The sequence below is a fragment of the Piliocolobus tephrosceles genome, chromosome 19, assembly GCF_002776525.5.
Source record: "Piliocolobus tephrosceles isolate RC106 chromosome 19, ASM277652v3, whole genome shotgun sequence".
Taxonomy (NCBI): Eukaryota; Metazoa; Chordata; class Mammalia; order Primates; family Cercopithecidae; genus Piliocolobus; species Piliocolobus tephrosceles.
Window position 1 is genome coordinate 48,960,435 of NC_045452.1, and position 72,089 is coordinate 49,032,523.

The window sequence follows — 72,089 nt, forward strand, 5'->3', positions numbered from 1 at the left end:
ATCACAATGGCAGTTAAATTTCAACATCAGTTTTGGAGAAGACATCCAAATCATAGCACTGGTTATGGACTTTTGTTGTTGCTATCTGTGATGTACCAGCAGCTATGCAGGGATAAGCAACAATATTTTTTCTCTAGATGTGTTAATAGATTCTGTTACTCCCATTCATGAATTTATCTCATCAATGGAATAAAAACAAAAACAGCATATTCTGAACTTTTCAATAAATCCTTCTAAGTTATTTTGTGATAGAAGAATATATAGTCTGTGTAATTCTTAAACCAATAGAAGGGAGAAGCATATGGAAGTGCCCTTCATAACCAAGTAAGAAAGCATAGTTACTTTTTCCTTGCAATATGCAAAATCTTTCAAATTTGACACTGATATTTACTAACTTTCAACACAAAGTTCCTCAGCCAATACCTTGTAAATATTTTACTCACTTTTTAAAGCTTAACAAATTACTAAAACATATATTAAGATACCAGAGTAAACCTGATTACAAGCTTTAAAGGAAATACATAAAATAAAACTTTCTTAATTCTATAACTTTTCAGACATATATTACCATGACAGTACTTAAATGTTTGTGACCTTGTTCAAGGTCTAAGCACTTTTCTTCTCTTGAATTGTTTGGACATTTCTGTTCCTTTTTACTGGTCTTATTATGTTTTTTCATAGGAAATTACTCTACATTTTAATGTATTTCTTTGATCAAATAAGCATATGTCATTAATGATATTAATTCTTGCTGACATATTTACAATGGAGTTTTTTTGTACTTGGAATGCAGATATTCAAAGTTTGGTTTGTGTATTGAAACAAAAGCAGGTTGTTCTCATACTAATCTAGTTTGTGCTGAGAGATATCTGGCAATGAAACTAGAGATCTACTTTTAAAATACAATTATGTGGCTATTTATACTCTGAGGTGTCTAACAATTGTCTTGATAGATAGCATTAATTAGGAAAAATCCCCAGGATTACTGAAAGCATTCATGTCCTATGCATACTCCAGTACTTTTATACTATGGAAAGCAGTAACCTTTTTCAAGTAGATGAATGCCCTTTATGTGACATCTAAGCCTCCGGGACGACATGAGCAGGCAATTTACTGCACACAAGGCACGTATATCATGCCATATACAGAAAGTGCTACTAGTGAGAGGCTATAGGATGAAATGAAAGGAAACTTTCAAAGCTCATATCCCAACAAGGGTGAACTGAGGAACAGTCATTCTGTATAGACAGTGCAGTATTGACCAGGTCATTCTGATAAAGGTTCTTCACTTGAATCCAGACTAACAGGACTGCAAATTGGACATGTGATATACAGATCTTTCAACCAAATGTCGGAACTTTTCAGTATTAGAAAATGAGTCTAAAGCTACTTTCTATAGTAATCTAATCTAACCAAATAATGGAGTGTGGCCCCTCAAAAATGTATTTAATCCTCTTCAGTAAATTCTTTAAAGGCCATGTTAAGTTTATCTAAATTTGAAGTTAATAATAAAAACTCTGTTATTACTTAATGCCTCATTACAGAACAGTCAATAAAGTGTCAAGTTTTTAAAATTACTCAGTGAACTAATGCAATATTGAATAAATTATGGTTTGCCTTCTTAATTATATCTATATTGACCAGCTCTATTACAACATGTAGATAAAATTAGTTAGCAAAACATAACATACCCCTTTTATGATAGAAACATTCACATTAAAATGGTTCTATGAAGTAGGTCCACATGAAGATATCAAGCGATAAAAGTTCAATTATGGAAGCTCGTACTTTCTCATGCACAAGTACCTGTCGTCATTTCTGATGTACCTGCTTAATTTTAATAAGCTGATTATGGACATTGACTTGTACTTTTCTAACCCACAGTTGCGCTGGATCATAGGTGTTTTAGCTGTGTATTTCCTCCGCTATTATCTTATTTTTTCATCCAAAGTCAAAAGACAAAAGACATTACTATTCTCTGAAGAAAAAATCAAAAAAAATTTTTTAGTATTTGCATATCTTGGCAATTAATTATTTAAAAATTAAAGGAAGGATATAGGGTTTGCAATATAGGTCACACTCCAGTTAGCGAAATCAATTGCAGGCTATGTTTTCTTCTAAACTCAAATCAGAGCATTATTGCAAATGTCAAAATTGCTTTATTTCCATGACCTAAAAAGATGTAGTGTACTTAATAAGGAATTTTTTATAGAACCTTCCAAGGAGCAATTTAGCCTCACGTAGGCACTCAAGACCAATGACTTCAGAGGCAAATTCAGAGGATACACACACAAAAACATAATATTTTGCTGCCTCTTCACTTTTTTCTATTCCTTTTCATTCCATATACAAGTGCAGTCTACCTCTGGCTCCCAATATAAACGGACAATTATCAGATGTAACAATACAGTGGACAAAAAAAGACCACACAAGGAAATGTTATGTGGCCCACACATAACACATTGTCTGTTCCTGTTTGCTCCAGGGACAGTTGTATTGATGAGCCTTCATTCTCCATTAAAATAGAAGAGCACTTTCCATTTTCTTTATGAAATTCTTATTGGTCGATAAATATCTGGTATTGTCAAGTCAGCATGAGCTGTATCTCTGGAGGTGATGATGGCCTGCAAGAAATATCTGTAACACAAATTTATGAATTAATTATAGAACTTTCTCAACCACAGGGTAAAGAGACTGCTATATTTTAAAGCATACTTGTTGCCTTGTAAACATTTTACTCACTTTTTAAAGCTTAACAAATTACTAAAACATATATTAAGATACCAGAGTAAACCTGATTGCATATAAAGAGACCTACACTTCGTTACTCTATTTATTATTGGGGTGAAACTGTGAGTAAAACAAAATACTTTCTGTCTCCTTCCCAGTAGTGTGAAGAAATGGCAAAAATGAAGAAGAAAAAGGAAGACAGGGAGAGAGACATCTTGAAAGAAAAAAAAAATTTTCCTCAGGGATAGAGTCTCATACTATGTTTGCTGAAACACAGCTGAATACCATTATTTAAAATTATATTTTCAAACACATCATTCAGCATCATTTAATCAACAAATACTTTTGAGTTGCTGTTATATACTAAGCATTATTCTAGGGGCTGACCCCAGTTCATTTTCATGGATACTCATTTTACTGAATCTTCTACATCTATAAACAAGCAATTTAGAAAAATTACCATATTAATGCTTTGGCATATGGAAGCCACACACTACTAAACCTTTAATCCAATGTGTCACTCTATAATCTAATCTATCAAATGTCAAATCAATTTGATATATGTGTGTTGGGGGGAGATCTGCAAAAGAAAATATTTGGTCAAAGTTGCGTAAGAGCTTTCCCCAAGAAGTTTCAATGGAAAATTGTTTCTATCTTAGATCTTTTGGAATGCAATGACTTTGTTTTAATTTTATATTGCCATACTAATCAGAAACTTTGATGATTGTCAAATGCCTGTGGAATTTTCTCATCCAGTGGATTTCTAACCAGGCTTTGAGATGTATCCTCAAAGTAAATCAAGTTCTTAGGTCCAATTCCAGCTCTCTAAATATGAGCCTCTAAGTGATAGGCCAGGAATACACTTTATTTTCTTTTCTAAAAACTCACTATATTTTTCAAAGCAAAGTTTTATTTGACAATACAAAATCCCTCAAAACTACTCTTTCTAAAAATGTTCATTTTCTTTTTTTTTTAAGAAAAATATCTCTTTTTAAAATCAAAGATACATTTACTGAGTGATATTAAAACTGACAATCAAGATCCACAACTAGGAAGCTAAATAATCCTTACAAATATACCAAAATAGAAAGCCTCACCAGTCATCTAATGAATACTTATTAGCTCAATAATTAAATACTATTTTTCAAATCAAACCGTCAAAATAGATATGCTAACAATACTTAGTGGTGTTGAGGAGGCAGGGAACCAGATACTCATCATTGTAGTCCAGCTGTGGATTTGGACACATGTATCAAAAATCTTTTAAATATCTTGTGATTTCAATAGGTTATATTTTTTTAAATAAAATAATAAACTAAATCAGAATAAACCAGAAATAAGAGCACCTTCCAAACAAATCTTAGTAAATTTTCTAGTTCTCACAAGGGTCTATAAAAACATTTGCAAAAATCTCTCAGGACTTTGGAATCCAATTCACCTCAGGTAGGGTTCCAATGAATTTGAATTTTACACCCTAGTTTTTGTTTGTTTGTTTTTGCTTCTGAGACGGAGTTTCACTCTTGTTGCCCTGGCTGGAATGCAATGGTGCAATCTCTGCTCATTGAAACCTCTGCCTTCCAACTTCAAGCAATTCTCCTGCCTTGGCCTCTGGAGTAGCTGGGATTACAGACACTCGCCACCATGCCCAGCTAATTTTTGTGTTTTTAGTAGAGATGGCGTTTCATCATGTTGGTCAGTCTGGTCTCAAACTCCTGACCTCAGGTGATCTACCCACCTTGGCCTCCCAAAGTGCTGGGATTGCAGGCATGAGCCACCGCGCCTGGCCTAGTATGTTATTTAAATGGGTGAATTTATATGGAGATACAATCTGGATAGAATCCTAGAATAAATGATAATATTTTATTTTGAAGAGTTTAGTTTATAGAAAACCCACCACATTGTATACCTTTTTTCTCTTTTTGCTTATAAAAAGAACTGTGAAACCTTCAAGAATGAGAAGTCATCTTTGTTTTGCAAGTCACTAAACTATTCTTCAGTATGTTGTATCCACCACCTGTGGAGAAGAGCACCTATGTTCCCCTCTTCCTTGCACCATATCCTAAAGAAGGAATTCCATCTCAGCTAGTTATGATTCTGAACAATTCCTGGACATAATGAAAAGAATGAGAGTTAATAGCTGGGACATTTAAAATTGTAAGTAAAATTATACAAGAAGGCTGGAGGGCATTTTCATGGACATCCGAACAAATTATTCGGATGTGAGTGAGTATATAGAACTGCCAGAAAACAGTGAAGATATATAGGAAATTTGCTTAGAAGGTGATGAGCACATTTGAAAAAGCTTCTATACCTCTTCTGGAACTCATGTCTTTCAGCAACTGCTGCTTTGGAAATGAGAGCGCCTGCTCTTTGGGTAGTTACTGCTACATTCGTTTTTCCTGATTTGCTTTTCTCTGCTCTAGAAGAGTGAGCTGAAGAGGTGCCCTCTGCTTACTTAGCAGTTTCCAACCTGGTTCCTGGACAACTGCCAAGAGAACAGTAACAAACCCACCAGCTGCCAGCCAGCCAACTGTGGGTTCAGCAACTGTGAAATCTATTGCAGCCCTTCTACTGCTTGTCATGTGTCCAGACTCTGCCAAGAAACTCACTTTGTTCCTGCCACTTCCTGTGTCTGTAGTTCAGGGCATCCACCAACACACACCAGATGCCAAGATTCCCAATTAACAGCTTCCATCCACTGACCCACTTCTCTTGTATCTACTAGATCTTGAACTGTATGTCTGGTAGTGGCTTCCCTTTGACTTATGTCTTCTGTTGTTGCCAGCCATTGACCAGATGCATAGCAGATGCCAACCATTAACCTTATTGTCAGCTAACTTCAGATCTCTGAGCTATGCTTCTGGTGATTTCTAAAGTTTGTGTTCTCTCTGGAGGACCTGGCATTTACCTTCCAGTAAGTTTGGCTAAGCAGAATCAATATTAGGATTGAGATTTCTTGCTAATTATAGCTTGCCATATATCACTTCTTACAAAACTCTTCCAAATAAAACTCTTTCTTTTTGTACAAGTTGTTTCAAGATTCTCCTGGCAAGCACAGTCCCTCAGGTTTTGTTTGTGTCTTCCACCAAGTGAGAAAAGACTTGTTTTAACACCTAATAAATGTGCTTCCTCAGGTACTAAAAATAGGACTTTTGTTAATACTTATTTGTTAATTCTAGTAAATTTATGATGCTTTTAATTAATGAGAGAGCTCTAGCTGGTTGATAAAGAATGACAAATGTAACTTGAGTGATTTGCTGACTTCTTCACTCAGCAAGTATTCATTAACTTTCAAAAGTGTGCCAGATAGTGTGTTGTAATATTTTCTCTGGATTCTTCTGGATGTTTCTCTTCCTAAGGCTTTTTCTTTGTCTTTCTTTCTTTCTTTCTTTCTCTCTTTCTTTCTTTCTCTCTCTCTCTCTCTCTCTCTTTCTCTCTTTCTCTCTTTCTTTCTTGACAGGGTCTCAGTCTGTTACCCAGGCTGCAGTAAAAGTGCAGTGGCACGATCATAGTTCACTATAACCTCAAACTCCTGGGCTCAAGAGATCCTCCTGCCTCAAACTCCTGGGCTCAAGAGATCCTCCTGCCTCAGAGATCCTCCTGCCTCCTAATATTGAAGCAGTCATTGACTAGTTGCTAGAGCCACAGGCATGAACCACCACGTGCAGCTAATTTTTAATAATTTTTAAGAGACATGGTCTCACTATGTTGCCCGGGCTGATCTCAGACTCCTGGCTTCAAGTGATCCTCCCACCTCTGCCTCCCAAAGCACTGGAATAATAGGCATGAGCCACTGTGCCAGGCCTAAGGCTTTCTTATCATTTATAAATTACTCTGACTAAAGCCACTGAAATCCTTATTTTGAGACTTTCATGGGACTAAGTCTAGAAGGGATTAAACCTCATTCAACAGTGGTTCACAGAGTCCCAGTTAAGACTATGCTTAGGGTTTATGCTACTTTTTTATGGCTCTCAAAGATGGAAAGTAATTATAATTGTGTAACCTTACTGATGAATTTTCAAGTGACCACTGTGATTAAAAGCATAAAACTACTAAGCAAACATGGTGGGATATAGGTGTGGAAGAGCCATTAGTGATTGTCGAATAAAATGTATGTGCAAATTCCTCATAATTAATTAATATCTGTTGAAATTCTACCAACTCTTCTGCAGCTAGAAAAATTGTGCTCATTATTTACAAGATGGTGTCCTAAAATTAATGTATTGTACCAGTTACTAAAAAACGTATAAATTCTAGGAGTTAAAATACAAATGCAATGTATAGAGAAGTATACAATGTGTGCAGAGGGAGAAATTTTCCTCAGTACTTTCTTTACTCTTTCTAGTAAATTAGTCACATGAGTTAGTATATAGTGATGTCACAACAGGCCTATTTAGATATTCTGGTAAAGCATTAGTTTTCTATAACCTGTTATAATTAGAAAATTGTGTGTTTTTCGAGTAAATAGCCTCCAAAACTCATAAAGACTTTGAAAACACCTACCAAAGGCTTGTTTACAGCTGCTGTTCATTCATAAGAAATAGAGCCACTGAACTGTCATAAATGTTAAATCCTTCTTCCCTTGAATATTGCCTGGTGGTATGTCGAGGCCGTAATAACAAACTTTCTCACCATGAAGCCCATTGTCTTTACTTCATTTCCTGAGAAATAAAGTAGAAGAAATAAAAGGTACAATCAATTGCCCAGTTCTTATTACCAGAGGGAGAGTAAAGTTATGTATGAGGAAGTCACTTAGGAAAGTGTATTATCATCATTGTTTTATAGGCCACAATACTGCTATTTTGCATTCAAAAAACAGTATAGTAATATGCTTTTTGCTCTATGACTATAGTCAGAGGAAAAGATATTTTCCTTTTTAAGGTTTTTCTTAAGGGGAATACAAAGAAATGCTACGTAAGGTATCACAAGAGCTGATTTATAATCTCAGCTGTGTTTGTTAATAATTCTGTGACTTGGATAGGTTGAGTAAAATTTTAAATTTATCTTCTCATCAGTAAAACAAACATGCCTTGCTGCCTCAGACATTTATCCCAAAAATTAAATGAAGTGAAATATGAGAAAGTGCATTATAAATAGTACCTGAATGGTACCAAAATGTGAGTTATAATTAAATGTTAGCTTATTTGACAAAAGTTAAGCCTCAGTAGCTTTGGAATAAGCTAATGAAGATGTAAAATAAACAGATCCTTTTGACTTTTCATTAGTAAAGAATTTAACCTATTGTTTGCATTATAAATAAATTCTTTATTTTAAGCTGTTTTATATTTACAGAAAAGTCATGACGGTAATACCTAGTTCCATATAACCTGCACCTGGTTTCTCCTATTAATGATAGCCTGCATTGGTATTCATATTTGTCATAATTAATGAACCAATGTTGATTTATTAGTATGAACTTATGTCCATGCTTCATTCACACTTCTTTAGTTTTTAACTAATATCTTTTTTATGTTCTAGGATCCCACTCAAGATAGTACATTACATTTAATTGTCATGTCTGTTTAGGCTGTTGTTGTCTGTGATAGTTCCTCAGATATTCCTTGCGTTTGATGCCCTTGACATTTTTAAGGAGTGTCAGTCAGGAATTTTACAGATTGTTCTCAATTTAGATTTGGGTGATATCTTTCTCAGGATTAGAGTAGAATTCTAGGTTTGCAGGAGAAAGACCAAAGAGGTAAAATTCCACATCAAGAGCATGTGACATCAACATGACTAATCACTATTGGTGTTAACCTCGGTCACTTTGCTGCAGTAGTGTTCATCAAGATTCCACTGTGAAGTTACTCATTTTCCCCCCTTTTCATACTGTATTGGAAGAAAGCCGCTGTGTGCAGTTCACATTTAAGCAGGAATCATTCTCTACCTCTTGAAGGAGTATCTGTGTATATTACTTGGAGTCCTTCTGCATTCGAATATTTGCCTATTCTCTTCTACTTTCTGTTTGTACAATTATTTATTTATGTCAGTATAAATACATAAATACAATACATTGGGTTATAATCTAATGTTATGTGCAGATTTTTTGCTCAAATTTTTCCAGCTTTAACCATTGAGAGCTACATTAGTTGGCTCTTGTGTCTTTTTAACATACCTCATACTTTTGTTTCATTTTGTTGTTGAACACTCCTTCTTTCTAGAAGAAGATCTCTAGTTTCATCTTGTATATTTCCTGTGAGGAATATATATATGTATATATATTCCATGTGAGCAGATAATGTTGTAGACATCACAAACCCGTGCAGATTCATTGAGCCTTTGGCCTTAGGAAGGTGTTGCTTAAAGACTCATCAAAATATTCTTCATAGTAAACTTATATTTCATAATGATTTATCCATTTTGGTAATTATTATGATATCATGTTTGACATATCATTGAATAAAAATATTTATGAAAAAGAAGAGAAAAAGCTACATCCAAGACATGGATGACCACGCAATATATATGAAGAATTATTCAATGACAATATAATTTTTGATTGCATTTGTAGGGAATTAAATATTTGTTAGCTGAGAAGTTACTTTCCTTTCCAGATTCAGCCTTTGAGAGTCTCTTGGTAGAACATTGCTCCCTGTTTTTCTAAAACAACAATAACGGCAATAAAACAAAAAGCAAAGAAATTGCTTGAGAACTTTTATATACATATGAGAATAAAGAAGTGGGGCTTGTTGGCCTAAAGTGAAGCATAGCTTATTTCTTTTGCTTGAAAGGTATCCTAAGAAACTGATCTTCATACTCAAAACAACCATAAGTGAAAACAATGGATTAACATAAAATAGGAATGGTGATTGTTGAGCATAAACAAGATCTTTATAGTAAGAAAAACTATCTCTATGACTCTACAAAATACAAAGTCTGTATTTAATTATCTTCAAAAACTATGGTAAATTGATTTTCTTTATTTATTCAATATTTATCTGTACGAAAACAGAGATTCAAATGAGATGATTTGGACTTGCTTCCAAACAAGATGGAGTTATAGAGACAGATTATTCATCCATCTGAATTAATACCATAACTAGATAAGTATCTAAAACATGGGTTTTAGGACTTTGGATAATAGGCAAATAAAGCACAGTATTCCATGAAAGACAGTTGTGAGAGCTGAATAGAAAGAGGGTTTCAGGGATCTACAGAAGATACATCAAAGCCTTCACTGAGTCATAACCATCAGTGCACTGCCTGAAGCTGAGTGTAGGGACACCCAAAAGAATTAGAAGAGAGATAATCAGAGCCCGAAGATGGATGAGAATAGTATATTCTCAACAGACAAAGTAGAAAACTGGTATAAAACTAGGAAGGGTTTTCTTTCAGTGCTGGGGCAAAATTTATCCTATATCAAATGATGCTTTAGTTCTACCTAATGATGCTTACAAGCAAGACTCAAAAGCATCAAGCTGTTTCTGAGTAAATTATCTGTGTTCCAGGACAAATCACAGGCATATTTATAAGAATACAAAAAATACAACACACACAAAATGTTAAATCATAATATCTGGCATTCAATCAAAAGTTACCAAGCAGACAAAGAAGCAGAGAAATAAGACCTATAATAGGGAGAAAATAAATCAACCACAACTAACCAGAAATTACACAGATGACAGAATTGTTAGGAAAGGACATTAAAAAATTAATACAGCTGTATTCATATATTTAAGAAGCTAGAGAAAATATTGTTCATGTTAAATAGAGAAATGGAAGACATCAACAAAGACTCAAATCACAATTACAGAGATAAAAACTAAAATGAGTGAGGTGGAAAATACAATAAATGGCTTTATCAGAAGATTAGACACAGCAGAAGAAAATATTAATAAATTTCAAAACATAGAAACAGAAACTATCCTAATGACATACAGAGAATCAAATTCTAAGTAAAATGAGAAAACAAGGTGGTTTACTGGTATCTCCCCTAGCTTTACAACTTCATGATATGACATACAGATAGGGCTAGAGAAGGTGGCAGAATTTTGTCCTCTTTTCATCCTTGGCTATAATTGACTCTGATCCCTACCATTTCTATGGTCTGTGAAATCCTATGCCATCTTGCCATGTCTACTAATTCCCTGGGGATTATGGCCCAGTGTGTTTGCTGATTCTATTCTGGTTAGTTATCTCATCATCCCCCCCAGAAGATGTACATAGCCCTTTACTATTTTCCAGAAAAAATGAATCAGTATTACTCTAAAGATTATTCAAATAGTGGGGCCTTATAACAGTGCATATAGCATAACTCTTTCCCATACCAGCCCCTGTGTTATTTTGTCCCCAGTTATCTCACATTTGGATTAATTCTGGGAGCTCCAAAATCTTCTCATTCTCAAATGTAAAAAAGTTCAGCACTCTCTAAATCTTACTTCCAAATTTAGACATCTGCACCAATCCATATTCTCAAAATAACAAATCAACCTCCTTCTAAGTAGACCCAGCTTTAGAAGGCAGTTGGAGCTACAAATAATTTGGTTGTTTTTGTTTGTTTGTTTTTCTTTTATGTTTTTGCAGCCTTAGGGAAAAGATAGTAATGTTTCCATTCTTTTGATACTTGTGGCGTTTTTTTCCATACATGTACTTGAAAATATACTATGTTGGAGGTAAATCAGCATTATATACTTCACTAAATATGGACTTGTGTACTAACTGAATTTTAAAAAGGAAAAACACTCCAGCCTGGGTGACAGACTGAGACTCCATCTCAAAAAAAAAGGAAAAACAAGCCTTATGTAGAGTGATGCCCAGTTAGTTATGTCATGAGTATCTGATGATGGGGATCTAACCATGGCTAATCTATCCACTCACACAATAGCACAATCCACTCACCCAAAACCAACCATGGGGTTGGCTATTGATAAATATAAAATTGCTCTCTGCAATTCAATCAAGGCTTGATCTTCTGTCTCCACTATGTCTTAACAGCAATTTCTGCTTTGAAAACTACAGCTCTCACTCCCTTTGGAACCCCCACCAAGTTCCTGTCACCTCACCCAGTGCTCTCTGCATAACTAAGGTGAGCTGTGGAGCTCATGTGCCATGACAACTGTCATAAATCATGTGGTGAGGGTGGTGCCTGCAGCCCTTCTGGCTACTCTTCGGTTGTTTCCGATGTATCCCATCAAAGAACTAGCTGTCTTCCTATTGCATCCCGTGGTTCCAGTTCTTATTGTTCAGAATCCTGTAGACAGTCTTTGAACTGCCATCTTCCAAGTTGTCAATCTGATGGCTGTCAGCGACTGAGCTCCCTTCCCTGTGGCCATCAGCCACTGAGCTACCTGACTTATGATTATCAACCCCTAAGAAATCTGTCCTATGGATGCCAACCTCTTAGCGACAGGCCTGACTGCTAGAGACCCATAAGCTATACATATAGCAGCTTTCAACCATAGTTCTTTTCCTTGAGCAACTGGAAGTATCCTTATGAAAGAAAATCATCATGAATAGCTGGAACAAAAACTCGTGCTTACTGGCTTTGATAGATCATTCATCAATGGCTTCTTATTCTACATGGGTTATGTTATCTCTTTCAATTCTACACCAAATATTCTTAACAACTTTTCTTTGCTTCCGGAGTTCTTATCATACACACACACACACGCGCGCGCGTACACACATGCACACATATACTATTTTAAAGCTCGATGTTTTTCAATTTGGGTAAAACTATTTTCATCTATTTTATTTCTAACAAATCATATCTTGGCATACAAATCATACTTTTTCATATGTTATCATTTATATGTACCTTATTTTTTGCCTAGTTATTAAGATATGTCAATCACTTTATGTAACATGGATGACTTTTAGACTCTGAATTAATTGTGGAGACTATTGAAGGTTTCCAGAGGTAGAAAAAATAATTTATTAAAGGACCTGTGAGAAAATATTAAAGTACATGGAGCAGTATGACTTAGTGACTGCCAAAGTGTTCATGCACTATGTGGCTACATTTGGAATTTGAAATCAGTATCCTTCGAGTAATAGTAAATTTAGACTAAGCAGGATGCTCCTGCTTAGAACAAGTAAGAATAAGTTAAGTGTTGTAACAAGTAAGCCCACAAATATGCAATAGTTTAAACTTCTTGTGCTTCTGACAATATTGGGCAGGAACAAAATCAGCAGAGAAGCTCCCCATGCAGTCAGGAATTAGTTGACAGAGACTTGAATATGATGTGGCTCTCAGCATTGCCCCCGAGGTTGCACTCAACTGCACCTTAGCATATAACTCAGCAGCTTGGCCTTTCCTAACCTCAAAAGAGGCTCTTATATATAAAATGCAATCATGTGTCCAGAAAGAAGAGGAGAGCATAGATTCGTAGAACATCTAAAGCTTTCTGTAACAGGGACGAATTTGAGACAGAATTGATTAAAAAAAAAAAAAAAAAAAAAAAAAAAGAACATCTACATCTGCTACCACATTGTATCTAAAGATCTGATACAACTATGAAAATATAACTTTGTTTGGCAGAATTCAAACATTTGATGCTCTTGCTTTGTTATACTATGCTGTTTCATTTTGCTTTTAATGTGCATTGTAACTACAGGACTAAAGCTCTCTTTCCTAAAATTGCTATTTTTCAAACTGCAGTTTCTCAGTTACTTGTTTTGTCAAATCAACTTGATGCTCATAAGTGGGTACCATGGCTTGATTTTGATTGGTCCTGACGGAAGTGTCTACTATTGGATGGGAAGCATGGAGAATAACTACTATGGGCCTGGCACATCTTACATATTAACACATTAATCCTCATAACCACTATCCTGTTCCAAAATTATTATGTTTTTACAAATGAGAAGATTTAGGTTCAGAATAAACAAAGAGTAAACTAAAATATAGATAAATAGAGCTACACACACGTACATACACATATATACATACATACATAAAGTTTTAGGCACAGTTGAGATTCAAAACCACATTCACCTATTCTAGAACATATGCCTTATTTTACAATCATTTATTTGATTTTCAAATATTTCAGTTCTGCTGTTACACCAGTCCCTGAAGAAAAAATAATGGAAGAAAAAAATGTATACTTTTTGTCACATATCTGGTGCCAGGCTTTTTATAAATATTAAACCTAATTTTTCTCACAACTTGCAAAATTGTTAACATTAGTTCTGTCTCACTGATGAAGAAACAGCCTTAGTGAGATTAAACCTCATACCCAAATTTCATTAATAGTAAGTGAGAGAGTTCAAATTTGAATTCAAAGCAATATTATTTTTCTCATGACATGTAACTGAATACTAATGTTATTTCTCTGATACAGTTTGATATACCAGTGAATTTTGATTATGTTACTAGTCTCCAAAGAGACCAAAAAAGCAGAAGAACATCATATTGTAACAATACCGAAGATTAAAATTCAACATAATTGAATGGTTCACAGCTAATAGAAACAGTAAACATGTTCTACAAACATAGGAAATATGTGACTAATTTTATCAAACATCCACTTGGAAATGATTCCTTCCATTCAGAAATATAAAATATAATCCAATATAGGAAAATGTGATTAGATCATATAAATATAAGAGGCATATTTTCAATTGTAAAATGCCTTTTCATTTTTTTGGAGCCTCTGTCTTGGGAAGGTGCAGTCATTCCCTGCAATGTTTAGAATACTCTGTCCCCATTTAGGGTACCTAAATCAATGATCATAGCAATTATTTTTTTCAGTTCTATAGCTGCATTAAGTAAATTACACAGATGTTTAAAAAATAGATAACTCTCCATTCACTGCTATATTCAAAAAATTCTTATTGAATAACTACTATGTGACCTATGCTATTCACTATTCTTCTTTTATTTTTTAAGACAGACTCTCGTTGTGTCACCCAGGCTGGAGTGCAGTGGTGCCATCTCGGCTCACTGCAACCCACGCCTCCTGGGTTCAAGTAATTCTCCTGCCTCAGCCTCCCAAGTAGCTGGGATTACAGGCGCCCGCCACCACACCCAGCTAATTTTTGTATTTTTAGTAAAGACGGGGTTTCGCCATGTTGGTCAGGCTGGTCTCGAACTCCTGACCTCAGGTATCTACCCGCCTTGGCCTCACAAAATGCTGGGATTACCACCACGCCCGGCCTATTCCACCACTACTCTGTGTATTGTGATACAACAGTGAGCAAGTAGAACTGATTCTTGCTCTCATGGAACTTGACATCTGGTAAAATAGATGATCAGTAAACATAAAAGTAAATAATTCTATTCCTAATGATAATTCATCATAGTTATTATGAAGGAAATATATTGAGTTCATTTGTAGAGATATAAAGTTAGGTAGAGGGACTGCAAATGAGATGGAATAAACTGTGGGATTCTCTCTAAGCAGTGAAGTCTTGAGACCTGACAGGTGAAAAAAAATTAGCTGTGCAAAGTGCAGAAAGAAGCGTGATTTGCAATGGAAATGAAATGTGCCTCAACCAGTGGTTGAAAAGAGCTCGGTCAATCTGAGGCATGAACAGAAATTGGTGTGGCTAGAGTGGTGAAAGACAAAGGGAGAGGAGTACAATATGAGGTTGTAGACGTCGGCAAGGCTCAGATTACTAAGGCTCTGATATACATGCTTTTCACTTTACTCTCAGGAAAGAAAATGCTTGTTACAGTTTTAAATAAGAGACTGCCATTGTCTGGTTATAAAAAATTTTTTTCTGCTGGGCGCGGTGGTTCACGTCTGTAATCTCAGCACCTTGGGAGGCCGAGGTGGGTGGATCACCTGAGATCAGGAGATCAAGACCAACCTGGCCAACATAATGAAGCCCCATCGCTACTAAACATACAAAAATGAGCTGAGCATGGTGGTGGGCACCTGTAATCCCAGCTACTTGGGAGGCTGAGGCAGGAGAATCGCTTGAACCAGGGAGATGGAGGTTGTAGTGAGTCAAGATTGCGCCACTGCACTCCAGCCTGGGTGACAGAGTGAGATTCCATCTTAAAAAAAAAAAAAAAAAAAAATTCTGAACTTCCAGTTTCTGGTGCAGCATTTAAAAAGTTTAGAGGTCGGCCGGGCGCGGTGGCTCAAGCCTGCAATCCCAGCACTTTGGGAGGCTGAGGCAGGCGGATCACGAGGTCAGGAGATCAAGACCATCCTGGCTAACACGGTAAAACCCCATCTCTACTAAAAATACAAAAAATTTAGCCAGGTGTGGTGGCGGGCGCCTGTGGTCCCAGCTACTCAGGAGCCTGAGGAAGGAGAATGGCGTGAACCTGGGAGGCAGAGCTTGCAGTGGGCCAAGATCGTGCCACTGCACTCCAGCCTGGGCAACAGAGCAAGACTCCATCTCAAAAAAAAAAAAAAAAAAAAAAAAAAGCTTGGAGGTCATCTTTGTAGAACAATTACAAAAAGTATGTAATAGATACATAATGAGAATATCAGAAGAAAAAAATAAAGTAACGGAGGAACTATGTAAGGCAATAATGACTGAGAATTTCAAAAAAATTAATGATAGGCACTAAAAAACATAGATCTAGGGAAGTTCAGAAAACACCATTCAAGATAAATACCAGAATACCTTCAGCTAGGCATGGTCAGCCTACAGAAAAGCAAAGCAAAGCAAAGCAAAGAGAAAATCTTGAAAGAGACTAAAGGGAAGAAAAACACCATTCCTATAGAAAAGCAAGAATAAGAATCACATTAGACTTCTCATCAGACACCATACAAACAAGAAAAAAGTGAAGCAGAATATTGAAAGGTTTTTTTATAAAAAACTACAAATTGGGTTCAGTGTGCACTGCTTGGGTGATGGGTGTACCAAAATCTCACAAATCACCACTAAAGAACTTACTCATGTAACCAAATACCACCTGTTCCCCAAAATCCTATGGAAATAAATGAATACATAAATAATAATAAACTAACCTACAATTCTGTATCCAGTGAACTTATCCGTCAGACAAACAGAAATTGTGGGAAATTGTTGACAGGAGAACTGCCTTGGAAGAAATGTTAAAAGAAGTTCTTTGGAACAAAAGAAAATGAAATAGGTCAGAAACTTGAATTTACTTAATGAGAGAAAGAAATTTAGAGGAGAAATAAGAGTAGAAGGGTAGAGTGGAGCAGATCAGTAAGGTGTGCAGTTGTGAGAATGAGGAAGGCTTGGAGGATTTACGATGAGATCACATATATGGAGAGAAGCAGATACATTTGAGATACACTTAGAAGAAAGAAACAGTACTTGCTTATTGTTTGTAAGTGGTAAATAAGGGAAATAAAAGAATCATGTTTGATACTCTGATTTCTGGCTTGAGAAATTGAGTAGATAAATTTCAACTTACTAAGATAAGGAAATATAGGAGAGGAAATTTTTAGGACCCGAATCATAAATTTGACTCTAGATATTAAATTTGAGTGGCTAATATAAAAAAAAAAAGAGAAGAAAATAAAAGGAACAATGTCAAATAAGCGGCTTGGATTTTTAAAAATCTGATCTCAATGTAAAAAAAAGTTTATTTCATTCATCTAACATTCAAAAACATTTATTGACTGTCTACTTTGGTTAAGGAACTGGCAACTAGTAAAATTGATATGAGTAAGACATACCTCTGGCCTCAAGGAGGTCGAAGTCTTAGAGACTAGAGGGATAGCCTATAAGATATCTTTATCAGGTAGATATTGAACCTAAGCAAACAGGTTCAGTATCCTGTATAAATGCATTAATTAATTTTTGAATAAAGTTCTATAGATAAAAGGAAGAAGGAAAGGAAAGAAATGGGAGCACTCATCTTGATACAGTTCTTGGTTGGTATTATTTGCCTATTGTATACATTCAAAGTATGTGATGTTTCAGATGTGATGATGTACTGAATAGTGCTATTAAATTATTGAATAAGCATTATTCATCCTGGGCCTAGTTGATATACATTTGACAAGAACAAAATAATTATAAATCATTATGTTGGGAACAATATTCTATTATAGTCAGAGGATCTCTAAGAAAGGATGAGTGAGGAATTGACAAAGTGATCCCTCTCCCTATCTCTACACACAACCAAGAAAATTAGGCCAGTATGAACATTTTTTCCAACCTCTATAGTGACAGGAGAAAATCAAATACAATGTTTAAGGCATAATGCATGGAAATGGGTAAAAAGATGCAGAAAATATCTCTGAGAGAGCCATTTCTAACCTGCTTTAAAAAATGTAAAGTAATTTGCAGAGGCACAATAGAGAAGGACATTCCAGAATGGTGTAGCTTATGCAGAGTTTCTGTGACTAAAAAACAGGGTTTTATGAGATTGAAACAAGGGAGTTTTGGAATAGGATCATGAAGAGAAGTTGAAAATATATGTTGATCCCAAATATTGAAGATTTTATGAACCTTGTTCAGGAGTGTGTACTTTATTAAATAGGCAATTAGGAGTCGTTAAAATCTGTATTTTACACAAAACTCTAATGAAAATATGGAGGATGTGTTAGACTTATTAACTCTAAATAAGATTTAGCATGTTAATTAGTATGTGAGAATGAAAATGTAAACTCCTTTTTTTTTTTTTTAGACAGAGTTTCGCTCTTGTTGCCTGGCTGGAGTGCAATGGCGTGATCTCGGCTCACTGCAACCTCCGCCTCCCAGGTTCAAGCGATTCTCCTGCCTCAGCCTCCTGAATAGCTGGGATTACAGGCATGTGCCACCATACCCGGCTAATTTTATATTTTTAGTAGAGAAGAAGTTTCTCCATGTTGGTCAGGCTGGTCTCAAACTCCTGACCTCAGGTGATCGGCCTGCCTCAGCCTCCCAAGGTGAAAATGTGAACTCTTAAATGCTATTTTTATTACTTTATGTTAATTTTATCATATCCCCCACCAATCATTTCAAACAAAATATATAACTTCTCAGGAGCTTTTTTGATCTCAGGCTATTAAGCTAGGCAGCTACATAGAGATGTTTTAAACTTAGGGAACCATTAGTCTCTACAGACATTTGGAGAAATTATAAATGGAATTAGAAATAATGAATCAGGACACATATCAGGTAAGTATATGTTTAGGGCTTCTCTGGCATTTGTCATCAAGATGTAATACATTGTTTGATGATACCAGGTTTCTCTCATTTACATGCCCCACATCTAACTTAAATTTTAATTACTGATGATTAATGATGGGATTATATTTAGTTTGATAACTCTAGCCCTAATGACTTTCCATTACCAGATATATTTCAATAGCAATTCTATTGCAATCAAATCTATTTTCACTATGGTTTAAAAAGAAAAACCTTAATTTTGATTCTGAAACCCATATGTAACATGCCGATATGCTGAGGAAAATATTTTATAGACTAGTTGGTTACAACTTGTTTTCAAATTTCACAAAGAATATAAGAAGCGAACATAAACTTCAAGTAAATTATGAGGCATTTAGGTGAGGTGCACACACCTGAACTACAATATTTCACTTTGGAGGAATCTTCTTTGGAAGCATATAAGGATTTGAAATATTTCAGTTATCTGGAGTGCTTAAAATTCTCAGAAAAGATGGAAAAATGTCAGACAGATTCTCAAACTTACCTCAATCCTTGATGATTCCAATCTCTTCTGCTCCTTTTTACCCGTAATAGTCCTCTTTTACATTGATGTGATCTGAGGCTTTCTTTAACAAGAATGTAGCACACTGACTTTGAAAATTTCCCATGTGAAATGTCAAACATTTTTTCTTTCACTATCTGAAACAAACAAAAAAAAAAAATGTGAAATTCAGAGGAAGAACCTTATATTACATCTGTACCAAATGTCATGTTTATGTCAATAAATATCAAAAATATACCATAAGTGTGTTTTCTCTGTCTCTGTTTTCTTTTCTTCCTTTGTGCATGTTGCACGGGTGATGAGATATCTTCACTTTCCTGAATGCTCTGTAAAACCTTCCAATTAAAAAGATATTTAACTATCTTTTCCTCGGAAATAAAATAATAACCAGCCTTCCAGAATCTTCATTGAACAATGCAGGGACAATAGGACTATTGTACAATAGGAAATTATTCAACAAAAGGATCATCAATGATACTCTAAGATGTCAAGTGGCTACTTGGAATCTTTAGTGTCCTCTGCTCATAAACAACTCCCTCAACATTGATAAGTGAGGAGATGCTTGAGAATAGAATGTTTTGGTTTGGGAAGACAAGTGACTCCAGGAAATAGATGCCTGTAAACATTAACTTGCATCTTTGGGTAAGAATTCAAAATAAAGATGGTTGTTCCTTCCATAGTATCCAAGCAAGCAGTGTTTGAACATCTTTTTTATATGATATTATAGTTTTGCATAATCCTTGTGTAGCTAATTGCATGAAGACCAAATTGGTCTTCCTGATAAATTCTTTCAGATGAAGACATCCATTAATTCTGGAAAGCTAGTACACAAGCTGATGACTATTTATGTCATGTTTATCCTCTTATTTGAAGACCACAGGTACATGTAAGATATTTGTACTAGTAAAAGTAAGTATGTTATCAATGTTGCCATGTAGAAATATTATGTGTCTTTTCTCAAGTCTTTGGAAATCAAACACAACTTTTAAGTATGAAAAATATTAAGTTGTCAGAGCTGAGCTCTTTAAAATGTACCCTAACATGCTTATATAAAATTGACTATCAACACAAATATACAGATAGCAACATCACAAAATTAGATTGTCAGCTAAGTATGAAAAACAGGGAATAGCATGAGATATTTTGTCTGGAAAACTCAAGAAACTTTGATATATGGAAACTATTTTGGGACATACACCTCCTCTAAGCATTGCAACATTGTATCTCTTCTTCCAGGATGAGGACTATGCCTTCCTAACTGTGGGGTTCCTTGTAGATAATGAATAGGATAAACATCCATTCAGATGGACTCCTTTTAATTAAGCATTATTTGGGGGTGGAAGCAGAAGCAAAGCAGATAAAATATGCAAATAATTACATCACATGCATTCTCAAACCTGATAAACAGGAGAAAGATTAGGATTGTAGATATATAGAAGATTAAAATCGAACTTATTTTATGGATGGAAAGGAAGTTATCTTCATAGGCAACACAACACCAAATTCATGAGATATTACGATGCAAATTAATCTAAAATATTGGGAGGCGGAGAGTCTGGGTATATAGCTATCAAGGTATAGAAGCAATTTGGTCTAGTTTGATGTAGACTTAGATAAGCTATTCTTTATTACTTATCTGAATGAAAGCCTTACTTCAGACTGTCATGTCAGCCAGCATCTGCTATTATGGAAACTACAACTTCTGCTGTCATGGGAGTTACTGCCATGTTCTTGTCAACCTCATCCATTGCACTCTGCCCTACTCATGTAAACTGGAGCCATGCTCTGTGCTTCTCCAACCAACGCTGAATTTGGTTTCTAGAAAACTCCCCAGAGAAGTGTGGTAAACCTTCCAGCTACCATTCATCCAGTTGTGTGCATGCAATTTGTGAAATTTCTTGCTACTTTCTACTACTTATTGTGTCTCCAGACCTTGCTACTCAACTAGCTGTTTTTCTATCAATCTTTAATTCTTAAGTTCCTGCCAATTCTCAATGCATAACAGATCTCAACACTATTTTTTCAGTAGTTGCCTCTCCTAAAATCGCATCTCTTATGGCTGTCAATCACTGAGCTTTATTTTTTGTGGCTGTCAACCACTGAATTTTGTGTCCAGGACCTGCTATCCTTTGAGCTCTTTCTCCTATGGCTATCAACCTATAGGTTCTATATTCAACAGCTTCACAGCCCTGAATTATGTGTCTCATGATTTCCAACGTGTTTCCTTCATGCACAGCAGTTTCCAACCAGCTTGTTCTGATTTTGTGGGTTGGCAATCTCCATTTTGTAGAAGAACATGCTGAATTGTTATTTCAGTGTCTTGCCTGACAGGATTTTACAGAAATTTTATCTTTAGGTTGAAAATTTGCTCTTAGGCTGATGGATCATTGTGTTTATAGTTCAGGTGCTGTTTTAACATGTCCTGTTTTATGTGATCAAATTCTAAGAGACTGTAATTGTTTCTTCACTAGAAATTTTTCAAATTCTAAGAGATTCTAATTGTTTCTTCACTAGAAAATTTTCACTGCCAGGGATTCTTGATTTCTATGCCAGTAATGTGTCCTTTAATAGGAAGACAAGTTTTCATGGTTATTTATAAATAATCTTTCTTCAAATGATATAGAAAAGAGTATCTTTGGTTCTTCATTATCTTCAATGAAGTTAAGGACAGCTAATTCACTAAACAAATATAATGCAAAGAAAGAAAAGAAAGAGTATCTGAAAAAGGCAGGCAAGATAGATCCTTTCAAGAATCTGAATGCACGTGTCCTACTACATAAACATTAAATATGCACCTGTATTTTCTAACACTTAAAAAGAGAATTATTTAGCCCGAATACATTTTGCTATAGCAACCAACAACTTCAGAATTCCAGATGCTTAAAATTGGAATGGGGTACTTATCACCCCTACTACACATTCATTGTTTCAGCTCCCAAATCATTCTCATTCTGGAACCCAGACATAGAGGATCTTCACTATCAGGAATAATGCCAGTAGAGGCAGAGGGAAAATAGTAAGGAAAATTAGTTGCTCATCAGCACTACATATGTCTTCTAAATTACCATTGAACAGAGCAAGTTACAACGCCCAGTCTGCCCCACAAGATTAAGCACGAAGGGGTTACATAAATTTTAGTTCTGTACAATGGACAGCACAGTATTTTTTCCTCTTGAACTAAACTTAAGTCCTCCCCGGTGCCCTCCCATGGATCCTTGCATAGAGAAAATTGTTATTACTTTGAACCTATTTCTCTGTTATATGTATGTAACTAACTAATTCAGTTATTCCACCTCCTCACTGGGAACTTGTTCTTCTTACAGGCAACTGCTCATATTCCAGGAACTATTCCACCATATTGATCATCTTCAATGGACTGGGCATACCACTGCATGATCAATAATCTTCCAATGCATGTATGAAAAGATACTATTATCCCCATTGTTACAGATAAGAAAATTTAAATAGGTCAAAAAATTTGCCCGAAGACCTACATAAGTTATATTTCAAAGACTTTTCTTTCTCTTTCATACTGTCTCTATTTTTATTCATTCAGGTTTTGACTAATCTAGAAGCCACTTGGAAGTTGTCAATTGCTTGGTTACCATAATCTTCAACTCTAGAATAACAAATCTAAATTTCAAATAAAACTATTTCCTCTCAGTCACAGCCCCTGCCCAGCTTTTCTCTCTAGGTGGACTAACTTTAATGGTGTGTACCCTTATGGGGTATGCCCTCTCTGGGATCCTTATTTCCCAGGTAAATGGTGGTAAATGCCTTCAACTTATTCAATTCCTCCAAATTTAATTTCTAAGGTCAACATATAATTTATACACGTCATAGCAAGTTACCTAGCCTAAAACAGCCTATTCTGGCATGATTTTTCCTTCTGTTTTTCCTTCCCTCTTCCCTTCCTTCCTTCATTCCTTCCTCCCTTCCTCCCTCCCTTCCTTACTCCCTTCCTCTCTCCTTCCATTTTTCCTCCCTCCCTCCTTCCTTCTTCTCTCCCTTCCTTCTTCCCTCCTTTCATTCCTTCCTTTCTTGCTTCCTTCCTTCTTTCTTTTTTCTATCTTTCTTCTTGCTTTTGATGTACACATACAAAATGTAGTGGGTTTTAGATGAGATCCAATAATGACAATAAAAAATAATAATACTAACAAACATTATAGGCTGATGATAATGATAAAGGTTAACATCAAAACATCAGCTACACGAAACTGTATTTCCTATGCTGTGCTTGACCAACTCTCACACCCACCTATTGAGTGAATACTACTATTAGTAGTATTTATTTAATTCAATAAATACAGCCATCTATGGAGCAAATACTACTATTAACTTTATTTTGAAGATGTGGAAATTAAGTTACAGAAGCACATGGTAGTTAAACTGAGCATCAGAAACAGGATTAGTATCCAGAGAATTTGAGCATTGAGCCTTTATTGCTAGCAATGCATATGCGGCTTTCAGGAACTAGCTAATGATATATGGCACTGAAGGATATGAGTTATACAAGAGGAGTCATTAGTAATCTGTTGTCAAGCAAGTCATTTTTCTTAACTACACAAGGTAGAATTGTTCAATTTTAGCATTTACTTTTAGAGGACACAATGATTATTGTAGGACTATGTGTTTACAACATCAAAGTAAATTGCGAATAATATCTTTTTAGTCTAATTGGTGACTGGAATTCCCTGAAGTAGAGCTTTAGAAAATTAGAAGGAAAAGATTTAACTTGCATCTACTATGTCCATTGCACTTTTCTAGGTATTTTCATATTTATTATCTCATTGCATCTGCAGGAAAGTCCTGCAAAGTACATGCTATTAGCTCTAGTTTTACGTAAGAAGATACTGATGTACTGGGAGAAAACAATTTTCCAAAGGTACATGCTAATAAATACATTTAAATGGTAGTCAGCAAGAAAGTAATGCGTAACTCATTAGGGTACAGTCCTGACAGTTCCATTTAAAAATGTTTAACTTTTACTACAGCTGTATTTCATTACATATATACCATGTTTCCCTGAATTTAAACATGAAAATTCCTATCTTTCCACCCATTTGTGTTATTTTTAAATGCTTTACCTTCATTTTTTGTTCTTAAAAATTTTTATATTTCTCAGCTGTTCTTCAGCTTTTTAAACCACTAATAATCTATTAAGCCAACAATGTAAAAGTAGCATTACATTTACTGTAATATAAATGCTACTTGTAAACAGCAAGTAACCAATATTTTAGGTTACCAACGCTAAATTTAAGAATCTTTTTGACTCAGTATTTGCAATTCAATTGTTATGTAAGTATGGATTCACAAACATTTTGCTTTTTCAATCATAAGATCAGTTTTGCCTAATTTAACACCATTTTGGCAAGTGGAAAAATGCATTATTGCATATATAGTAGCGAAAGGGAATATAAAATTTTGTTTCACCTAAAAGACTAGGAAATTGTCCTCTATTATTTTGTTTAAGGGCCATTTACTGGAAAATTTAGCTTTCTTTGATCTTCTGTTTACCCGAAAGGATTTTTAACCTTTGGATAAAACTGGGAAAGAGTTCCATAACTCTTTTTTAATGAGGAAAGGAATCTACTGGCTCATTAGATACAAGAAGTTTGTTGCTTATTCCACAGACAGTATTGGTATCTCTCTGAATTATCTGATGGCTGGAAAGCTTATTCCTTACATCTTAAACTCTCCCTGAATACAGAGCACAAACTTCTCAAACTACATAAGGACTATCTATTGTATTTTCCTATACTTTTCTGGCATAATGTATTTATTTCCTGTGACAGCCGTAACAACTTACCACAAACTCAGTGGAAAGGGAGAAACAACAAGAGTGCATTTGCTTACGGTTCTAGAGGCTAATAGTACAAAATCTGCTTCACCGACCTAAAGCGAAGTTATCCACAGTGCTGATTCCTCCTAGAATCCCCAGGAAGAAATCCGTTCCCTACCTTTTTTGGATTGTAACGATTGCTGACATTCCTTAGCTTGTGGCCACATCATTCCAAACTCTGTTTCCATCCTCATATTGTCTGGAAGTTACATCAGGTCCACCCAGATAATCCGCTTCAAGATCCTTACTTTAGTCACACCTGCATAGTCCCTTTTTGCCATGTCACGTAGCATTCACAGATTTCCCAGTATGAGAAAGCGGGCCTCTTGGGTGGGTACATTATTTAACCTTCTGCACACAACAAATACTAGTAACAGGGAAATTAATGGAAGAAAACATTATTTTAGGAGTTAAGTGAAAACAGAAATGCATATGCCTCTCCAAAGCCTTCAGACCACAATGCCGCTCAAACGACAATGGTGTTTATTTTCTATTCAAGCCTGCCATCGCTATGAAGCTGGTATTTTCTATATTTTGCTATATTTCTGATGTAGTGTGCTCCATCTCTTTCAAAAGTTGAGATTAGAGTAGGAGACAATTCTGCAGAGGTATCACGTACAGAAAATGATGGCGTGGATGGGATGGGGTGATGATTCCATAGGTGTGTGATATTCTGAGTAAGGAAGGAGATGAAACATAAAAGCAAATGAGAGGAGGTGAGCTAGGGTTGCTTTCTCAAATCTCATTATGTGTTTAGAATATTATCATACTGAAATCAATTTAAATATGTTGTAATGGCTCATGCTTTGAATATTGGTCATGCCATATGATGTTCCACATAATTTTTTTGACTTACATCTGTGTGAATAAAATTAATTCAAAATACCTCACTATTTAATTTTAAGATGGAAGGGAAGAATGTGAGATTTACAGTTAATTGACTTAACTCATTCTGTGTTTGTTAATGGTGTTAGCCCTCAAACCTGCTTCAAGGATGCCTAAGGAAAAAAAAAAAAAAAAAAGACTAGAGGCAACAATGATACAATAGAGAAGCGTAGAAATGAAGCTTCATCAACCTCTGGCTTTTCTGTGTATCACTGGAGCTCAGTAATGTAGTGGAAAGTTGGCCATCAACTAACTGTCTATGTATCTTCTTTCCTATTTTGCCTGCCTCAGGACTAACATTTTCTGCACAAAATCCCAAGGCTCCCTATAGCCAAACAATTTGCTGGAAATATGGTTTCATGATTGTGGCCTTTGTCACCTGAGAGAAACTGCAGAAGGCAGCAAAACATGTTTAATACAGAATTGCTTATTGTCAACTTAACAGAATAAATATACTGAGAAAAGCACTGAGAAAATGGAGATTTTTTTTAAAAAAGAGAATATCTGTAGGTTTAAATTGGTGTGCATTTGAAAAATCTATCTGAAAAGTAACCAAAAACAGTGAGAGAAATCTCATAGTTTGCTACAATGAGAGTTAATTTTTAAAACTATCCCTATAGCTGGTCCTACCAGAAGAAGTCTGTTCTATTCTCTGTCTGAACTCTTCACTGTTAATAAATGCATTGCTGTTTCCAATTCAATGGCAGCTGGAAGTATAATTATAATTTTATATTTTGAAGAACAAAATTTCAATTCTTCAGTTTAAATTACTGTCTTTTAAAAAATTATTTAGCCTTCACCCTTAGTAAAAAGTGCTATTTAATATACACAGTGCTCATAAGAACTACACAGTTTATTCAGATAAAACTTTTAAGCAGTTATTTCCTTTTGTTGACATAAACTAAAAATAACTGCGGTTTTCAACACAGGAGTAAAATAAAGGGTAGGTGCAAAAGAAAGCAAATGAAGAATAAGAGAACTTATTTGGGGAAAAACGTTTACATCTGACAACAATTGGAGTTTACAGCAGGCAATGGAACACGTGATTTGTAACCTTAGTCAATTAGGAAGGTATAATCTTGCAAAACTGGGTTTATTTGATAGCACACATTGCAGACACTCTTTAAGAAGGGATTTAACAGAAGTCTTGGTTGCTTAGCAACCAATGCCCCCTGGGAACAAGTTCATTTTTAGCCTGGTGTAGGCCACTAAGTTTCCCAAGTATTGCTATGAGTCTTACCTATGGACTTCTCCTAATACATTACATGAGAAGCTGTTACCAGTATATGGTCCTGCACAGGTAAGAGTATAGCACATATTTGGAGAAACTGATTCTTGAAAGGTCAATGCCTGCTTTTGAATAACCATGTTGAGACAGGCAAACTACTTGGCTTATTTCAGAGCATATGATTAAGTCCTTCAGTGTTTTCCAGTAGTTAACACAGTGGAAAAATACAGGTTCCTTGCTTTAGTTGAGTCCTTGTGAACCTTTAAATAACCATGTTGCAGAAGCCCATAGACACATGAACTCTTGTTAACCTCTGATTGACAGATGAGAGTTTGCCTATTAACATGAAAATCACTATTTGTTGAAGGTATGGTCGACAGATAATGAGTGATGGGTGATGGTCAAAGTGGTGATTATGGATACTTTGAAGAATTAAAATAAACTTATTTTTACACGTGTGAAAACATTAGCCTCTGTGGCTAACCAACACACTAATGAGATGTTGCTGTGTTTTCGCCCCAAGCAGAGAGAAGGAAGAGTCTGGAGAGGCTTTTGACAATCACCAGGGAAGGTATAAAACGTCTTTAGGCCGCAGCCACACTGCACAGCGACCACGGAGCATGTATGCAGGCTCCATGTCTACTCCAGGCTATCCTGGGGTCTGCACATCATATCGAACTCACTGTTACATCCCAGTGACTTCTTCTGTTACTCTTAGCTCCAATGATTTAAGCCCTGCCTGTGGACACTACTTACCCAGTAGCTACCAAGGAAATCTCTGGCTCCTGGATTACTGCCAAGAATCCTACGGTGAAGCACCAACCTGCGAATCTCCTAGCTGTGAGCCCAAGACCTGCAGCACCACTGGTTGTGACCCATCAGACTCCTCTGTGCCCTGCAACTCCCCATCAGCAGGCCAAGTCTTCAGTGTCTGTGAAACTACCAACATCAAACCCAGCCCCAGCTGCAGCCCATGCACTCAGATCAACGGGTATGTATGCAATTGCCACACACCCACTCGAAGTGCATCCAAAGCCTGCCAAACCCTCCACAATGGTTCCAACTGCTTTGGACAGCTTAACTGCTCATCCAAGAGTTTCCAAACTCTAAACCACTGCAGATTGAGTACTTTGGGGTATAAAAGCTACCAAAATCCTTGCTTCATACCCAGCTACGTCTCACCATTATGTTATACTTCCAACAGCTGCCAACCCCAAAGCTATTTAATGAGAAATTATCACTATTCGAGCTACAGGCCTACGAGCTGCCGACCACTGAGCTATTTATCTCGAAGCTTCAGGTCTCTGAGCTGTATACCCAGTACCTTTCCACCTCTGAGGTATTTATGCAGTGGTAGCAGACCTCTGAAATGCTATTGACCAGCTTACAGAATTTATAGCAACTGGAAATTGCCCAGTGGGGAAGATTCTACAAAGTAGTAGAATGTCTAATTTTCTGCTGAATCTCTTTATTCAGCCTAAGAATCTCATTACATTAAGTTCAAATATAGCTCCCAGGCTTATTAACCACAGCCAGTATCACCTGCTAGCTTTTCTTTTTTTCTGTTGTTCTGTTATTGCTCTTTGTACTAAAAGCTGACCCTGAAGGTAACATCGTTATTTCTGAGATTTATTACAATGGACTTACCGAAGAGACTCCATTTGAAATACAACCATCACCAGCCAGCTTTCTTACTTTGGCTGTCACTGTCACTTGTCTGACAGTGTGATTATCACCTACCTTTCCTGATGAAATGGGGCCTCCATGGTTTGACTGCAGATTCCAGCATGCAAGTTTGTTCAGATGGCTTTGCTTTTCATTAATATTTTTGTCAACTACCTAACTAGCACCTTGCTAATAAGCCAAGAGATAACATTATCTTGAGCATAATAAGTTGAACTATTTCATCCTTTTCTTACTGACTGACTGTAAGAACAGGCAAATAGCAATGGTGACTAGAGCTCAAAAAGGGAAGCCTTCAGCAAATCTTCTCTTCCAGAAAAGCCTCCAGCAAATTTTCTCTTCCAGAGAAGCCTCCAGCAAATCTTCTCTTCCAGAGAAGCCATAAAACAAGATTCACTGATATTCAGCTTTTGTTCTCCATGCCTAAGAAAAAGCCTCAGAATTAGCTAAAGCATGAAAATTGTTTGTTGAAAGAAGAACAAATCCTGTTAGAGATTCTTTACAATTACGTTTAATCTATGTCCAGAATTCTCCTATTATCCTGCCTTGCTGATTTATTGCATTATGACTCTGGAATATGTCCTCCTTCTCAGTTAATAAACAAATTTCTGACTGGAAGTAATGGCTTTCCTTATGCTTTATTTCACATTTACTAAAATTTCATCCATGTTCTGGGCAATATACATAGCATTGTCAAAATGCTGCTTTCCTGCCATTTAGTTTAGAGTCTAAATTTAAAATACAAAGAAGGGGCCGGACGTGGTGGCTCATGCCTGTAATCCAAGCACTTTGGCAGGCCAAGGCGGGGGTGTATCACCTAAGATCAGGAGTTCGAGACCAGCCTGACCAACACGGTGAAACCCCGTCTCTACTAAAAAAAAAAAAAAAAAAAAACAGCACTTTGGGAGGCCGAGACGGGTGGATCACGAGGTCAGGAGATCGAGACCATCCTGGTCTACACGGTGAAACCCCGTCTCTACTAAAAAATACAAAAAACTAGCCGGGCGAGATGGCGGGCGCCTGTAGTCCCAGCTACTCGGGAGGCTGAGGCAGGAGGATGGCGTAAACCCGGGAGGCGGAGCTTGCAGTGAGCCGAGATCGTGCCACTGCACTCCAGCCTGGGCGACAGAGCGAGACTCCGTCTCAAAAAAAAAAAAAAAAAAAAATTGGCCAGGCGTGGTGGTGTATGCCTGTAATCCCAGCTACTTGGGAAGTTGAGGCGGTAGAATCTCTTGAACCCAGGAGGCGGAAGTTGCAATGAGTCGAGATTGTGCCACTGCACTACAGCCTGAGTTACAAGAGTGAAACTCAGTCTCAAAAAAAAAAAAAGTACAATATGGAATCACAAGCTTCTGACTTGTTTTGTTTTGTTTTAAACATATTATGGTTATCTCAACTAGAATGTCTACAATAATATTGATATACAGAAATTTGGAAACATTTATAAAATAAATCAATTTAATAAAGAGTACATAGAGTATTAAATATATGTTTGTTTCTCAGCACAGTATGTGTATTCATTGGTTTTGTAGATAAGGTTTCAGCAGTTAAATAAATTTAATATTGAACCTCCTAGAAGTGATTTAACCTCTGTAAGTTATTATCCAAAAAATAAAAATCATCTATTTGAGTGGTGAAAACAACATGATAAAACATCCCAAGCATTTTTGTAAATAAAAAGCAAATCATGTTTAAAGAAAAATAAAATGATCCCCAGAGATGGGTGTAACTGAAGTCTGGAAAGATGGGGAAGAATCTTCAATATCAAGAGTCAATGTCCAAAATTAAAACTCATGAAGCATATAAATAGAGCTAATATATCACTCCTTCCTTCAGTAGGAATGTGTGTGTACAAAGGGCTTTAGAAGAAATATTAATGCACTGTTTCTGCTTGAACATATCTGGGAATAATCAAGTCACTCCTTTGTGAGTTCGTTCAATTTTCAGAGAATTCTATTTGCTGAAAATGTCTTCTTCCTATTGAGAAAAATACTGTATAGTTGCCTTTAGCAATGATCTATTGACCATATAGGACCACTTCAATTCCTTTAACCTAGAATAAGTGTTCAAGTATTTGGAAATAATTACCATGTGTCCCAGATGAGCATTCAGTTGTCCAAACTAAACGTACAATTTTTTTTTTCTCTTTACAAAAGTTAATGGTAAACCTATTCTTTGAGACACTGAGTAGGACTCTTTGGAGATATCAATATCTATAGATCCTGTTCTCTTCTCAAGAGCTATTCAGAAGAGTAATATACTGAAACAAACATAATACTGTCTTGACTATTTTAAGTACAATATAAAAACTTCAAGGGAAGAAAAGAAAGTTACTTTTTTTTTTTTTTTTTTTTTTTGCTAGACTCTCTGGCAGGCAAGAAGATTGCTCCTAACCTGAAGAACAAGAGAACACTCGGGGGAAGAAATGGCATGGAAGTGACCTCTGAATGGTAAGGTAACTAGGGTATGAGTACTTAATGGAAAAAAGGGTGTGAGGTGACAGGCAAATTTGAAAAGAGGTGTAGTTAAATTTAAGTAGAGAAAAAAAGTCTAAAATAAATAAGAGAAAATATAAGACATTACCTTAAAGAGCTTGGATAAGAAAGATTTTTTTCAAGTAAGTACAAACAAACAATAATTGTAAAATAAAAGATTAGCAAATATGGCTACATCAAAATGAAAAGCTCCTGGTCATGTGAGATATATCATGAAGAAATTAAAAATAAAGCAAGAGCATGTATAGGGATGGGGGGATGATAATGCCTACCAGAACACCATGTACTTTCCACTCAATGTTTCTGTAAATATTAAGCCAACAAAAATAGTCTATTAATGAGAAAATCAAGCTAGCAACAAAGCATAGGGAAAAAAAGCCAGATTTAGAGATAATGTATACAACATGTACCATAAAATTACTATCCAAAATATTCAAGAACTCCTACAAATTAAAAGACTATCCTGACCAACATGGTGAAATCCCATCTCTACTAAAAATACAAAACTTAGCTGGGCGTGGTGGTGCATGCCTGTAGTCCCAGCTACTCAGGAGACTGAGGCAAGAGAATCGGTTGAACCCGGGAGGCGGAGGGTGCAGTGAGCTGAGATCATGCCACTGTACTCCAGCCTGGTGACACAGTGAGACTCCGTCTCAAATAAAAGAAAAAAAGAAAGAACAAATGACTCAATAGAAAATAAGCAAAGTATATAAGCAATTACTAACAAAAAATGATTTAATAAAAATATTAAAAAGTGTTCAACCTCAGTAATAGGTTGAACAATACACCAGAATATTATTTTTCATCATCCATTTGGCAAACTTTTAAAAAGTTAATCATATGGCAACTTAAAAATATATTCTCACATACTGCAGATGGAAATGGAATTTGACAGAGCCACTATATATGTGAATATTTAAAATACCCACACTTTATGACAAGGTAAATTCACTTCTCAAAGTCCCTTCTACCTAAACATTATTTCAAGTTCCACAATATTCACATCAGTACCACCTGGACACTGAAATATTGAGAACAATGAAAAAGTCCATCAATTGGAGACTATAAATTATAATATAGTCATATGAATAAATATTTTACAACAGATAAAAAGGGTGGCATAGAGCCATATAAATTAATATGACAAAAATTATAAAATTAACAAATAAGATCTATAAAACTACGTAGAGTGGCATATTTTATGTTTAACCACTTGCAAATAAACATTTCTTTATGTAATACACATTTGTATATTATAGTATATGTGTGTGTGTGTACATATATGGAGAGAGAATAAATAGCTTTACAAAAACACAGTCTACGTAAAAATTGTTAGCTTTGGAGAAGTTTTGGAAATGAGGATTGGATATTCTTTTTTTTTTTTTTTTAATATACTTTAAGTTCTGGGGTACATGTGCAGAACGTGCAAGTTTGTTACATAACCATATATGTATGTGCCATGTTGGTTTGCTGCACCCATCAACCCATCACCTACATTAGGTATTTCTCCTAATGCTATCCCTCCCCTATCCCCCCACTCCCCAACAGGCCCCAGTGTGTGATATTCCCCTCCCTGTGTCCATGTGTTCTCATTGTTCAACTCCCACTTACGAATGAGAACATGAGGTGTTTGATTTTCTGTTCTTGTGTTAGTTTGCTGAGAATGATGGTTTCCAGCTTCATCCATGTCTCTGCAAAAGACACAAACTCATCCTTTCTTATGGCTGCATAGTATTCCCTGGTGTATATGTGCTACATTTTCTTTATCCAGTCTATCATTGATAGACGTTTGGGTTGGTTGCAAGTCTTTGCTATTATGAATAGTGCCACAATAAACATAGGTGTGCATGTGTCTTTGTAGTAGAATGATTTATAACCCTTGGGGTGTATACCCAGTAATTGGATTACTGGGTCAAATGGTAGTTCTAGTTCTAGAATCTTAAAGTGATTTTTAGATTTAATAATTATGTTTTGATGAGCAATTAATTTTTAAAATTTAGAAAAATAGAAGTACTGAGAAATAAAGTTGGTCCCATTCTAGGAATTGCTAGAGTCGACAACATTCTCCAAACTACTTTAATAAAAATGTTGAATAGCAAAATGAAATAGGCATCAGTCCTGTACATCACATAGACTTCTAGAAAGCCATAGAATGTGAGGATTCATATGTGTCTGTCTGATTCAATTTTAGTTAAATTTTATTTAGACAAAGAATATCCTTAGTAAACAACACACTAAGTCCATAGCTCCAGTGACAAGAAATCAGCCAAGCTGTTTTAAATATGTTTAAAAATACACAATTTAAACTTCTTTTCCCGTAAATTTCACTGCATAGTTGACCTAAATTTTCCACCTCCTAAATAAAAGATAACCACCTAATTTTCATTTGTTTTGTAAGAAATAAACCCTGATTATAAACTGAAGTATCACTTTTCACAGCTGTAAAAATTTTACAAATCCAAATATGAGCTATAAGGAGCTGTAAGCATCCAGGTGTTTCTTAGGCATACCCCCCTCACTTTTATAGACAACAGAGAAAGAAGTGCAAGAAAACGAAATAAATAGGCACCTTCTGTCCCAAATGTATGAATCAAACAAAACCCTACCCTAGAATTTATTTAATGCACAATCTACTTAACCATGAAAATCTGTTTTAGTGTATATGCAAGACAGTTTATGTTTAGATGACTAACAATTTACTCTATAACATAGTTTAAAGAGTTGATGAAGCTACTACATTTGGCGGGCATGCTATGAAAAGCATTAATATATAGCATAATTTTCATGTTTATTTCTGCCTGCTATCTTGAAACTGTATTACTGACCACTATCTTTCTGAATCCTTCTTTCATAGAATATATTTTCTGATTGGTGTATTGAGTCTACATATTTTCTAAGCCCAAGGAAACTTCTTTGTTCCACTTAGTTTTTTTTTTTTTTTTTTTTTTTTTTTTTTTAGACAGGCTCTTGCTCTGTTGCCCAGGCTGGAGTGCAGTGGCATGATCTTGGCTCCACCTCCCAGGTTCAAGTGATTCTCCTGCCTCAGCCTCTTGAGCAGCTGGGATTACAACCACACACAACCAGGCCTGGTTAATTTTTATAGCTTTAGTAGAGACGGGGTTTTGCCATTTTGACCAGGCTGGTCTCAAACTACTGACCTCAAGTGATCTGCCTGCCTCGGCCTCCCAAGGTGCTGGGATTACAGGCCTGAGCCACCGCACCCTGCCTCCATTGAGTTTCTTAATTTTTTCTTTTTCTTTGAGTTCACTACAAGCTGCCTATCAAATTTCTCATCATACAGTTAGTGTGCTACATGTGATTCACTAAAGGAAAATGGTTTCCACCTACCAGGAGGCCCTTAATGAGCAGAGGTCACACATGACAGTTCAATTAACCATACAGCAACTCCCAACATTATGAGACAATATTCCAAGATCATGGAACTCTATCCATAACCCCCAGTACTGTACTGTCCATGTTAAAATTTCCACTTATATCAGTGCTGGCTGGAATCATGGTTTCTAGATGACTGCAGATTTAGAATCAGAAGCAAACTGAATTCTTGATCAGATGTGCATAGGTGTTGTCTCAGAGCTGATCTAACAAAATGTTTCCTGTCTTCAACTACTCATTATGCCCATGGTGCTTGGTTTTTTTTTTTTTTTTTTTGCTTGGTTTTTTTTTTTTTTTGTCTGTGAGTTTAATCTGATTGACAGGACTCAGCGAGTCCCCAAGCTGTGTATCTACAGTCAGGTTACTGACAAATCAGAAGACCATTTAAAGCTCAGCTCTCACCTTTGTTTTCTGTGTCTTATAGTTTGGAATCCAGGAAACTCTAGATGATGCAGTTGTTCACTGCCTCAAACTCTAGGGTCTCACATATTTAAAGGAAAAATTACTCAAAAGTAGAAGGTAATTTTCTTATTTTTTTAAATCAAAAATAGTATACTATTCCCAAATTTCAATTCAGATTCTGCTATTTAATGTGAAGAATTATGTTAAAGTTTCTTTATCTAAAGAATAAATATTCTCAATCTGGAATGGTTTCATTCAAAATAGAAAAAATAAAGATTTTAAGTCCAGAATTCTATCTTTCAGGAAACAACTATGATAATGACGATTATTATTGTCATGGTTATGACTTTTTAAGGTGAATCATTTTTTACCTGGAATGAAGGCACTGAGGATGTATTACTGCAGAGGCTAGTCTTTTTCATCAATTTGCAGCTTTACTCAGTAATCTCTAATAGATAGGAGTCGTTTCTGAGCTCTTTTCCTCTCAGATTGGGGGAGACACTGGATTTCTACTTTGTACTACGATAGCTGGTTGTAATATAAATCTGGAATAATTTTGAGAAATATTTGGTGGCTGATAGACTCAAAGAAAAATACCAAGATACCAAGTGCTTCTTTCTTCATGCATTGTGTGTGGCCCCTTAATTCACATATCTTGAGCAGAGCAGAGTGACTCATTGACCTTGAGTTGCAATCCTGACTATTCTACTTAAGTTGTATAGCATAAACCATCATTTAATGCTCTGGATTTTTATAGAGTGATGGACTTTCTGAGAATTAAATAAAGGAGAGTGCAAGATGCTCTGACAGTGCCTGGGACTAGTGCTCAACAAATGACAAATGACAGTATTTTTTGTTGTATTATAAAAGTGAAGAGGCCCTAAAATTCACCAACTCTACAGCCTTTTTTTCTATAGAGGATGTGATTGAGAACTACAATCCAAGGTTTTAGAGCTAGTTGTTAGGAAGCTAGAGCCTGAATCTAAATTATTTTTGTTGTGGTAGTGTAGGGTACTAAAAGGGCTTTTTTCTCACTACTGTTTCCTATGAGGAATGACTTTCCCCTAAATATTCTTCTGACCTTTCTCTAACCATTTATTCACTCAGCCTCTGGAGAGGTGAAGACACCTTTGTGACTGATATATACAGGAAGAATAACTGGGCATGTGCCTTTTATCTCTGACCCTTCCCATCCTGGGAATCCTTTTTTTTTCATGTGCAAATTGCCCACGGGCTGTCCAGTCCCACTACTTTCCCCATCTTAGGGAACTTCTCCTGGACCCATGCTACCCTGATATGGGTAACTGTCTGATTCTAGGATTTAGTGTTGGCAAAGCCATTTGTTTTAACACACCTAATTCTACTGTCAAAAAGAAAGGTGACATATGTGTTCTCTGCCTGCAACTTTTTGCCATTTCAGAGTGTTCAGAACCCAGTTAGTAACAAAGAGTGGTTTCTCTGGACCCAAAACAGTTCTTCCTAAAATAGGTCACACTACCTATCATTTAAGGGAAGATTGTCTAGCAATAAGTAACTAGTAAATAACTAAATTAATGAAGATTTGTATTGTGAGGGCACAACCAGTCTGCATTTATTTGAAAAGGAGTTCATGGTGTAAAGTAAATCAGATGACATCACTCCCTCCCATTAGGGCTTTCTTCTATTGTTACCACACTTAGGAAGCAAATTGAACTTGAAATGGAAGATATTTATTTCATAGAATGCAGACATACCCTTGTTTTACTTATATTTTTAGTGTAATGTTATGAGGAGAAGCAATAGATGTAAGATGTAATAGAACAAAGTATGTAAGGAGAGTAAAAATATTTTGGGCCCAATAAAAGTATTACAATCTTCCTACCTCTCAGCATTGGTACTCCAACATCAGCTTGTGCCATCTACACTCCATTTGATGCCTTAAGTTAGGAAACTAAAGGAAAGATGCCAGGAACAATTTGTGCCCAGCATATGTAATCTTTATTTTTTATTTTTTTAGAGACAGGATCTTGCTCTCTCTCCCAGGCTGGAGTGCATTGTCACAATCATAGTTCACTGTAGCTTCAGACTCTTCGGCTTCAACAATCCTGCAGCCTCAGCCCCCTGGGTAGCTGTGACCACAGGTGTGTGCCACCACAATTGGCTAATTGTTGTTACTATTATTATGCAGAGAAGGGGTCTACTTTGAAAAGCTGATCTGCAACTTCGGCCTCAATCAATCCCACCACATTGGCCCCCTAAAGCACTGGTATTACAGGTGTGAGCCACTGTGCCTGGCCATAGATAGCCTTTCCCTCTGGGAAAGAACATTTTCCTGAAGTACTGAATTACATAAATTTTCATTCCACAATACATAGAGCAAGATGGCACTTGAGAATGTCTCACATGGCGGCAATATCTACAAATTAAAATATTTAAGAACTGGTTCCAAACAGAACTAAAATTTGGGGGAGGAACCTTATAAAATTTAGAATTTGTACTCCTGATCTTGCCTGAATTTGAGGGAAATAGTCTAGAACAGGAATAAACAAGTAAATTTTCAAAGAAAAAGGTATAACTTTAGTCAAGAGCACTCTTAATTTCTGGCTTGGAACACACAGCACAGACCACCACCATCAACAAGAAGAGAGAAGGAAATGGGGTGGAGATAAAGAGGAATGGGAAAAGGAAGAGAAGGGAAAGCCTGTAAAAGGAAAGGAAGGGGCAGAGAAGAGGCTTTTTTAAGCATTTTCCAGCAACTCCCCTTCCTGGCCCCATATGAGACACATTGACTTGAAAACACATAACCTTGGCATCCCAATAAACTAGAAATACCCTCAAACTGGAGATGAATTAATCTCATACTGCCCCAGGCCTCCTCACCATGGCAGGTCGCATCTGACTCTGAATTCTATCTCCTATAAACTCATTAATGTGGATGATGACTAAAGTTTGAATTTCTACTAAAGCTAATGAGTTCTTTGAAGATTTTCTTGGAACCAGATAAAGGCAATAACTATGCTAACTTGATGAATAATTGTGAATAGGTATGTGAGCTTATATATGTGTGTGAATACACATATATGTCTTTCATCATGATTCTTAAACTTGTTGTGTATATATCCAGAAGTCATAGTTCTACTATTTTTGAAAATACGTATTGACTGCTCTTTTTCTATTTTAATTATCTGTTTAAGACATGGGCATAATTATCATAATAAAGAATATTATCTCCATAACTTAAAAAACTGTTGATAAAGAAGAGAGAACTTAGCCAGCATATAGTTTCCTTTTTTTCTTGTCTCTCTTGAGAGATAGGTAATAGAGATTTTATGCATAACAGTGCAATCCAGCCTGAGGCATAGAACATCTACAGTTCTCTTTGCTTTTAGATTTAAAAAACCATAGTAGTGTTATAAAATATTAATAGAAACATAATATAAAAACACAAGTATTCCAGGGACCTGGTATGACAGCTCTATCTGATCAAAATAGTTGTGGTGGTTTTCAGGGAACATTTCTCTGCTCATTCCAGAGAGTGCATGAACTCATTAGCCTAGAAAGTAATCTAACCAACCTGAATATGAAGGCACAGTGAAGGTGTTCTCAACCACAGCTATTCCATGGCACAGAAACTATTATACACAGTTCTTGGAAGAGCTGGTCATGTTGGCTTTAGCCTGTCATCTCAGCTACTAGGGAGGCTGATATGGGAGGATGGCTTCAGGCCAGGAGTTGAAGACCAGCCTGGGCAAAGTAGTAAGACTTCACCTCTAAAAAAAGAAAGAAAAGAATATAAAAATTAGCTGGGCATGAATATGTCTATAGTCCCAGCTATTGGGAAAGCTGAGATGGGAGGATCACTTGAGCCCAGGAGTTCGAGGCTGCAGTGAGCTACAATTGCACCCCTCTGCACTCTAGCCTGGGCAACAGAGCAAGACCCTGTCTCGAAAAATAAAAAATTTTAAAATATTCTGAGAGACATATTTCTAGGAAGCACACACTGAAACAATAATTTTAGGTGATGATGGTTTAACCAAACACAAAAGCAGCCCCAAATCCTTCTCTCATCTAAATTAGAGCACAATGTTATTCTTCTAATTCCAGTGTAGGCTCACGTTCTATGCTGATCAAGAGCATAAGGAGACCTCAACTCCAGAGTCCCAAGCCCTGAAGTTCTGTTGTTTTCAGTGATTGCAAAACATCATTCCATGCTGTCAACATCTGTTTACCCAGTTATGAAACTTTATTCCATGCATGAAAGTTGGTGCATATTTATCTCCACGTAAATACCGTTAGAAATGACTATGCAACATATTCTAAAATAAACTGTTAAAGGCAAAGGGTTTTCATGATCAGTACAAAGTACGGTTGAGGATATCATTGAACAAGGTTGTTAGAAACATCGTGTTGATTTCAGAAGTCTGTGTCCTATCACAGGGATGCCTATATATTTTGCTATCCTGAGACAGAACATGGGACCAAGAAAGCAATTTCAGGGATCATTTAAGTCTTTAAAATATAAAACCAATGAATTTTTGCAAGTGAACAGTCCTTCAACTTTTCTACATAAAATCTAAAGGCCATTTGGATAGTTGCCTGGTGGTCTGTGGGATCACACACATATCTGTGGGAAGTGAAGATGATGCCTGTCACTGCAGCTGAGTCAGGCAGATGACTGGAGACAAGAGACAGGGCACAGAGTCGCACAAGGAGACTGGGCTTGGGAATAGGAGGTTATTCTCTAGTTCTGGTATTGCCATATTTTGTCTCTGAACCTCAGATTTCCTACCAGAAAAAAAGAGAAGGTTGAATTTAATGAACACTTACACCTCTAAAATATGATGATTCTATCATTCTAGATATAACCTGTGGTTTTTTTATTGTTGTTGTTGTTTTGTTTTTAGACAGAGTTTTACTCTTGTTTTCTAGGCTGGAGTGCAATGATGCAATCTTGGGTCACTGCAACCTCCGCCTCCTGGGTTCAAACGATTCTCCTGCCTCAGCCTCCCGAGTAGCTGGGATTACAGGCATGTGCCACCATGCCCAGTTAATTTTGTATTTTTTGTAGAGACGGGGTTTCTCCATGTTGGTCAGGCTGGTCTCGAACTCCTGACCTCAGGTGATCCACCCGCCTCAATCTCCCAAAGTGTTGGGATTACAGGCATGAGTCACCATGCCTGGCCCCAACCTCTGTTAAATTTTTTTATGGTGTTTTACTATGCCTTCCTTCCGCATGTTCCTTTCCCAAAGCGTTTATCAGAATCCATCCAAGCCCAGGAATGTCTTTTAAAGATACAGGCGTATTTTCATTACATGTCACAAATAAGCCATTAAATCAGTAGAGATGCATTTAGTTTTGTTACACCTTAATTACTGAATTGCCAAGAGCTACCAATGGAAGCTTTATACCTAACTTACATATTTCCTCAAGACACTGTGTTTGGGCTAATGCTAATTTATGTTTCAAAAGAAGAAAAAACAGAAGAAGTGCCATAGGAGACCGGAATTTCCTCCATGAGTTAATTTTCGGAAGAGACGCTGCAAAGTGCAATCATTTTAACTCAGAGACTCCACCCTTCTTGTAAAACACATGTACCTAAGTGTACTAGTAAAATCTGCCTGGGCCCCGGGCCAGATCATTAAAGCTTTCAGTGGACACCGGGCCCTTGTCTGATGGAACTGATTTCACAACTAAAGACACTAAATATCATAATCAGGTAATAATAAGGTTCACCTTAACCTTGACCATTTAAACTCTACAATTATTAACCTTTTAAAAGAGTAACATAATAAAAAATCTGACATATTTTTTGCAAGCAACATATTAACTCCAGTTTGGTTGGGCTGGAATCTGACTACTTTCAACAGCTGGTGAGAAAGCTTATCAAGTCATATACCCCTTCCTGATATGAAGATCCAGAGACAACATGTGTTTATTTCTACAGACATAAAATAAAAGGAAAATGCAAACAAAGAAAGGAGAGGCACGCTGATGGGTGAGATCATCATATTTAGAAACTCAAGGAGTGCTGAAGATCAAAAGTAGATTGTAGCCGGGCCCCAGAATATAACCTGATCACAGGGGGAGATGGTGGGCAGAGGAAGACTCCATGAATGGATTATCATTAGAAACTACAATCTTTTACAGGCTAAGAAAAAGCAATGAGGAGAATGTTTACTTAGTTTTTCAAACTGCTGAGTGAATTTTATTATAGTTGCTAAATCAGTCTGAAGAATGGAATTTCAACATAAGGCAAGAACACGTAGTTCTGTTTCCTTTGCCCCGTACCCCCAAACACCCTTTTTCTTTGTCTCTTTCTGTCTCATTATTCCTGCCTGGAGGCAACTTTAGTCGTAAAATAATGTATCTGAGAAACAATTTTAAAGAATGCATGCATAATTTAAGCTTATTTCTCAGAAACCAGTTCATATGGCTGGCTTTTGACCCTTGCCCTAATTGCACAGATACTATGCAATAAGTATGGTGGTCAAGGGTTTTTGTTTGGGAACTTTCTTCTTTAACATTTTACTTCTAGAAGTGCTGCTGAGCACCAGTCTGTTCACATGACTACTGATTTGATGAGTGGATGATGCTGATGTGTTCTAGAACTGACTTGGATATTGAATGTTATGTATTAGCTGTGGACCCAGAATGGTTGGAGAAAGACCATTTGGGATTTTAACTTTTCCTGAGTGTATATGGTATGCTTAGCATTGGGCAACTGCTCAGAGTCCATGCAGGAAAACAGAAACCAGGGCAATTTAATATAGAGAATTGGTTAGACAAGTATTAGAGGACTAGAAATGCCAAGATGATGGGGATAGTAATTGCAGGAAGCAGCCTCACCCGTGGGATCCAGGACAAAGGCAAGAAGTCAGAGTTGCTTAGAATCCAGTAAGCTCTAGGTGAGTGAGACTCTGACCTCTGAAGAGAGACGCAATTCAGATAATGGAACAGGGGGATGCTGTGGAACTGTGAGCCAGACCTCTATGGAGGGGGCACTGCTGTTGGGGTGTGCTGATTTCTGTGGTGGGAATTCAATGGGACTAGTTCTTCAAATCAGAAGGTGGGAGGGGGAGACTGGAACCAACTGCCATTGCCAGGGTGACCTTAACAGATACAGAAAGGCAAAGAAGGAACAGTTCCTTTTTCCTCCTGCCTGACGGTTACTCTCTAGTGCCCCCTGTTGACAGAACATAACAAGTAAGGTTTAAAACAGACCATAGCTTCATAACCATCACAGACCGACTTTGCTCTTCTGAGCTAGCTCTAAGAGTTTATGCTATATATTTGCCATTTTAGACTACATCTATAAAAACCATAAGTGCATTTAATATGTGGTTGACCAGAAGACTGTTTTTTTTTTCTTAAAGAAGAAAATATTTTAGGTTTTTGCAATAATTATGCCTCAAAGGTCCATGGAATGAGTCACTATCCTATATCTACGCGAGCAAAGAAACTCTTGGGTGAGTTTTAGAATAGGCACACATTGTAATGAATCTCTTTCTGGTGAATTATCATATCATTTCAGTATAAAAGTTGCCTATTTCAAAAGCAAGACTGGCCCATTATTAAAAGCAAACTAGGTCGGGCACAGTGGTTCATGTCTGTAACCCCAGCACTTTGGGAGGCTGAGGAGGGTGGATCACTTGAGGTCAGGAGTTTGACACCAGCCTGGCCAATATGATGAAACCCTGACTCTACTAAAAATACAAAAAATTAGCCAGATGTGGTGGCGGGCGCCTGTAATCTCAGCTACTCGGGAGGCTGATGCAGGAGAATCACTTGAACCTGGGAGGCAAAGGTTGCAGTGAACCAAGATCACGCCACTGCACTCTAGCCCGGGCAACAAGAACAAAATTCCACCTCAAAAAACAAAACAAAACAAAAGAAAACAAAAAGCAAACTAATACACAAATAAAATATAGATAGCAAATCAGAATTATATGACCTAAAATTAGATAGTACAGCCTTCATATCTTCTAAACCACTCTTGCATGTTTCCATAGGGCCTTAGACTTTTGCTACTTAACAATTGATCTGAATTTTTGTGTTAGGTTTGATGGCGATCCCAAAAGTAACACTCCTTTCCCTCAGCAATTTTTGAATCAACTGAAAAATAGAACAAAATAGTCAGCAAATAAGAGTAAACTGCTGTTTTTACTACTGAAATTACTTCTCACAGAGATAGGTGCCTCTATCTAAAGGTAAGAGGTGTTCTGATATTAATTCCAGAATTAAATAGATTGATCTGTTGCTATGGCCTGGATATTTATGTTGTCTCCAAAATTCGTATGTTGAAATCCTAACCCCTAACTTGATGGTATTAGGAGATGGACCATTTAGGAGACGATAATTAGGTCATGAGGGAGAAGCCATCTATGAATGGGATTAATGCTCTTATAAAACAATCAGAGAGAACTGCCTTGCTTCTTCCACCGTGTGAAGATACGGAGAAGTTGGCAGTCTTCAACCAGGAAGCTGGCCCTCGTCAGATACTGGGTCTGCCAGTGCCTTGATTGTTTTCCAGACTCCAGAACCATAAGAAATACACTTCTGTTATTGATAACCCACTGAATTTATGGTACTTCTGTTACAGCAGCCCAAATGGGCTAAGACATTCACCTAGAGACAGACCACTGGAGGCCTAATCATGCTTAGGAGAGAAGTAGAGCAGAATAGAAGCTACCTGATAGGAAGGAAAGGAGGTGCTGATTAAGCAATGCCTAATTCCACATCCAAGCCCACTGATGAGACAAGAAAACCTCCCTCTACCTACCTAATGGACAGAGGGAGATCAGAAACTTTTTCCTAGTGGTGCTCCCACCACATGGATGTGAACACCAAGAGCTGAGACTTGGAGGTGGGGGAGTCATTCGCCACATTCTCTAACTCCACTGGTAATAAATGCCAGGGAAATAGTCAAGATACCTGTCTTGCCATCAAATCGTCAACGGCTAGATTATTGTCTGTCAATTAATAATCCCTTAATAGTCATTTGTTGAACAGGTTGAGTAGATCGATTCTTACTTTTATGGAAATGCATGTTTAGAAAACTTAACTTTCAGCGTTCCTTCTGGGCGGCAGACACAGTTTGTCAGTTTGCCAACATCCTGCTTTCATGAGAAACAGTTTGCTGTTTACTCATATAGCCTCCAGTGGTATACCGAGTTGATCATGACCCTCATTCCTTCAGCCTTCAATACCCAGGAATACACATTTTAAAACCTGAGATTTTGGTTTTCCTGATCTAGTAGGTAGATAAAAATAAAAGACTGAAAGCCTCACTATTGTTAAATATTTCTGGGAGTTAAATTTATTTTTTTTATTTTAATTTTTAATTTTTGTAGCTGCATAGTAGGTGTATGTATTTATGGGATACATGAAATGTTTTGATACAGTCATGCAATTCATAATAACCACATCATGGAGAATAGGATATCCATCCCCTTACACACAATCTTGTTATACTTTTTTAGTTATTTTTAAATATACAATTAAATTATTATTGACTATCGTCACCTGTTTTGCTATCAAATAGTAGGTCTTATTCATACTTCCTAACTATAACTATTACTAACTATAATGGGAGTTAAATTTATAGAGTCCATTTAGAGGTTAATTTGACATCCGTTGCTAAAATTTAGAATATAGAAACCTTGTGGGTCAGCTCTCCCACATCTAGGAGCAGTATAGAGTAGTAAAGCATAAAGTCTCAGGCAGAAGCTCCTGAGTTTGAACTGTAGGCCTACAAGCATGTGGCCTGGGATGCTACTTTTAGAGTCTCCATGTCAGTTTCCTCGTCTGTAAAACAGGGATTGCAATAAAACTCCATCAAGTGATGGTAAGGGCTAAATAAGATAATACATATATTTTAAAGAGCTTAGAAATGTACCAGGAATAATGTAGCTACTTAGTGAATGATAGCTAATACCACAACTGCGGTTATTACGAGTTGAGTATCCCTCATCCAAAGTGCTTGGGACCAAAGGCATTCTGGATTTCAGATTTGTTCGGATCGTGGAATATTTGCGTTATAACAGTTCAGCATCCCAAATTTGAAAATCCCAAATCCGAAATGTTCCAAGGAACATTTCCTTCTAATGTTATGTCAGTGCTGAGAAAGTTTTGGGATAGGTGTAGCAAACCACCATGGTACACGTTTACCTATGTAACAGACCTGCACATTCTGCACATGTATTCTAGGACCTAAAATAAAATAAAAATTTTTTTTAAAGTTTTGGATTTTGAAATATTTTGAATTTTGGATTTTCAGATTAGGGATACTCAATCTGTATTATTATTATTATAGATAATGGTGTGAACCTATTCACAGAATACGTGTTTAAGGATTTTCATTTAACAAAACTTTTACTGAAAATACAAAAAATAATCAGCTAAATTAGTACCAGTAATGGAATGTAAGGTAGGAAGGTGACAGAAGATGAATAGTTAATACACAATACTAACGGTCTCAAACCCAGCCATGGGGACATAACTGGAAACAGAAAGAAACGGAGATGCCACTGAGAAATTTATGGAGAAGTTTTAGGAACACTTGGAGAATAAGAAGGTGATTCTCAGCATGTGTAGAAAAATGACAACTTGGAGCAAAAGGTTTGGTGCCAAAATTAGGGAGAGAGAAAGGTCAGGGACGTTGATTTATTTTTGCATTGCTTTTATTGCTGAATGTTCTGAAAGGATCATTTCCTGCCCCATGACAAAAAAATGCTCCATCAGCACCAGCCCATGGTCTCCATGGAATCACAATGGAAGGTGCCTCAATCAAATTCAACAAGAGAGGGACTTGTCATTGCAAGTCTCAGTTGATTGTGGGAAGAGGTCACATTTTGTGGAGGACTTTAGAGACAGTCTTTAAAAAAATTCTTGTTACATTTTCAAATTATGAATTGAAATTCTACCACCATCATTATAAAATATTAAACCTCATTTTAATATGAAATAGTAAAATGCTGCCCAGCTCAACATTGGCGATGTTCTCTCTGTGGGCACCATGCCTGAGGGTATGATCGTATGCTGCTTGGAGGAGAAGCCTAGAGACCATGGCAAGCTGACCCAGGCATCAGGGAACTATGCCAGGGTTATCGCCCACAACCCTGAGACCAAGAAGACCTGTGTAAAGCTACCCTCTGGCCCCAAGAAGGTTACCTCCTCAGCCAACAGAGCTGTGGTTGGTGTGGTGGCTGGAGGTGGCCAAACTGACAAACCCATCTTGAAGGCTGGCCGGGCACACCACAAATACAAGGCAAAGAGGAACTGCTGGCCACAAGTATGGGGTGGAGTGTGAACATGAACCCTGTGGAGCATCATTTTGGAAGTGGCAGCCACCAGCATATCGGCAAGCCCTCCACCATCTGCAGAGATGCCTCTACTGGCCAAAGTGAGTCTCATTGCTGCCCACCAGACTGGATAGTCTAGGGAACCAAGATCGGGCAGCAGAAAGAGAACTAGTGCTGAGGGACTCAATAAAGTTTGTCCTTATGCCATCAAAAAAGAGAGAAAGAGAGAGAGAGAGAGAAGAAAGAAGCTGTGAATCATGTTAATCAGTGCTAAATCATGAAAAACTGTCTTTTGTATTTTTTTCCTGAGGAGAAACCTGCAATCTAAGATTGAATTTGTACATGTATTTACATTTCCATCCCCCTCTCTTTACTAAGCGCCTACAGTAGGCATAGCAAGCAGCATACAACGTATCTTATCATAGAGCGGATAATGTCTACATTGACATATCTGATTCAATATCTGACATCTAAAAGTGTGGCCTATATCTTGACTACCCTAAACTTTCATTGTGGATATTATATGAGATCTCTGGGATCTATTAATTTCTTTTTTTTTTTTTTTGAGATAGAGTTTCACTGTCGCCCAGGCTGGAGTGCAGTGGTGCCATCTCAGCTGACTGCAGTCTCCACCTCCTGGGTTCAAACAATTCTCCTGCTTCAAGCTCCAGAGTAGCTGGGATTACAGGCACCTGGCACCAAACCCAGTTAATTTTTGTATTTTGGGTAGAGACGAGATTTCACCATGTTGGCCAGGCTGGTCTTGAACTCCTGACTTCAAGTGAACCTGCCTGCCTTGGCCACCCAAAGTGCTGGAAGTACAGGTGTGAGCCACCACTCCTGCCTGGGATCAATTAATTTCTAACAATACTTTTAACCTTCTGCCAATGTTCCGAATCCATGGGAGAGTAAAGTGAGTAAACACTTGATTTTATTTAAGCAGTTAATCAAGACCGGGCATGGTGGCTCACACCTGTAATTCCAGCACTGTGGGAGGCAGAGGTGGGTGGATCACGTGAGGTCAGGAGTTTGAGACCAGCCTGGCCAACATGGTGAAACCCCATTTCTACTAAAAGTACGAAATTAGCGGGGTATAGTGGCACATGCCTGTAATCCCAGCTACTCAGGAAGCTGAGGCAGGAGAATCACTTGAACCCAGGAGGCAGAGGTTGCAGTGAGCCAAGATCATGCCATTGCACTCCAGCCTGGGCAACAAGAGCAAAACTCCATCTCAAAAAAAAAAAAAAAAAAAGTTAATCAAAATACTTGGAAAAACATTTATCATCAAGTGTAAAAGGCCCTGGTTACCTGTTTCTACTGACAAGGACAACCCCAGCTACAAGGAACCGTTTATTTATGCTGTGTGTTGATTTACTAACAGGAAACTGGTAATAAATTATTCAAAAATTTTTTCTGGAAAATGACAGGAAAGAGATTGGTGAATCCTTCCTTGTTAAATTAGTTGCCTTTTAAAAAGAAAACAGACTCTCAATTTTTCGGTGCAGAACCTAGCAGTTAATAAGGTAGAATCATCTTCTTGAAAGTCAATAAATAATTCTATAAAACAACCATAACTTATTCATGGTAGTGTCTTAAGCGTGATTTAAAAAGACTAATTTGATTTGGAAGAAGTAGGTGGGCATTAGAGGGAAAAGAAGGGAAAATGAGATTTTCTGTATGGGACAAATAATACTCAGATGGAACCTAAGACTGGAAAACTTCAGAAATTATTCATTGTTTTCTTGTTCATTTGTGTGTTTTCTTCTGTATTTCCAGAACTCAGAAACAAAAAAATTTGCTTTAGACAACTTCATTTTGATAATTCAAAGCTTTACTTTTATCTCTCCCTGCTCTTTTTTTCCATAGCCTTTCTTTCTCAATGAACAAATATTTATTGCACACATGTATTATATCAGAAGTTTGCAAGAAGTTTGCAAAGTAAACAAGACAAAGGCGCATAATAACTGATAATGTATTTTCATATCGTCCCCATTAAGGACCAAAACTGGTCACAGAAGATAATAAGGAAACACTATTATGAGTCTCATGTTGGTTCAGTCATTATTTTTATAGACATAAAAATAATACATATAAGGGTTGAATTTCTGTAATATGAAGGCCTCCAAAATGCAAATCTTCCCTCAAATATATTATCGGAGAGACACAGAGTCTTTAAAAAAAAAAAAAAAAAAAAAAAACACAGAAAACTTTTCTTTGGGTTTGTTAATTCATTCAGCATATATTGGTTGATGATCTATTTCTCACACGAGTCTTCAGGGACTACAAGTGTTATTTTGCTGCTGTTTGCTTTCTTTTTTTAGAAAAGCTTTGTAAGTTCAGGAGTATGTGCACAGGTTCATTATACAGGTAAACTCATGTCATGGGAGTTTGTTGTACAGATTATTTCATCTCCCAGTTACTAAGCCTAGTACCCAACAGTTATTTTTTCTGTTTCTCTCCCTCCTCCCACCCTCCACCCTCAAGTAGACCCCAGTGTTTGTTGTTCCCTTTGTGTCCATGAGTTGTCATCATTTAGCTCCCACTTATAAGCAAGAACATGTGGTATTTGATTTTTGGTTTCCTGTGTTAGTTTGCTAAGGGTAAAGGCCTCCAGCTCCATCCATGATCCCCCAAAAGATATGATATCATTTTTTATGGCTGCATAGTATTTCATGGTGTATAAGTACCACATTTTCTTTATTCAATCTGTCCTTAATGGCCATTTAGGTTGATTCCATGTCTTTGCTATTGTGAATAGTGCTGCAATGAGAATTTGCATGCATGTGTCTTTATGATAGAATGATTTATATTCCTCTGGGTATATATCCAGTAATGGGATTGCTGGGTCAAATAGCAGTTCTGTTTTAGGCTCTTGCAGAATCATCACACTGTTTTCTTTGCTTTCTAAGAGCAATCTAAGCTGATGGTTTATCATTTATTTTATTCTTCTATGGAAACCATAGAAAACCGTCAATTTCTGAAGTATGAACCTTTCATGAGTAGTTTGTTCCGCTTCATTCTCCTTAATAATCGTGTAGAATGTCCTGTCTTTTCCTCTAATTATCTCTGTTAGAGAATACTTTGGTTGTAGGTACTCAGACAAATAACCCAGATGGCATGTGCCTATGATACAATCTCTGTAATACCATGCTCAGAGTCTGTATCTTAGACTTCTTCCTTAAGTAAACCAATTATATGTGTATTTAGTTTAGTGACTCACGTGTAACTCACGTATCTCCCATCTCAGCTTAGGAAGCACAGTCCTCTCTCACTGTGGGTCCTACTTATATCATCTCATTTCTTTCCTTTACTTTGCTTATATCCAATTTAGAATCCAATAGCCTGCAAAATACATTCTAATTCAGTGTTTTTTGATCTATAAGGCTCATTCCAGTGCACAGTTCTCTAATCCCATGATTTTACTGCAAGAGTTGTAAAGTAACGTAGGGCTGGATTTACTGCAACCAATTCAAAAGTGTAGATAATGTTCAAATTTTATATGAGTACATTCTGAAGGAATGTTATACCTAACAAAATGCTCTAGCTAATTAGACACTTAAATTGTGGCGGGGTGGTGGGGGGTAGGGGGTGTTTGGGAAATATAGAGAAAGAAGAGAAAAACTGAAATCAATTTCTATCCTCAGAGAAACTTCAATGTGTTTTCAGGGCAGTCTGTGTTTTTACATTACACAAATCACCCAGGGTAACCTTCAGATATAAAAATATAAAGCAATTTTCCATTATCTTATTAGGAGCTCATAGTGAAGAGATAAAGTTCTTCATTTTTTGAGAATATAAATTCTTGTGTTTAATCAGTTTACCTTTAAAGTTGTTGTTTGGTTTGCAGGTTTTTATTAAGATGAAACTTAATGTGCTTCTTAACTACACATTACTTGGGAGTTGGAGATTCCAAAAATAAAAGTAGGATTTAATGTTACGTTTATGCCCAGTTTGTTTGACATGTCTTTAGCATTGGATGTTCCGCAAGCATATTTGCTACCAAACCTGGCCCAGCTGAATGACTTGAGCTAAGAGCAATTTGAACAGATTGTCAAAATACCCAAATCAGAATTTAAAGAGGAAACATAAAACAGAGAGAGTAACTGAGAGGTTAAACTAGCAGGGTGGCCTATGGAGAAACTACATCAGACCTTGTTTTGTGGCCATTATCTCTTCAGGATGGAATAAAAGGTATCTCTCACCTCTCTTAGGAGGGCAACCAAGCTTTCACATTCCTAAGGACAACACATTTTACCACCAGGGAACAGGTATTAATTAGCCCTCTTGAGTGTAAGTTGGGCAGCTTTAGATGCTGAGTGCAGAGAAGAGCTGCTGTTTAGTCAAGGCCAGTATGAAACTCTGTATTGGGGGTAGGGAGTTGAAGATTGAAAAGGAGAGTGCTTTGTGCCACCTTCTGCATACTGAGATGAGAAAGGACAGCATTTCTGGATTTCAGAATTTGGAGATCTAGGCCTGGTTGGTTGCTGGTGAAGAGAGGATCAAGGCTGCAGTGAGCCAGGATCTTACCACTGCACTCCAGCCTGGGTGACGGAGTGAGACCCTGTGTCAAAAACAATATTATTATTTTCTAAAGGATTTAAGATATTTTTAACAGTAATGTTAAAGGTATGCAATTATTTCCATATGTTATGAAATTAGATCTTATTCTCTGGATTTTGTTTTTTTAAGGCTGGGAAAAATTTGATGAGGTCTTGAATAGCTTTATTAGATTTACTCCTCATTCTATAAACTAAACCCACTTCAGAAAGAGTAAAGAGTAAATTTTAATTAAATTTGGGGCAATGAAAAACCAGAATATAAGTGAGTCACAATATAAATGTATTTAACTTACACAAATTTAACACTGAATTCAGCAAAAAATTATACAAATTTAACAAATGAATTATATATTTTCTCATTTTTTCATTTAATGCATATAATCATGTACATTAGATAGTTATCAATATATATAACTATCCAGATTGTACAGACACAAACAAATACATATGGAATATTTGCTCAAACACAGAACTTCTCACATAGTAATATAATTGATGTATTAGTTATTATTCCTGTTAATAATAATACTGGCCAGGTGCAGTGGCTCATGCCTGCAATCTCAGCACTTTGGGAGGTCAAGGCAGGAAGATCGCTTGAGACCAGGAGTTCAAGACCCACCTGGGCAACATAGTGAGTCCCTGTCTCTACAAAAATACAAAAATAAAACTAAGCCAGGCATGGTGGAGCGCACCTGTAGTCCCAGCTTCTAAGGAAGCTGACATGAGAGAATTTCTTGAACCTAGGAGGTCAAGGCTGTAGTGAGCCGTGATCACACCACTGCACTCCAGCCTGAGTGACAGAGTGAGACCCTGTCTCAAAAATAATATTATTACTTCCTGAAGGATTTAAGAGATTTTTTAAGAGCAATGTTAAATATATGCAATTATTTCCATATGTTTTGAAATTAGATCTTAACATCTTGATCAGAAAAATAAAAACCAGGTTCTTTGTAACACAAAGTGACCTATTGCAAGGACCTCATGGATTTTTATGAAGCACAAATATATCAACAAATAATTCTAGTATAAAGATTAGGGAGAAGAGGAATAAAGAAAGAAAAGGAAGAAAGTAAAAATGAAAGCAAGGAAGGGAACAATGGGAAAAAGAAAGAGGGAATAGGAGAAAGAGGCGGAAGAAGGGAAGGCAGAGAGAGGGACAAGGAAGGAAAAAATGAAGAAAATCCCATGAGCCAGGAGAAGGTAGAGAACTAAAGTTACCAGGGAAGAAAAGAAAAGCTTCCACAAAGACTCTTACAAGTCAGATAGAGAAGAGAGTACAAGGGTTCCCATAGCATAGGGAGGGGCCCTGAAAGAACATGACACATTCTGGGAACTCCCAGTTGCCCACGGGGCTGGCACTTATGCTATGGGTACCTAGTTTGGGTGACAGACCTTATCAGATGTGATGACTAATTTTATGTGTCAACTTAACAGGTTTAAGAGATGCCCATATAGATGGTAAAACATTACTTCTGGGTGTGTCAATGAAGGTATCCCTGTAAGCACGTCAGTATTTGAATCCACAGACTGAGTAAAGAAGATCGTCTGCCCCAGCATGGGTGGGCATGATCCAATCTGTTGAGGGCCTGAATAGAACAAACAGGCAGAGGAAAGGCAATTCACTCTCTTGGCTGAGCTGGACCATCTCTATTCTTTTATCCTCTAACATTGGAGCTCTTGGTTCTCTGGCCTTTTGACTTGGACATGGACTTACGCCTTTTTTTCCCCAGGCGTCAGGCCTTTGGACTTGGGCTGGAGCTATACCACTGGTTTTCCTGGCCCTCTAGCTAGCAGATAGATCATGGAGCTTCTCAGCCTCCATACGGGCATAAGCCAACCTCTCATAATAAATCTCTTTATCTGTAACTACTCCATTCATTCTGTTACCCTGAAGAACTCTCACTAACACATCAGTCACCTTAAGGAGTTAGGTTTTATGTGGTAGATGTTGGGAAACAAAAACAGATTTTAAAGAAAAAAACTTCTATGAGTATGGTAACAGGTATAAAAACATAAAGGAGTTAAAAAAGATGAAGGATACAGAAGCCAGTCAACTGGCTAGTGCAGTAATTCTTAGGTGATTGTTAAATATAAACAGTGGTACTGTAAGTGGAGATAGATGTGGTACACACTTAAGGGAAATTGGATTGATTATAAGCATAGAGGAGAAACAAGATTCTGAAATTTGAGTCTTGGTTGAGTGATGGGACTTGAGTTAATAAATGCTGCCCTGTGATAAAAGGAAAATGATTAGAAAAAATAAAGAAAAAAATGATTTTGAGAAGGGTTTGGATTGAGCTTTGGAAATATATTTATTGCACTTATCAGATAGCATCACAACTATCCATATACATTTTTCTTACCCACTAGGATTTGAGTTCTTTTTGTTAAGGGCTATGGCTTAATTATAGATGTGGGCCCATGGTTTAGATCAATGTGCTTTCTATATCAGAGATGAAATATGCATTGTTTTATTTAACTTCCCTTTATCTTTAAAATTAAAGTGTCTCTATAAACATTATATTATCTTATGTAATGTTTAAAAACAAAACTAGTAATTGTTTTAGAAGCAAAAGCATGATTTATTTGCTATTTTCTGTGGTATAGATAAATAAAAAGCCTTACAAGTCCTAGATAGAAGTAAACGCATTTGTTAGGCCTGCATTGAGCTGCAGAAAACAGAAACTTGCCTACCCTGGCTTAACAACACAAAGGTCTTTCTTCTTGCATACCAAAATTGGGGGAGACATAGGCAAGTCAAGGCTGGTCAGACTTCTCCATGATGCCATTAAAAACCCAGAAAATTCCAGCTTTCTGTTACACCAACCCCAATGTGTGGCTTTTATTCTCACTTCCCCCAGAGAGCCGTTTTACCTTCAGGTATCAGATCCTTATTCTAGATAGGACAAAGGAGAAAAGGATAAAGATAAACAGCTAAAGAAATATGCCAACTAAATATGACTCCCTTTAAATTACTGTTCAAGTGCCCCATTCATTGATTTCTATTTACATCTGATTGGCCAGGATGTGGTTACATCTCTATTCCTATTGCAGGAAAGTAAGGAGGGATGACTATTTATAACTAGGCATATGTTTTCCCGAACAAAATAGGAATTGTCTAAGTTTAGAAAATGGCATACTTCCAACCTTATGATGCACCTTGAAATGGATATTGACTAGACAACTAGAAATTTCTTTCTCTTTTTTTTCTTTTTTGAAATTTTTATGGGGTACATGAGATATTTTGACACAATGAATAATCATCACATCAGAGTAAATGGGGTATTCATCCCTTCAAGCATTTATCACCTATTCTGTTGCAAACAGTGCAATTGTGCTTTTTTTTTGACGGAGTTTCGCTTTTGTTGCTCAGGCTGGAGTGCAGTGGTGCTATCTCTGCTCACTGCAACCTCTGCCTCCCGAGTTCAAGGGATTCTCCTGCCTCAGTCTCCCAAGTAGCTGAGATTACAGGTGCCCACCATCACGCCCAGCTAATTTTCTGTATTTTTAGTAGAGACAGGATGTCACCACGTTGGCGAGGCTGGTTTTGAACTCCTGACCTCAGGTGATCCACCTGCCTCGGCCTCCCAAAGTGGTGAGATTACAGGTGTGAGTCACCATGCCTGGCCAATTATACTTTTTTAGTTATATTTACATGTATAATAAATTGTTGTTGATGGTAGTCATTGTTCAGTTATTAAATACCAGATCTTTATTCATTCTATCTATCTTTTTGTATCCATTAACTATTCTCACTTCCCCTGTACCCTACTCTTCCCACCTTCTGGTAACCATCATTCGACTCTCTATCTCCCGGAGTTCAACTGTTTTAAATTTTAGTTCCCATAAATTAGCAAGAGCATTCAAAGTTTGACTTTCTACACCTGGCATATTTCACTTAACCTAATCACCTCCAATTCCATCCATGTTGTTGCAAATGACAAAATCTCATTCTTTTGTATGGCTAAATAGTATTCTACTGTTTATATGTACCACATTTTCTTTATCCATTCATCTGATGATGAACCCACAGGTTGCTTCCAAATCTTGGCTATTATGAATACTACTGCAATAAAAATGGGAGTTCATACATTAGGTTGGTATAAAAGTAATTACAATTTTTGCCATTGAAAGCAATATCTCTTTGATATACTGATTTCCTTTCTTTTGGGTATATACCCAACAATGGGATTGCTGGATCACATGGTAATTGTATTTTTGTTTTTTGGGGGACCTCCATACTGTTATGGATCTTGGCTGTACTAATTTACGTTCACACCAATGGTGTAGGAGAGTTCCCTTTTCTCCTCACTCTCACTGGCATTTGTTATTGCCTGTCTTTTGTATAAAAGTCATTTTAACTGGGGTGAGAATCTCCTTGTAGTTTTGATGTGCATTTCACTGATTATCAATAATGTTGAGAAACTTTATATACCTGTTTGCTCTTTTTTTTTTTTTTTTTTTTTTGGGACAGAGTCTCGCTCTGTCGCCCAGGCTGGAGTGCAGTGGCCGGTATGTCTTTTTTTTGAGAAATGTCTATTCAGGTATTTTGCCCATTTGTTAATTGAATTGTTAAATTATTTTTCTGTTCCACTGAACAGATCCTATTCAGTTTGAGATCCTTATATATTCTGGTTATTAATCCCTTGTCAGATGGCTGATTCCTTGTCAAGAAAAAGAGGTTTCTTTTTAAATAGATGATAGGTAGACATAGACATTTCTATATATACATATGTATGTATTAGATAAATATGCAGGTAATTGCATATACATGTTTATGCACATATTTGTACATATATATCTTTTTAATCAATTATATAATCTCACAAGTATGTAGAAATAAAGAAAACTGAATGTTAAATGGCATAGATACCATTCTCTCAAATAGACTGTAGGTAGTCTTGAAACTTAATTTATATATATATATATATATGTATGTATATATGTGTACATATATATGTATATAAGCCAAGAATAAAAGAGAATATTTTTTAGATGTGTAAAGGAATGATACATTTTGAAACAAAAGAAAAAAGTAATAAAGAACAAATTGAAAGATTGGAAAATATATGATTTTTTACTTCTGGAATTAAAATAAATACAACTAAAATATGAGAAAGATATCTAAATGTGAAATTCTTATATTTGATATGATAAAGGTATAAAGAGGTTAATATCTTCAGTACATAAAAATCTCACTCAAATGTATAAAGAGTACTGCAACATTTTAACAGATGAATGGATAAATAATATGAATAAACATTTGCTCAAGGGGAAAAAGAAAAAACCACTTGAGTATATTTGTCCTCACTGGTATTCAAATAAATGAAAATGACAACAATTTGGCATTTCATTTTATGCCTGTTAGAGAAATGAGAAAATTTTAAAGGGATTAATATCATTCTAAATTTCTATTCAGTGCACATTTATTGCTGATAGAATTGCAAACTGACATGCACATTTTGGATGCAGGTTTGAGAGAAAATACTGAAATTCTAAGTGCCTGCCTTATTCTTTGCCCATTTCCAAGGAAACGATTCCTAACAGTTCTCTTTGCAATGTTTGCCATGGTTCATAGGCATCTTTTAAACCCTCCCCTGATTCCTGGCTCACAGTCAAAGATCCCAACCCTCCCCTGATTCCTGGCTCACAATCAAAGATCCCAGGGATCAGTGAAAGCATAAAGAGTATTACACAGTGGACTTGAAAGGAGCCAACAGCCTCTAACACGTCAGTGAAAAACATTTCCCACTTTCGTATTTCGTATTAGAGAGTAGCAAACTGACCAAATCAGATGATTTTTATTAGGAAATATGAATGCTAATGTGATGGTTAATTTTATGTGCCAACTTGCCTAACCCATAGTACCAGTTATTCGGTCAAATATCAGTCTAAATGTTTCTGTGGACGTACTTTTTTAGATGAGATTCACATTTATATCAGTAGACTTGGAGTAGAGCAGATTATTCACATTATTCTCCATAACGTGAGTGGGTCTTATCCAATTCGTTGAAAGCCTTGAGAGAAAAAGACTGGAGTCCCCTGAAGAAAGAGGGAATTCTTCCTCCAGACTGCTTTTGGACTAGTGCTGCAACATCAACTCTTCCCTGGGTCTCCAGCCTGCCAACCTGTTCTGTGTGGATTTTGGACTTGCCAGTCCTCACAATCATGGAAGCCAATTCTTTCTTTCTTTCTTTTTTTTTTAAGATGGAGTCTTGCTCTGTTGCCCAGGTCAGTGGTGCGATCTCAGCTTACTGCAAGCTCCACCTCCCGGGTTCACACCATTCTCCTGCCTCAGCCTCCCAAGTAGCTGGGACTACAGGTGCCTGCCACCACACCCGGCTAATTTTTTGTATTTTTGGTAGAGATGGGGTTTCACTGTGTTAGCCAGGATGGTCTCGACCTCCCAACCTCGTGATCCGTCTGCCTCAGCATCCCAAAGTGCTGGGATTACAGGTGTGAGCCACCACGCCTGGCTGCCAATTCTTTAATATTCCTTAAAACAAATCTTGATTGATTCATCTAGGATGGATCACCTGAGACCAGGTTAATTATTGCTGTATCCTTCTTGTCTGTGATTCTATATAATTGAACAATCTTGAAAGCATAGGGTCACTGGAGTGGTTGATAGGAGAGATGTAAATAATTTGTGCTCCCAATTCCAATCTATTCTTATTACTAAGGTAGAAATCCATGTAATGATTTTTCTCATTATCAGGTAATATCAAACCTGAAAATTGTGAAAATCATGGTAGTGCTCATTAGCCATATATCCCATACCTAGAAATTCACTTAAAAAATAATAATTAGGTGAGTTATTATCTCACTTTTTTTAAGGTCTTCCCTTAATTAGCTATATAAGCCACTCAGAAACTTGATGGTAGCAAACTGATGCAAACCAGTAACTTCCTCAGTTCAGAGATAGAAGGTGTACTAATCAATTTTCACAATGCCAATAAAGACATACCTGAGACTGGGTAATTTACAAGGAAAAACTCATAGTTCCACATGACTGAAGGGGCCTCACAATCATAGAGGAAGGTGAAAGGCACTTCTCACATGGTGGCAGACAAGAGAAGAGAGTTTGTGCAGCGAAACTCCCCTTTATAAAATCATCAGCTCTGTTGAGACTTACTCACAATCACAAGAAAAGCACGTGAAAGACCTGCCCCCATAATTCAGTTACCTCCCACAGGTTCCTCCCACAGCACACGGGAATTGTGGGAATAACAATTCAAGACGAGATTTGGATGGGGACATAGCCAAATCATATTAGAAAGCTATTTCAGATTCAAGTCTGAGTCATTATTTGCTCAAACTTCTGACTTCAGGTATAAAGTCTCCATCAAGCATATATTATCTTATTACTATGATAATTTACTACTTCATAGATCCACACAGACACTATCTATTTTTGTTCATGGTCTGCAACACTATGGCTTGTTTTCTATGGGTTTTTAATGGATATTCTTAGATTTCAGAAATAGATGGCTTCTATTTAATAGTGCTATTTTCCCCATGGTTACTTTCTCTTAGCTCAATATAAACCCTATCATCCTTCCGCTGTCATGTCTTCATTGTGAATTGCTGTTGTGAACATTTCCAATTTGTGCTTCATGGACCACTGCTGTTTGACCATTTCTCCATGTTTTGCTTACTCATATGTAGATCCCAACATGCCAAAGTCCCCAGCAGTCAATGAAAAATCTATTCACTGATGAGGAATTTGTGGACCAATTGATATAGGTAATGTGTGATCTTAATTATGTGGTTGTTACAATAAAACTTGCATTACAATAAAACTTTTCAATGCCCAGTAAGTCATTTATCAATGGACTGGTTTTCAAATGCAGAAGATGTCTTTCTTGGGTAGCTTTGAACCACACACCCATCTGATGAAATGCTCTCCATTGTAAAAGGCATCCATTAAAGTTGAATGACTCAAGGGACAATTCTAATGAAAAAAGACATTGTTTATTATTTTTTAAACTGGTAAATGTTTCATAATTTGAAAATAAAAATTAGTGACATTTAGTTTGAAAAAATGTAATGTCATTGACTACAGAAAGCAAATGTCATGATTTCACTGCATTTCAGTAAAATAACAAAGTTTGCTGTTCAAAAGATGACTTCTAAGTGTAGTTTTTGTTACTGTAGTTTTCATTGGTTCAGGGCATCAATGACAAGTTTAAATGGGCACTCTTTTCCTTAGCATCTTCTATACATTAAAACTTTTAATTGTTGAATTAAGTGCATAAGAGCTTGTGTCAGATGGGACACCATTAAAAAGCAAATTAAAGCCTAATTCTCATTTCTCCATATAGTCAGGGGAAGCCAAAACTAAGAGTTTCATTAAATCTAACAGACTTATTTTAGTCATTAGTTGCAACCTCTTCCCACTACCAAACCTTTGGCCAGAGCTGCTTAATTAACTAATTTGACTTTTTCCCCTTCCTTCCCTGAGCCCTCCTTCTGGGGATAATGAGTAGCCACATGTCTAGTCGATGGTCAGCAGGAGGGAGGCCATGGATAATCAGCCCCGTGAGGAGTAGATTATCTTTTACCGTATTTCGCTTCCATAGATTGATAAAAGGGAGGAAAGACCTTCAAAAGGCAAGAACTTTAACAATTAATTCAGCAATTGCAGGAAGATGCTACATTCCCAGAATTTTTAGTCTTGGAAAGTTTCTTAATGCATGCTGTTTCTTTAGTCTACACAGTCCTCTCTTTGTGCCAAGAAAATATCTATTTATTTCCAGAATCCTACCTAAAGCATTATCTAAGTGTCTCTCGGTATTAATTTGTTCTCACACAGTTATGAAGAAATATCCAAGACAGGGAGATTTATAAAGAAAAAGAGGTTTAATTGGCTCATGGTTTTGCAGGCTGTACAGGAGGCATGGCAGCAGTTGCTTCTGAAGAGGGCTCAGGGAAGTTTTACTCATAGTGGAAGAAAAAGTGGGAGCCGGCATCTTACATGACAGGAGCAGGAGAAGGGGCGGGTGCTATGCACTTTTAAACAACCACATCTCATACTCACTCACTTTCAGGAGAACAGTGGGTTGGTGCCAGTGGATGGCGGTAACCCATTCCTGAGCACCATCTAATTCATTCAGTAGCGCCAGTGGAGGGCGCTAACCCATTCACGGGCACCAACTAACCCATTCAGTAGCGCCAGTGGAGGGCGCTAACCCATTCACGAGCACCAGCTGACCCATTCGGTAGCGCCAGTGGATGGCGCTAACCCATTCACGGGCACCAACTAACCCATTCGGTAGTGCCAGTGGATGGCTCTAACCCATTCATGAGCATTCCGCCCCATGATTCAATCACCTCCCACCAGGCATCACCTCCAACACTGGGGGTTCGAATTCGACAGAAGATTTGCTGGGAACACAGATCAAAACCGTATCACTCCCAGACATCTCCATGCAGAGTTAAACCCGCAATTCAGTGTCCCTATGTTCCTTGCGCAGGTTTTTACTGGACGAGAACATACTGATTGCTCTTTGTGGAAGGAATTATAGCACTCATCACATTGTGCTTTTAATTATTTTAAGCAAATTTCTTTATGCAAGTATTATAGAATAAGAGAAAGGTGAAAATATGCACACTACAGATTGGAGAATCATCAAAAAGTAGACACACTTGTGTAATCAGATCTTGTGAGCAATAGGACATTGTCAGCCCTCCAGAAACACCCTCTGAGTAACTATAGGTCTCTCCTTTTCAAAGCTAACCAGGGCCATGCCTTTTACCATCAATTTTACCTATGTTTGTACTTTATATAGTGTACGTACTCATTGATGCCTATGTTTTGTTCAAAATTATGTTAGTAAGATTCATGCATGTAGTTTGATCATTTTCATTGCTGAATTATACATACTATTGTATGTATTAGGTTGGTACAAAAGTATTTGCGTTTTCACCATTACTCTTAATTGTGAAAATCACAATTACTTCTGCACCAACCTAATATAACCATTTTATATATGTATTTGGGTTTGATGGGCATTTAGGCGGTTTCTATTTTTTTATAACTATGGCAAATGGTGCTGTTATGAATATTATTGTATATATCTTTAGGGACATATATGTTCACATTTCTACTGAGTATATACTTAGCAGAATTTCGGAAATACTGGGCATGCTAACATTCAGCTTTAGTAAATACTGACCTATACTTTTGCAGAGTGTGGTCAATTTATACTCTCCTGGAAGTATAGGAGACATCTAGTTGTACACATCACATGCTCAGCAATACTTGCTCTTCTCAGTATTTAAAAATTTTTTTTTAACTTTTTTGTCTTTTTTGAGATGAGGAACTGCCTCAACTTCCAGAGTACTTGGGACTACAGGTGTGTGACACTAGACATGGCTTCTTCTTGCTTTAATTTCAGTAATTCTGGTGCATCTGTTGTAGTTCTACATGGTTTTACTTTGCATTTCTATGATTACCAATGAGGTTGACTGCCTTTTTCTTTAGTATTTTGACTATTTTAGATATTCTCTTTTGTGAAGTGTTTGTTCAAGTTCCTGTTGATTTATTTTTTGTATGATTTTTTTACTCTATCATAATATATATGTTATAAATATATATTTTTTTACACATTGCAAATATCTTTTGTGATCTGAGGTTTGCTTTTTCACTAATTTATTAGTATTTTTAAGTTCTTAATTATAAGATGGTCCATTTTTATTTTCTTTATATTAATTCTTATTTTGGTCTTTTAAAAATTGCTGCTTACCTCTAAAGCCCTGAAATTATTCTCTTTTGTATTCTAGAAATTTTAGTGTTTTAGTGTCCTTAAAATTGGAGTACACCTGAACTTACTTTTTTGCATAGTGTAATATAGGGAGACAAGTTCCAATTTTTTCCCTATGAATATGCACTTTGTACCAACATCATTTACTGAAAAACTATTCATTCTCCACTACTCTGCAGTAAACCTTTGTTATGAATCAAATATTCATACATGTTAGTTCCTTCTGGACTCACTTTTTATTGGTCAATTTATCTACCATTGTAGCAATACCTTCATCACTCTAATTACTCTAGTTCTATAAAAAGTATTGATATCCTATATTTTAAGTATTCTGGCTTGATTCTTCTTCATGTTGTCTTAGCTATTTTTTGTCCTTTGAATTTGCATACAAATTTTAGAATCAACCTGACAGTTTCTAAAAAAATATTTTTATGAGATTTTGATTGAGATGATACTGAATCTATAGATCAGTTGAGAAGAACTGGCATTTTAACAGTGTTGCATCTTCCAATCAACATACAATATGAATGCATGCTGCATTTATTTAGTTTTTTTAAAATTAAATTCATGGTTATATATTTGCTTAAAAATAATTGTAAAGACGTTTTTATTTCATTTTCTTAAATTTTATTACTAATATAAAGGAATACATTAATTTTGTAATAATTGTATTCAGTAATCTTTCTATTTCCTCTTCTTCTTCTTCTTTATTTTTTTTCCAACAGAGAGTCTCTCTCTGTTGCCCAGGCAAGAATGCAAAGACATAATCAGAGCTCAGTGCAGTCCCAAACCCTTGGGCTCAAGTGATCTTCCCACCTCAGCCTCTCAAGTAGCTGGGACTATAGGTATACACCACCATGCCCAGCTAATGTTTTAATTTTTTTGTAGAGACAGGGTCTTGCTATATTACTCAGGCTGGTCAACTCCTGGTCTCAAGCGATCCTCCCATCTCAGCCTCCCAAAGTGCTGAGATTTACTGAATACAGGCATGAACAACCATGCTTGCCCTGTATTCAGTAACTTCTTTGACTTCATTTATTAGTTCTAATAGTTTATCAGCATGGTTTTTTTGGATTACTTTCATATGCAGCCAGACTGCTTTGAATAATGTTTGTGTTATTTACTCCTGATAAGTTCTTATGCTCTTTTTTCTCCTTGAGTTATTACACTGGATAGAACTGCTAGTACAAAATTAAATAGCAGAACTAATTTTAAACTTCTTAATTCTTTCTCAGACTAAAAAGTAAAGGATTTCTGTATATCACCATTGAGAAAAAGGTTTGCTTTATGCTTTTTGTAAAATCTTCTATCAGATTAAGATAATTCTCTGTTATTTTCTGTTTGCTTTTTTTGTTTGCCTTTTTTTTTTTTTGAAAATGAGGGTTAAATTTTGCAAAACGTGCTTACTGTACCTACTGAGAATATCTTAGGCTACTTCCTATTTTCCTTCATGTAGAAAATATAATTATTTTTAAAATATTTAAACAAAATTTGCATTCCTCAAATAAACACAATTTGTGATACATTAAGTTTTTAACATTGCAAGTTTTAATTTTCTAACATTTGGTTTAAAAATTTACATCTTGCTTATGCTCAAGAGGTTGAGGGTGCAGTGAGCCATGATTATAACACTTTGCTCCAGCCTGGGCAATAGAGCGAGACTCTGTCTCAAAAAAATAAACATCTAAAAAATTTACATCTAAGCCAGCACAACAGTGTATTCCTGCAGTCTCAGCTACTCAGGAGGCTAAGGCAGAAGGATCACTTGAGCTCAAGAGTTTTGGGACCAGGCTTGGTCTCTAAACACCTTGTCTCTAAATAACAGCAACAACAAGTGTACATCTAAATTCATATAAGAGAATGACATTTTTGCAATATCATTGTCCGGTTTCCATATTACTGAATGGACCACCTGCGAGCGTTTCCATTATCTTTTCTTTTCTTTTTTCCTTGTCACATTTTTAATCCACTGACATTTGTGATGTAATACAAAATTTTGTAGAGGGTTTTCATTGATGTTGTTTTCTCTAGATGATTCCTTTTAGTTTTTGGTAGGCAGGTAGATGAATATTACATTAATACTTTCTGTGTTTGAGCTGATCTAAGGGTGAGTTGCAGCCTTCATAAGATCTCGTATGTTCTGTCTCAACTTTTAGAATGTAGTTTTTCAGGAGCACCAGCTGAAAGCCTGGCTTGTTTACTGGAGACCCTCCACCCTGAAAACCAGTGTTTATCCAGCACTGAGAACTGCCCACAGTTCTGTGTAGCTTTCCAGTCTCTTAGGAGCAGCTGTTGTACTAAGCTTCTCCAGCTCTTGGTCTGAACCACATCTGAATGAATTAATGCCTTTAGGGGAAAGTGGCTCAACCATGGAGCTCACTTCTCTCTGTTACTTTTCTTTTCAGGATCCTGGATTCTCAATTACTAGCCACTTTGGTAATGCTGAATATGAATGAAGTTTCCAACCTCAATGACTGCCAAAATCTCTTCTCAGTATTTTTGCCTTTTAGCATAGGCTTTAGCTTGACTTCTCTGCCTTTCCATCCACCCCTCTTACAAACTATCAAATGACTTGAGCAGAAATGTGTTGCAGAAGATTAAGCTCACTCTAGTGAGTGTCTCTTCTCTGTAGGATATTAGTCACTCAAGTCCTAGCTGTCTTGGTTTCTCTCCTGTGCCTTCAAATGGGATTTTGGTTTCCCTAATAGAGATGATAAAATTTTTCTTAATGGGAGGATTGTTCTGCTATAAGCTAGTTTATCATGATCTGAATCAAACTTAACAATTAAGATTTGAAATAAGAATATTACTTCTGTGTCACTTACTAGCTTTCTTGCCTCTAAACCTTAGTTTTTATATTTATAAGGCTACATTAAGTTTTGAATAATTAGACACTTCTTTCAAACCTAAATTTCAATGGTCTTGGAGTCCTGCTCAACTCTAGAAGTTCCAGTCTATACCAAATCCCACTGCCCACTGTCTAGCTTCAGAAGAGAAATCAGATTTTCTTAAATACGGCTTCATCATCTTGGATCAACTTCCTTCAAACAGAAGCAAGCCCATAGAACTTGACACACCCTCCTTATAAGCACAAGCAGTATTTTAATACCACCTCTACACAACTAAGAACAGAACGTGTTTGTGTGTATTGGGATATCAGATAGAAATTGCAAAACAGTAAAACCAATAAACAAAACAGCAAGTCCTAGAGTTAACATGCCTAGCCTCAAGAAGTCCTCTCAGCCTTCTTCTTTCCTCTCCAATCTACAGTTCTGTTGTAACAGCCAGCTCTGTCCCATAATGAGCTGACCCTGAGGATGTCTTTTCTGTACAGTGTAAAGTCTCAACTTCCCTTAAACCTTAGACATGAACAAAACAGCTTTTTGCAAGGTTAGCCGAGAGAAAAGATGAGAGAGAGACCCAAGGTCAGGTCAGTACGTGTATTAACCTGCCGGGTTGCTCCACCACAGAGACCGCCCTGAGCTTACAAAATGAGGGGTTTATATGGGGGAGAGAGACCCTGGAGTTGTTTGTCAGTTAACTTTACCACATATCATCTCCTGACCAGCTTATAATATATTGTGAAAACAGGAATTTACAAGAGGGTGTAACGTAGGTTTATCCAGGTTTCTCATGACTTCCCCTGTGCTGCGCGAAGGGCTTCAGGGTAGCAAGTCTAGTGACCTTGCTGTGGCGCCTAGATAAAGGTTCAGGAATGCAGCTGCAGAGTATTCAGGGTAAGTGTCAGCTGCATTGAGGGGGTAGGGGGGGTCCTGGGGCAGCTTGTCCCTAACAGTTTTCTAGAGGAAAGAAACACAATATTGGAACACAACCTCATTCATTTCAAAATTGATAATTTTTTACATTATTTTTAGAAGCAATTTTGTTCCTGTTTATGGAATCTCAATTTCACAATACAATCTTTACTTTTTTTTTTTTTTTTTTTTTTTTTTAATGGAATCTTGCTCTGTTGCCCAGGCTGGAGTGCAGCGGCACGATCTTGGCTCACTGCAACCTCTGCCTCCCAGGTTCAAGCAATTCTCCTGCTTCAGCCTTCCGAGTAGCTGGGATTACAGGGGCCTGCCACCACGCCTGGCTAATTTTTGTGTTTTTAGTAAAGACAGGGTTTCCCCATATTGGCCGGGCTGGTCTCAAACTCGTTGGCTCATGCCTGTAATCCCAGCACTTTAGGAGGCCGAGTTCGGCGGATCGCAAGTTTTGCTTTTATCTAACTAAATTCCCATTCAAGCTTTACCGCATCCTCACCCCACCACAATCTCTACAAAGAAGGGACCTATTTACTCTCAACAGCTGACTCAAGTCTCCAATTTTAGGAGAGCACTTTAAATATTTAAGGCATATTTTTTGTCCTAGGAAATTTAGAAGGCAATTTTCTCACTGCTGGCCATTGAAACGTCTATAAATACCAGCATCCGACCTAAACCATGGCATCCCTGTATATTACAGGTTTACTAAAAGGATGAAGGAAACAAAACAAATCTCACACAACACACTAAGTAGCTGCTCAGGTGGGTTTTTCTGTTTGTTTTGTTTTGTTTTTGAGGTTACCTTGTACCATCAGCACTCAATTCAGACAGGTCTGAGTACATAATGGCTTCCTATTGCTAAAAATAATCAATGCAATATCTCAGACTAATTCTGTAGATCAATGCTCTTTCCACGTCACTCAGTTATTAACCTTGGCCGCTTGCCTGTGAAATGAATGTATTCAGAAAAATACAACCATTTAAAGACCCTAAAGCCTGAGTCGTTTTTTAGTGGCCTTAATTGTTCATCTATTTTCATGAGCAATGTTGATGGATTCGATGCACCAAAATCACATTCCAGGTTAGAAAAAATTGTTTGATATTAATTATGTGTCAGGATGTGAAAGAACACTCAGCAGGATTGGGAGCTCATGAATGGACTCTGTTTAACCGAGTTCTAAAATCAAGAAACAAATCCCTTGTAGTTATGTTGTTTTGATGTGAATTGACAAGAATAAGTAATTACAAGGCCATAATTAAGTACTTGGTTTAAAAAGGAAAAAGGAGAGACTCCTATGGGGGACTCTGGTGTTGACAAGTAGAAAAACAACATATTCCTGCTTATAAACTTACATAGATTCAGTCCTTGTTCCTTTAGTGTGAAATGTTTTCGCTGTGGGCAAAACCAATTTTTTTTCAAGTGGGTAAGAATATGAGAAACTAAGTAAAATAATCATAGATTATAAATTAGGACTGTATTTAAAATTCATCTGCCCTACTTTCCTCTATTTCTTATACAACTTCAGAATGTAATTTATCATTTTAAAAATAGGATTTAACATAATATGCTCTGGAAACAAGCTGATAGAAGCATAACTTGGCTAACTTAAGTTTTAACAACTATTAATTAAAAATGGGTTAATGCTCATGACTTCTTTATTTGGTTTTAATATGCTTAAATGTGCCACATTAAGCAGGGTAAGGTGTGCTAACCTTATGAGCTCTCTGTTCCTTAAAATGATCAGTTTTGCCTTGGTGGGTCAGTCTCTGCCCTGTGGTTGAGGACATGAGGACCTATAAAGGGATGGCTCCTTTTATCCTAGGAGGCGAGAATTGTAACTCTCTGTCCATTAAGCTCAATATTTTCTAAAATGTAAATTTGACAAAATGGATCAAACTAGACATAGGTTAAAGATAACAATCATCCAAATTATTAGTGGTCCCTGATATGTGTTTTCCTTTCAATACTTTTTATTATTCACCAATGTAAAATGATGGGTATAGTTAAAAGAGAATAGAATACCAACTACCTTTCTTCATTCATAAAAGTAGGATAATACATATGCTGTCTTGAGGCATTGTTGTAAGTGTTGGAGATAATAGTTGTGTGGCCACAGTCCCTGCTACACAGTGGGAACTGAATAAATACCAACAGTTATGACAAGAAAATGCTTATGCCAATGCTTTGAGGCATGGTAATGTTCAGAATCTTGAGGACAGCGTTAAGATTAAAAAACAGGTTGGGCGCGGTGGCTCAAGCCCGTAATTCCAGCACTTTGGGAGGCTGAGGCGGGCAGATCACGAGGTCAGGAGATTGAGACCATCCTGGCTAACACAGTGAAATCCCGTCTCTACTAAAAATACAAAAAATTAGCTGGGCATGGTGGCAGGCGCCTGTAGTCCCAGGTACTCGGGAGGCTGAGGCAGGAGAATGGCGTGAACCCGGGAGATGGAGCTTGCAGTGAGCTGAGATCACGACCCTGCACTCCAGCCTGGGCAACAGAGAGAGACTCCATCTCAAAAAAAAAAAAAAAGATTGAAAAACAGATTGGGGCCGGCCGCGATGACTCACGCCTGTAATCCTAGCACTTTGGGAGGCCGAGGTGGGTGGATTACCTGAGCTCACCAGACCAGCCTGGGTAACACAGTGAAACCCCATCTCTACTAAAATACATTAAAAAAAAATTAGCCAGGAATGGTGGTGCACGCCTGTAGTCCCAGCTACTCGGGAGGCTGAGGCAGAAGAATTGCTTGAACCAGGGAGGCAGAGGTTGCAGTGAGCAGAGATCACGCCACTGCACTCCAGCCTGGGGAACAGAGCAAGACGCCGACTCTACAAAAATAAACAAACAAACAAAGCAGATCGGTTTCTTCATTAAATATAACTCAATCTTCTTTTCAGAACTAAGCTCTGGAACTATTGTGCACACCTCAATAAATTCCATATTTGATATCTACCTACTCCCACATCATAGCCGTTCCTTGGTGAGCAGGTCTAGGCAAAACTACCTCTAAAGGCCAAGGAAGCTGAGAGGCAGAAAAAAAGAGGCTGACAAATCCAGTATCTCAGAAAGAACAATTAATAGACACTTCGGAACAGAAGCCATGTTTCAGGCGGCTGAGAGACCAGATAGGAGATTCCTGCATTGTTACTCTCTACCTTCAGGGCTTCTATACCATACGGAATTTGCCTAGGGTCAAGATTTATGGTGAGTACGTGTTTATGATAACATCAAAGTTCTTGCTGGATGTGGTGGCTCAGGCCTATAATTCCAACACTTTGGGAAGCTGAGGTGAGAGAACTGCTTGAGGCTGCAGTGAACCATGATTGCACCACTGCCCTCCAGCCTGGGCAAAACAACAAGACCCTATCTCAAGAAAAAAAAAAAAAAAAAAAAAAAAAAGCTTGTTTTGACTTAAGGTCAGGATTTGCTAAATACATGAAAGTAGAAATCTTAGAGGCATTCCCAGAACTGGGGTTAAAGAGAAGTCAACATAGTTGATCAGCATCCAAGATGAAGTAGCTTTAGCCTTCTCAACAACCCATAAGAGTTCGCCAGCAAGGACTGTGGCTATAAGGTACTTGCTCTACCTCTTCCCTATGACTGGACTATTTCACCATGAATGATAGTTCTCAGCTCTCTTAGCATTTACAGGGCAAATAGATTTTAAAACACAAAGTAATTGATCCCTAGAGAATTGTTTTGAAAAGAATTCTAAGGTCAAATCTAGGGGTAGTAAACAAAACTCAATTGGCGATAAATTGTGCCAGTGTAAACAGGAAGGTGACACCATGGCTGACAATATTTTCCATTCCAAATATATAGGGTTATTCACAAACACATATTTGCAGTCACTCAAAGAAGTACAGGATTGTTAAATAGACCAGCAAATGGCAACTTTTTTAATATGACGTATCCCTAGCATAATTTCAATATTTACTTATTTATATGTTATTTTTCATTTCCACTAAATGGTCAAAGAGAGTAAAAGTTCACTACAATTTTATTGAATGCAATAGACCACTTGTTAAGGACAGCTTTAGCAAAGTGAAAATAGTTAAGTAATTAATTATTGTGGTTTACTTGTTCCAGTTTTAAATTATTTACATAAAATAACACGTATTATTGTTTCCAATTCGGAAGAACGTGGGAAGTGCAGTGTGTGTTACAGGTGCATGTGTGAACATTTGTAAATTTGCAGATATATGCCAATCATTGACTTTTTTTCTTTTTATTGGGTTTACTCATCCGGAATCACTTAAGTGAAAATACCAATTTGTCTTCTGTGCATGTAGCAGGTAAGAGAATAAGCAAATGAATAGACGCTTAGTAGGGTACTTATCAGGCATCAGAACTTTGAGAGTGTCTCCTATTGACATTATTTCTGTAACAAACTTGATGATCCTACTTAGTTAAACCAAATACACATATTCATTTTTCTAACAATCTTCAATTCTGTTTTTTTAGGCTGTTTTTTCTATAAGTCATCTTTATATGTTTTGGTTTGAAAAATAAATTGCTGTTCTGAAAAAAAACAGGGTGTGGAATAGAGTATACTTTTGAAGATTTATCACATAACACATAGTAAAGCCTGTATGAAGATAATTCTTAATGTGGCTTAAAATTAAATGCCTTCATTAAGAAAAAACTTTTTAATAATTATGCAGGGCAAGCATCACTACTTAATTACAGGAAAAGCAGAAGGTATTATAGTAAACAGGAAGAGAATAAGCTAAATATGTAACCATCATCATAATTTCTCTGAAGTTATTTTCTGAACACATGTTTAGTATATGCTCTTGAAAAATGCTCTTTCAAAACTAAGGCATCTCCTTTCTGTCTGTAAATATTATTATTAGTATTATATTAAGTACAACAAGATAATAAAGGTTTCCTCTTCCACACAAATTTTATATATATTAAAGATGTGGAAATACGCATGAAACCTCAAGAAATTTAGAAGGAACTAGCTATTATTACGGCAGTTAGTTTCACTATTTATCTTCCTAGTTAAGGGAGTTTTGATAAATTGAGCTTAATTAGGAGCGCAGCAAATTTAAAAAATAGTGTTCTCAAAGGGTGCATAATCATCTATCAGAATTCCTTCATAGCATCATTTAAGAGAGAATTTTCCCATTTGAGAGAGAATTTAAGCACCAAGAGGCTGCTAAATATTTGCATAACAGGATATTTAACCTCTACAATTTACATAAAGATATGCATAAACTATGTATTCCATACTTTCTTATAATAAACTTTCATAGCCAGGTACACTTACTAAGCACTCATATACTGAGTGTGATAGAAAATAATATGTTAAATACGACTATTAGATGCAGTTTTGATTAAACAAAGTGATGCTAAGTGACTGCAAGTGATAAATAGAGGTTTGTCCGGAATTCATATTATATCATAGATATGATGTTTATTTCAGTTGAAGATGCCCCCCAAAAGATGACTCTCTGTATTAGGAGTTAAAAGACCCCATTTTAAATCAAGTCTTTCTAGGTGTTTTAACTTGCATAGGCTACTTAACCTAAGTTAAATTTTCTTACCTTTTTGATGATTATTATACTCTCTAGATCTTGGTGTAGGTGTGGTAATTAGTTGAACAAGTGTTTGGAAAAGTTGTTATTCTACAGTAGGGGCTTCATAATTTAATTCCATTCTTGGCAGAGACAAGGTCATGAACAAACTGTATCTAAGAACAAAATGTATCTAAGATCAGCAATGCTCACATGATCAGAAAACTATTTGTGTAGGTCATGTGACTACTTTATTATTTGGTTGAATAGTGCTTTCTTTAAAAAATTAAAATATGATCAGCTCCAAAACAAATATGGCCATTGTCACCATCACTTATATAAAAACAGGGAGTCTTCTAGTCAGTGTTTATTACTAATCAAGTCAGAGCCATAACTTTTATTTCCTGGAGTCTTTCTAGAGAACCTTGAGTGCATTCAGCTTAGGCCTATCAGTTCAATCAAGAGGGACAGCGCTGACAGAGATTGTCGTGTTTCATACCAGCAGTTTCAGAAAAGTCAATGTATTCTCATGCAGCAAACTAGAGTGAAAGCATTTACTGAAGTTTCAAGAAAAGTTTGTATTCAATTTACATATCTCTAACATTGTGTGGATGTTTTTACTTGGTCAAAATTTTCTCTCTGCTCAGTTTATTTAGAAATATAGTCACACAGGGCCAGATGTGGTGACTCATGCCTGTAATCCCAGCACTTTGGGAGGCTGAGGTGGGCAGATCGCCAGGTCAGGAGATCGAGACCATCCTGGCTAACATGGTGAAACCCCATCTCTACTAAAAATACAAAAAAAAAAAAAATTAGCTGGGTGTGGTGGTGGGCGCCTGTAGTCCCAGCTACTCAGGAGGCTGAGGCAGGAGAACGGCGTGAACCTGGGAGGTGAAACAGAGCTTGCAGTGAGCCGAGATCGTGCCACTGCTCTTCGGTCTGGGTGACAGAGCGAGACTCTGTATCAAAAAAAAAAAAAAAAGAAAGAAAAAAGAAAA

The 72,089-nt window shown here is 36.8% G+C and overlaps 2 protein-coding genes and 1 pseudogene across 2 annotated transcripts; all 3 read left to right on the forward strand.

Annotated features, from left to right (window-relative positions):
• Positions 1-21,258: 21,258 nt before the first annotated feature.
• Positions 21,259-21,567, forward strand: LOC111524634 (keratin-associated protein 25-1). Its single transcript, XM_023189839.1, is given in 1 exon segment — positions 21,259-21,567. A coding segment is annotated over 1 exon segment (309 nt).
• A 6,254-nt stretch (positions 21,568-27,821) lies between these two features.
• Positions 27,822-28,640, forward strand: LOC111524624 (keratin-associated protein 24-1). Its single transcript, XM_023189831.1, has one exon. It carries the CDS (start codon positions 27,840-27,842, stop codon positions 28,596-28,598), a length of 759 nt encoding a protein of 252 aa, XP_023045599.1. The 5' UTR covers positions 27,822-27,839; the 3' UTR covers positions 28,599-28,640.
• Positions 28,641-45,586: 16,946 nt separating this feature from the next.
• On the forward strand, positions 45,587-46,736 carry LOC111527081 (annotated as a pseudogene).
• The last annotated feature ends 25,353 nt before the right edge of the window (positions 46,737-72,089 follow it).

Bases quoted from the DNA above. Each gene is read 5' to 3' on its own strand.
- LOC111524624 (XM_023189831.1), top strand. From the start codon at position 27,840: ATGTATGCAGGCTCCATGTCTACTCCAGGCTATCCTGGGGTCTGCACA.